At 46.7% G+C, this 52063-nt stretch overlaps 4 protein-coding genes and 1 pseudogene across 4 annotated transcripts; all 5 read left to right on the top strand.

Moving 5' to 3' along the window:
- Positions 1-10731: 10731 nt before the first annotated feature.
- Positions 10732-11651, top strand: LOC102444878 (olfactory receptor 51G2-like). Its single transcript, XM_006113141.3, is given in 2 exon segments — positions 10732-11299; positions 11302-11651. Coding segments are annotated over 2 exon segments (918 nt in total).
- Positions 11652-20658: 9007 nt separating this feature from the next.
- Positions 20659-21579, top strand: LOC102444647 (olfactory receptor 51G2-like). The gene has a single exon (XM_006113140.2). The coding sequence runs from the start codon at positions 20659-20661 to the stop codon at positions 21577-21579; it is 921 nt and encodes a 306-aa protein (XP_006113202.2).
- An 8277-nt stretch (positions 21580-29856) lies between these two features.
- On the top strand, positions 29857-30825 carry LOC102444415 (olfactory receptor 51G2-like). Its single transcript, XM_006113139.4, has one exon. The coding sequence runs from the start codon at positions 29887-29889 to the stop codon at positions 30823-30825; it is 939 nt and encodes a 312-aa protein (XP_006113201.4). The 5' UTR covers positions 29857-29886.
- Positions 30826-41141: 10316 nt separating this feature from the next.
- On the top strand, positions 41142-42077 carry LOC102444173 (olfactory receptor 51G2-like). Its single transcript, XM_006113138.2, has one exon. The coding sequence runs from the start codon at positions 41142-41144 to the stop codon at positions 42075-42077; it is 936 nt and encodes a 311-aa protein (XP_006113200.1).
- Positions 42078-49193: 7116 nt separating this feature from the next.
- On the top strand, positions 49194-50132 carry LOC102443942 (olfactory receptor 51G2-like; annotated as a pseudogene).
- Positions 50133-52063: the final 1931 nt, after the last annotated feature.

The following is a 52063-nucleotide window of genomic DNA, read 5'->3' as shown; positions in this document are numbered from 1 at the left end:
CTGTGATCATTTTTAAGACATATATATATATATATATATATATATATATATATATATATATATATATATATATATATATATATATATATATATATATATATTTGCTAGCATTTAAGAAATAGAGAAATAGCCATTGTAACCATATGCTTTTATAAGTCTTTTAATAAACCTGTAACTGTTTAAGCTTTAACCTGACTCCTCCAGTTGCTGTAACAGAACCAAGCACAATTTAAAAGAACTTCAGCTGGTCATAAAGGGACAGACATAGGGAGAGCTTGGGCGTTTGGATCTGTGTCACTCCCAGGTGACAAGATCCGTTGGGGCACCTTTTCAGCCTTTCCTAGGCTGCCCGCTGCGAAGGAACTTTGTGTTCTAGCAGCTGAAATCTAAGGTGTAATAAGCTCTTCCTATATAACGGGGCGTCTGTTGGCCTGCTGGCCACCCTCTGCGATGGGACCCCGGTCCTAGCAGTAAAGACACAGACGTTAAACCTTTTCTCGGAAACACACACACACTGCCCTGACCGTCGGCTGACAAACTGTAAAACATGGACCATAGGTAGCCATTCCATCTTGAATCCTTACATCTGAGACCAGATGAGCTGCCCACTCCACTCTCGAGAGAGAGGTTCAGAGCAAAGTCTAAGGTGTGGGGCAATTGGACAGTTGTTGTCCTCACCCACGGGTGAGGGTGGGCAGCACATTGGGAAAAGAGACTGAAGCAGGCAGCAGCATGTACAAAATGACTGTGTTTGTGGAGAGCCTGGGGATGCTGGCCCATCTAGAGCCACGTCAGTGGTTGTGCCAACCTTAGAAATCCTGCCTGTACTGTCAATAAAGTGAATGGCTGTGGAAGTTAGGTCCCATGACATCAGGCCTGTCGCTGTTTCATCTCTGGTGAAACATCCAGGGGCCATGAAAAAAGCTGCAGAGCTGTTCTGCAGTCGCAGTCCTGGCCCTTCCTGAGCACTCTGGGTGCTGCGTGATCCGGGGGCTGCCCTGCTGTGTGTTTGCATTTAGTCGGCCCTATGCATTTTGGTGGATTTCTGTTACATTTGCACCACACAATACAAAATGGTTGCCATTTGTATGTGGGTTCATTCGCGACGGCGTGGTTTGTGCATATCATTGTTTTTGCTCTTATTCCAAGTGACCATTGGCTCATGCCGAGTTACAAACTCTGTACAAACACAACATACATTAAAAACAAGCCCACATACAAGGTAAAAGCCCCACTCCTCCAGTTTGGTGCACATGCCAATCAGGAGAAGGGTGCCATTCTAGAGTAATAATTAATTGGAGCCGAGTCAACGTCGCAGCTAAAAATAAACATTAATTTCCCAAGTGCATGAGTATCGTACAAGCCATTACTGTAAAGGAGGGAAAGGATGATGTTAATCTAATCCTCATGCGGTTTGAGACTTAAACTGTAAAAGCAATAAAACCAGAAAACCAAAACACACTTCTCATGCCAGAGAGCTGGAAACCTGGTGGACAGGATGCATGAGTTAAAAAATCCTAAATGCATGGGTTAAAAATCCTCTAAATATGGGAATAGAGCAAATTTTGATTGTACTAGAACAGGGCTACTCAACACAAGGCCCACGGTGCAGTTTGGGTTTACATGGGGCTCAACATATGGCCCACAGGTGGGATCCTTTGAACAAGGCCTCTACTGGGAACACACTCCACAATGGGGAGTCAATATAATGGTCTTCTGTTACTATGAATTTTAATAGTTAAATTCCCGGACTGCCATTGCTCATTAAAAGTGCTGTTATATGGGTGGAAATTGGGTAAATCTTGCATTTTATTAATACCAGCAGAACTGACTTCAATGGGGCCTGCGTGTTTTGTAACCTTGCCTGAATCTTTGTATTCATGCCCGTCAGTGTGAAATAAGCTATTTGCATATATTTGCATATATATTTGCATGTATATGCAACCACACTTGAGTTGCGGCCCTCGGCATGTGCTATGAGTATCATTGTGGCCCCCGGGGCTTCCAAAGTTGAGTAGTCCTGCACTAGAAGGTGACTTACCTCCATATGATCAAGAATATCCAATGCCCCAAACTAAAATATCACTAAAACAAAAAAAGCCATTAAACAATCCAGAGATGCTCTGAGCCTAATTCAGCACCTGTCTACCCAGTAAAAAAGACAGAGGGAACTTCCTTTGGTAAAGATGGGCACCATGTTTTCCTCTTTTCCAGTTGTCTGAGTTTTCAAAGATAACGGCTAGTGGCTCTGCTCTCACATAAGCCAACTCCCTCAGCACCCTCAGAAGCATTAGATCCAGCCCTATGGACTCATGCTTGTCCAACTCTGCTAATGAGCGGGGATGGGTGGCAAACTCACAAAAGGATTCATCCTCGGGTGAGCAGCTGGGAATCTCCCATTTCTCCTTGGCACGTATGATCATCATGCTAAAGACCCAGCCAGTGTGGGGGTCTGATGAGGAGAGTCTGAGGGGTTTAGTCCTATAGCACAAGGGACAGAGACTCAAGAGTTAATCAAGCGATCAGCAGGAAAAGACAGTTTTCCCCCCAATAATTTTTTTCACTCAAACTAAATGTTTCCTTTTCATCTTTTGTGTGTGTGTGTGTGTGTGTGTGTGTTAGACAGTGTAGAAAATGGATCATTTGTCCCTGAAAGCTCAGCTGTCACCATGCTGCCCAGCTGTGGCTGTCTGGATCCCCAAGACAAATTGGAGGATTTTCAACTGTTTTTCCCTTGTTACATAAACTGACCAATTCTAGGACTGCCCTTTGGATAGGGAAAGGTTGAACCCTCTCAACGAGTCTCTGGCCGGGGTGGTGGGCCCATCAACTACTCTAATCTGCCTTCCCGTCTCTGTGCAGCCACCTCTACCTTGCACAACGCCCCTTCGGTAGATCCTGTGGGCAGTAGTTGCTGTAACAGGTGCCGGTGGGAGGGTGAGGTTGGCCAGGCTACCTTTGAACCACTGAGATCTGTGCCTAACTTTGGGAACCCTTGGATTCTGGTTCCCCTTTTCATGATGGAATGATCCAAAGGAAATTTCCATGTATTGAGCCTTGTGGAATCTCTTGTCCCTGGCCTGCACCCAGGCAGAAATCTGGTTGTTTATTATTCTTATTCTTATTCTTATTCTTATTCTTATTCTTATTCTTTATTATTTATTATTTAATAAGCACAGTCACAGCAGAGACAGTTTCATTTGTAGCCCTCGGCCCCCCCTCTAGGTAGCCATGGAAATACTCAGACTAAGATGAACATTGCTCCCAAGCCCAGATTCCAGGAAAGGAGAATGCAGCAGGGTTGGTGCTGCAGGTCAGTTGTTTAGCATCAGCCCCCATCCCTTGGGATTTGGCCTCCTGCAATTTGCCACTGGCTGTGACAGGGTTAAAGCTGGTGCACACGAAGCCAAGCAGCTGAGGTTCCCTGATGGCCAAGTGACCCCAAGGGAAGGTACAAACATGCTGCATAAAGGCAGTTGCCTCCCTAGCTGAACACACACTGCCTGCTGCCCATGCATTCTCTATGATGACTCCTTTATCTTTACACTGAAGATTCTGGTGCCAGCAGCTCCCTTCTAGCAGGAACTGGGTACGTTGGCAGGTTTCACTGTCTGTAACATGCCAAGTGCAGGGCGAAGGCTGCAGGCTGTTTGCATTGGCAGCTGCTCTGTGCAGCGGCAGAGGACTCAGCTGAGCTGTCGGGGTGACTCAGTGACAGGGTTGGAGGGCAGGCAGCCCTAGGTACCTTGGAACCCTCCTTTATACTATCCCACCCCCTATCTGCTCATGCTCCATGGGGGCTGTTTAAACTAAACATAAATGAGGCACCCATCTGTCGCCCTGACAGCTCATCTCGAGAGGTATGCTGTCTGCCAGGGGCCCGTATCCGAGATGTTATGGAGGCATTGTCGAGGATTATCTGGCCCTCTGACTACTACCCCATGCTACTCATCCACGTGGGCACAAATGATACTGCCAGGTGTGACACTGAGCGGATCAAGTGTGACTACAGGGCTTTGGGAGTACGGGTGAAGGAGTTTGGAGTGCAGGTGGTATTCTCTTCTATCCTTCCTGTCAAAGGTAGGGGCCCGGGCAGAGAGAGGTGCATCCTGGAGGTGAATGCCTGGCTGCGACGATGGTGTCGCCAGGAGGGATTTGGCTTCCTTGATCACGGGGTGCTCTTCCAGGAGGGACTGCTTGGCGGAGATGGAGTTCACCTTTCCAGGAGTGGGAAGGCCTTGTTTGGACACAGACTGTCTAACCTTGTGAGGAGGGCTTTAAACTAGGTTTGTCGGGGGCAGGTGAGCAAAGCCCACAGGTAAGTGCTGCATGTGCGGGACTGGGAGATGGGTTAGAAATGGGGGGGACTACGGCTTATAATGGCAAGGAGAAAGGAGGGTCAGGGCACAATAGGGAGGCAAGATCAAATCAGTATCTTAGATGCCTATATACAAATGCGAGAAGTATGGGTAATAAGCAGGAAGAACTGGAATTCCTAACCAATAAATACAACTATGATATCATTGGTATTACAGAAACCTGGTGGGATGGGACGCATGATTGGAATGTTGGTATGGAAGGGTACGGCTTGCTCAGGAAGGACAGACAGGGAAAAAAGGGAGGAGGGGTTGCCTTGTATATTAAAAATGTACACACTTGGACTGAAGTGGAGATGAATATAGGAGATAGCTGTGTAGAGAGTCTCTGGGTTAAGCTAAAAGGGGTAAAAAACGAGGGTGATATCATGCTAGGAGTCTACTACAGGCCACCTAGCCAGGTGGAAGAGGTGGATGAGGCCTTTTTTAAACAATTAACAAAACTATCCAAAGCCCAAGATTTGGTGGTGATGGGGGACTTCAACTATCCAGACATATGTTGGGAAACTAACACAGCGAGGCACAGGCTATCCAATAAGTTTCTAGACTGCATTGGAGACAACTTTCTGTTTCAGAAGGTTGAAAAAGCTACAAGAGGAGAAGCTGTTCTGGATTTGGTTTTAACAAATAGGGAGGAACTAGTTGAGAACTTGAAAGTGGAAGACAGTATAGGAGACAGTGATCATGAAATAATAGAGTTCATGATCTTAAGGAAAGGTAGAAGGGAGACCAGCACAATTTAGGTAATGGATTTCAGGAAGGCAGATTTTGATAAGTTCAGAGAAATTGTAGGTAAGGTCCCATGGGAAGCAAGACTGAAGGGAAAACCAACTGAGGAGAGTTGGAAGTATTTCAAAGGGACGTTGTTAAGGGCCCAAAAGCAAACAATTCCGCTGTGTAGGAAAGATAGAAAATATGGCAAAAGACCAGCTTGGCTTAACAAGGAGATCTTGCACGATCTCAAAATAAAAAAGGAGTCATATAAAAAATGGAAACTAGGACAACTAACAAAGGATGAATATAGGCAAGCAACACGGGAATGCAGGGGCAAGATTAGAAAGGCAAAGGCACAAAATGAGATCAAACCAGCTACAGGCATAAAGGGAAACAAGAAGACTTTTTATAAATACATTAAAAGCAAGAGGAAGACCAAGGACAGGGTAGGCCCACTGCTTAGTGAGGAGGGAGAAGCAGTAACAGGAAACTTGGAAATGGCGGAGATGCTCAATGACTTCTTTGTTTCGGTCTTCACCGAGAAGTCTGGAGGTGTGCCTAACGTAGTGAATACAAGCAGAGAGAGGGTAAGTTTAGAAGATAGGATACACAAAGAACAAGTTAAAAATCACGTAGGAAAGTTAGATGTCAGCAAGTCACCAGGTCCTGATGAAATGCATCCCAGGATACTCAAGGAGCTGATAGAGGAGGTATCTGAGCCTTTAGCTATGATCTTTGAAAAATCATGGAAGACAGGGGAGATTCCAGAAGACTGGAAAAGGGCAAATATTGTGCCCATCTATAAAAAGGGGAATAACAACCCAGGAAACTATAGACCGGTCAGTTTAACGTCTGTCCCAGGGAAGATAATGGAGCAGGTAATTAAGGAAATCATATGCAAACACTTGGAAGGTAATAAAGTGATAGGGAATAGCCAGCATGGGTTTGTGAAGAACAAGTCATGCCAAACTAATCTGATAGCTTTCTTTGATAAGATAACGAGCCTTGTGGATAAGGGAGAAGCGGTGGATGTCATATACCTAGACTTTAGTAAGGCATTTGATACGGTCTCGCATGATATTCTTATTGATAAACTAGGCAAATATAACTTAGATAGGGCCACGATAAGGTGGGTGCATAATTGGCTGGATAACGGTAGTCAGAGAGTTGTTGTTAACGGTTCTAAATCCTGCTGGAAAGGGATAACAAGTGGAGTTCCTCAAGGGTCTGTTTTGGGACCCGTACTGTTCAATATCTTCATCAATGATGTAGATATTGGGATAGAGAGTACGCTTATTAAGTTTGCAGATGATACCAAACTGGGTGGGGTTGCGACTTCTTTGGAGGATAGGGACATAATTCAAAATGACCTTAGCAAGTTAGAGAAATGGTCAGAGGTAAACAGGATGAGGTTTAATAAAGAGAAATGCAAAGTGCTCCACTTAGGAAGGAACAATCAGTTCCATACATACAAGATGGGAAGCGACTGTCTAGGAAGGAGCATGGCGGAAAGGGATCTAGGGGTCATAGTGGACCACAAGTTGAATATGAGTCAACAGTGTGATGCTGTTGCAAAAAAAGCAAATATGATTCTAGGTTGTATCAACAGGTGTGTTGTAAGCAAAACTCGTGAAGTCATTCTGCCGCTCTACTCTGCACTAGTTAGGCCTCAGCTGGAGTACTGTGTCCAGTTCTGGGCGCCACAATTCAAGAAAGATGTGGAGAAATTGGAAAGGGTGCAGAGAAGAGCGACAAGAATGATTAAAGGTCTAGAGAACATGACCTATGAAGTCAGGCTTCATGAACTGGGCTTGTTTAGTTTGGAAAAAAGAAGATTAAGGGGGGACATGATAGCGGTTTTCAAATATCTAAAAGGGTGTCACAAGGAGGAAGGAGAAAATTTGTTCCTCTTGGTTTCTGAGGATAGGACAAGGAGTAATGGGCTTAAAGTGCAGCAGGGGAGGTTTAGATTGGACATTAAGAAAAAATTCCTAACTGTCAGGGTGGTCAAATATTGGAATAAATTGCCAAGGGAGGTGGTGGAATCTCCCTCTCTGGAGATATTTATGAACAGGTTAGATAGACATCTGTCAGGGATGGTGTAGACGGAGCTTGGTCCTGCCTTGAGGGCGGGGGGCTGGACTCGATGACCTCTCGAGGTCCCTTCCAGTCCTATTATTCTATGATTCTATGATTCTATGAGACTTTCATAGTGAGCTTGGATTTTCAAAACTCTGACACACTGAGTAAGGATTTCTACGGGGTCCCATTTCCAGAGGTGTCGTGTGCTTTAGGCCAGATCCTGCGAGAGTCTGAGTGAGAGGATACCCCATGGAATAGCAGTGACTGGGTTGCAAATTGCCTCAGGTTTATTTGCTCCTGGAAATATAATCAGCAAATGAATTTTCAAAGGTTTTATTCTCTGGCTCGATTGTGAAGGCAGGAATTCAGGGCTGAGTTGCTCTGTGGTCACAGGCCCAATAGGGCATATTTCAGTTCCCTGATAGTCTGAGAGCACCTGACTTTCTGCCCTGCAGATACTCCTCAGATTTACAGGGCTCTTGGTCCACAAATGTGTATCTTTTTCCAACTTAGTTTTGAAAGAGGCTTTTTTGAAATTTGGCATGTCTACATAGCACCAAATTTCAGAAAAGAAAAGTGCTTTTTTGACCCATCCCTTATGCCTCATAGAACAAGGTATACAGGGATGGTGAAAGAGTGAGTCCATTCTTTCGAAAATGTCCAGTATCCCAAAAAAGCAATGCAATCTAGAAGTAGCCTTATTCTCTTAGGGTATGTCTACACTACCCTCCTAGTTCGAACTAGGAGGGTAATGTATGCATACCGCACTTGCTAATGAAGCCCGGGATTTGAATTTCCTGGGCTTCATTAGCATAAGCGGGGAGCCACCATTTTTAAATCCCCGCTGCTTCGAACCCCGTGCAGCGCGGCTACACGGGGCTCGAACTAGGTAGTTCGGACTAGGGTGCCTATTCCGAACTACCGGTACACCACGTTTCACGAGGAGTAACGGTAGTTCGGAATAGGAACCTAGTCCGAACTACCTAGTTCGAGCCCCGTGTAGCCGCGCTGCACGGGGTTCGAAGCAGCGGGGATTTAAAAATGGCGGCTCCCCGCTTATGCTAATGAAGCCTGGGAAATTCAAATCCCGGGCTTCATTAGCAAGTGCGGTATGCATACATTACCCCGCTAGTTCGAACTAGCGGGGTAGTGTAGACATACCCTTTTTCTTATTCAAAGCCTCTGTCGACAAAAACCTGTAGTCTAGATGTACCCCCAGAATTGAGAGATCCCTTCATAACTCTTTGCAGTCAGTTTTGGGCGTAACTATTTTGAGTCATTTTGTGTCATCTGCAAATTTTGCCACCTCACTGATGATCCCTTTTCCAAGACCATTTATGATGAAATTGAACCTCAGTAGTCCAAGTGCAGACCCCTTGAGAACACCACTATTTATTCCTACTCTCTCTTTTTCCTGAATACCTGCCAATGTTTTCATGATCATCTAGGGTTCCTCCAGACACTTAAATGGCCAACCTCTTGTTATCTTCATCGCAGAGCTAGGGCATGTGGTTCAAATAGACCTCAAGTATGAAATCCAGAGGGGTTCAAAATTTAGAGAGAAGGCTACAGATCCCTTTAGTTCCCCTAAATGGGGCCCTCACCAAGTGGGTTTGGCACCTGTCGTTCTTCCCTTTGGGAGTCTGTGAGTAGTGATGAGACGAGCGATCAGGCAACCTTCTAGAACCAAAATGCTGATTATTCTGAATAGCAGGAAGAAAGTGTAAAATGAGCAAATAGAAGGGTTTTCAAACAGTCTGTAGATTTAGTCAGTTTCTAATCCCAATCTGTCCCGCTCTGATGGGGACACAGGTAAGACGAAGGCCTTCAGACTTCCCAACAGCTGCGCCACCTCTGGACAGATTCCCAGTGTAGGTAGAACAAGCTGTCTAAGGTGGCTCTTTCCAGCTCGTAGCTTGGGTATAGTCTCTTACCCACCCTAAAGTGTTCACTCAGAGCTGGCCTTTTTTTTTCTCCTGTGACTTCCCTTTGTGCTGTTTTCTAGAAGGCTGCGATTAAACTAACAAGAGCCAGGCTGGTTTAACCCACTGCAGCCATAACATCAGCATCCCAATAGTTAACACAGCATAGCTCTGCAGCAAACATCCCAAAGACTGGACTTAGTTGACACATTGATTCTTGTACCTCAGCTCCATGTTTCTGTTCCCTGAACACAGGACATAAACAGTCATAGAATCATAGAGCTGGAAGAAACCTCAGGAGGTCATCAAGTCCAGCCCCCTGCCCAAGGCAGGACCGATCCCAACTAAATCAACCCAGCCAGGACTTTGTCAAACCGAGACTTAAAAACCTCCAGGGATGGAGATTCTGCCACCTCCCTAGGTAACCCATTCCAGTGCTTCACCACCCTCCTAGTGAAATAGTTTTTCCTAATATTCAACCTAGACCTCCCCCACTGTAACTTGAGACCATTGCTCCTTCTTCTGTCATTTGTCACTACTGTGAACAGCCTTTCTTCATTCTCTTTGGAACCTCCCTTCAAGAAGTTGAAGGCTGCTATCAAATCCCCCCTCACTCTTCTCTTCTGCAGACTAAACAAACCTGAAACCCTCAGTCTCTCCTCATAGATCATGTACTCCAGCCCCCTAATAATTTAGGGTATTTCTACACTACAAAGTTTTTTGGAAAAACACGTTTTTTTCTAACAAAACCTGAGTTACGTCCACACTGCAATTGTGTTCTTCTGAAAGCACATCAAAAGAACAGAGAGGTTTTTCCAGCATTGATAATCCTCTTTCTACGAGGAGAAGCCTTTTTCTGAAAGAGCTTTTTCAGAAAAAGGTGTGTGTGGATGAAGAAGAGGAAGTTCTTTCGAAAGAAGAGGAAAGAGGGAAAAGCACAGGTGCCTTGGTGGCCACTCTGCCCATAATAATCACAGCTTAAATGTGAGATAGCATCCATTCAATGTGGGCGCTATCTTTTGAAAAAGCAGATTGCTTTTTTGATGCGTTTTTGTGTGTGGACGCTCACTTTCGGAAGGTCTCTTCTAAAAAATGGTTCTTCTGAAAGAAGCCTGCAATCTAGACATAGCCTTAGAGAGAGAACAACAGACCCCTACTCTCAGGTGTGAAATTAAGTTCCATTTCCATGAATATCCATTGCTTTGACGTTAAAATCAACTTCCTGAACATCCTCATGACCGAATAACAGATGCTGGGGTTGCTATGTTCCAGAAAAAGAGAGCTCAGGCAATGAATATTTTCTCTCAACCCACGAGGCATAACGAGGCGGTCGACAAATGCCTTTGATGTTGACCACGGAGCGTCCAGACTAGCGCGCTGAGCCGACAAACAGCTGATCAGCTCAGCGCAGCAGCCATTTTAATTTAAATGAAGCGGCGATCATTTAAATCGCCGCTTCATTTGGGTATGTCATTTGGGTATGTCTAGTCAACAGAGCCATGTAGTCTAGACATACCCCTAGAGTCTCTAGACTTGCATTGAGAGCTGAAGAATTTATCACTAGTTCTCATCTAGTCACCTGTTCTTTTTCCTTTCAGATACGAAATTTCACAGCTCCTTGACCTGCCCACTGCATGATGTCAGCTGTCAATGACACCAAATTCAATTATACCGTGTTCCTTCTCACGGGGATACCTGGCCAGGAGCACGTCCATTTCTGGATCGCTATCCCCTTCTGCTTAATGTACACTATTTCGATCGTAGGAAATTCATTCATCGTATTCATGGTAAAAACAGACCCAAGCCTCTATGAGCCCATGTACATTTTGCTTTCTGTATTGGTCATCACAGACCTTGGCTTGTCGCTAGCCACCATGCCGACGATACTGGGCATATTCTTGTTTAACTCCCGGGAGATCAGCCTCGATGCCTGTTTTGCCCAGCTGTTCTTCATCCACACGTTTGCAAAAATTGAATCCTCAGTGCTCCTGTTGATGGCCTTTGACCGCTATGTTGCAATCTGTAACCCACTGAGATATACTTCCATCTTAACCCTGCCCAGGATAGCCAAGATGGGATTCGTTTTTTTGTTAAGAGGGGTAGCCATCATATTCCCTCTGCCCTTGCTCCTGAAATGGTTCCGATACTGTCGAACCAATGTCCTCTCCCATTCCTACTGCCTGCACCAGGAAGTCATGAAGTTGGCATCAATAGTGCCTACGGCTTGTTTATTACAGTCTCCACGGTGGGGTTGGACTCTCTGCTCATCCTCTTATCTTATGTGATGATCCTCAAAACAGTGCTAACGGTCACATCTCGCACAGAGAGCCTCCGGGCCCTGAACACCTGCGTCTCCCACATTTGTGCCGTCCTGCTCTTCTACATACCAGAGGTTGGCTTGCCTGTGGTCCACAGGTTTGGGAAGGGCTCTTCTCCTTTGCTTCAAATTGTCCTGGGTTATATCTACCTCCTGGTTCCACCTTTGTTTAATCCAATTGTGTACAGCATGAAATGCAAACACCTTCGTGTGAGGATAAAGAGGGTGTTGTTCAAGTGAAGGGTCAATTCACCATGCAGCTCCTGTGCTGGTGACACGTGAGTTGTAAAACATGGGACATAGGCACCTATTGCATCCTGGACCCATTCCTCTGAGATAAGACCCGCTGCCCATCTCCCCTTTGCCAAGAGAGTCTGGGAGCGGGATCTAAGTACTGTGAAAATGGGAGAGGGGTTGTCCCCACCCTCCGGTGAGTGACAGAAGCACACTGGGGAAGGAGACCACAGCGAGTAGAAGCATACACAAAATGACTGTGTTCGTGGAAGGACAGGGGATGTTGGCCCATCAAGAGCCATGTCCGTGGTTGCTCCAACCTCAGAAATCCTGCCTAGACTGTCAATAAATAGAAGTGTCCATGATACCTGCTCTGTCCCTGTCACATCTCTGATTAAACATCCATCAACCAATGAAAAAAGCGGCAGGGCTGTTCTGCAGTCACAGCCTTGGCCCTTCCTGAGCACTCTGGTTGCTGCGTGATCCATGGGGCTGCCCCAGTTGTGGCCAGGGGCTATTCCAGGGGCACAGACACCCACCCTTCCCCATGCCCTCAGCCCTGTTCTTGTGACTGGGTCGTGTGAGAGAAACGATGAGTGCCGGAGCTTCTGCCTGTCTCTGCACATCACATACCCACCGGGCCCACTCCCCACTGAGGCAGGGCACAGCTAGGTGTGTGAGGGAGGGTCTGACACACGGGAGTCCTGGCAAGAGACCCAAGCCCAGATTCCATCCCTGGCACATCTGTGCTGCCCCAGCTGCTTCCAAAGGGGGGTAGAAATGAGCCTCAGCCCCCTACAGAGGCATGGCCAGCTCCTGGGCCAGCCCAACCCACTCAATGCCAGGTGACCTCCAGTTAAAAGGCAAAAGTGGAACACATGCAAGATCCCTGTCCCCATATTCACTCTGCACCTGCTCCTCTTCCCTCCAAAGACCCAAGCCCCTACTCCTCCTCGTCCATGGAGGCCTCTCTCTCTGCCCTATCTCTTCTCTCAATTTCCACCCCCTGCTCCTCCTTTGTACCTGAAACTCCTCCTTGACGCCATAGCTGGGCTGGAGTAAGAGCTGCCCCGGAAGGCAGAGGCATGGTAAGGAGCCCTAGGAGGGGCAGGTGGCTGGGGAGCCCAAGAAAACCCCTCAGCTGCTGTCCAGGACACACATCCAGGGAACTGGCAGAGTCCGGGTCTCCCCTCAGCAGCCTGACTCCTGGATTGCACTCACCACAGCCCAGCTCTGGCCTGGCAAGGGAATGGAGCCTCAGGGGAAGTGGAGGCACAGGGGGCAGGGTCTCTGAGGAAGAGATGAGGCCCAGGGTGTGGCAGACCTAAGCCACTGTTAACCTCAGCAAGTAGTGGGGTGGGGGCTCCTGAAGAAGCTTTGATGGGGCTGGAGGGTGGCACAGTCTGTGTTTGGAGAGGACTGAATTCATAGACCCCCACAAAGGGGCTCTTGTTTTAACTACTCCAGGCTGAGAGTGAGTTATAGAAAGTTTCCTAGAGGGCAGGGCAGGGCAGGACACCTGCAGGGCTACCTCGAGTCCTGAGGGGGAAACCTGCTGCAGGGGCTTGGCCAGCGTGAGCTGTGCTCCTGGAAGCCGTTACCTCAGGGTGGAGGTATGCCCACACCCCAGGCTGCTCTAAACTCAGCTGAGGCAAGGGAGACCTGGCCATCAAATGAAGCCTCCATGTCTGGCTCCTGGTCATCTTCACGCTCTGCGGTGCAGCAGAGAAGGCATCTGCATCTGTCAGCGCTCAGAGGGTTCAGGGCTGGTCCTGAGGTCTGAGCATGGCTATGTGACTCAAAGCCTTGGGTTTGACTCCATCACTGTGTGTGACCATGGACAAACCACTGGCTGCCTCTGAGGACGGGCGGATAACAGCCCAGCCCCGCCTCATAGTGGTGGCAGGATGATAAACATCCATTCAAAGTGCTCGGCCGCTTTGAGACCCTAAAGTCAGGCCTATGCCAGGTTCCACAGAGCAGCACTTCTGACACTTTGTCTAAAAAGATTTCTTCCACTCTACTGTGCACGGATTAGGCCTCAGTCCGAGTCTTGTGTCCAGTTCAAGAAAGATATGGAGAAATTGGAGCAGATCCAGAGAAGAGCAACATGAATGATTAAAGGTCTAAAGAACATGGGCTATGAAGCCAGGCTGAACAAACTGGGCTTGTTTGGTTTAGAAAAGAGAAGACTGAGAGGGGACATGATAGTGGTTTTCAAGTATCTAAAAGGGTGTCAGCGAAGGGGGGGGGGATTTTTCTCCTTGGCCTCTGATGCTAGAACAAGAAGCAATGGGCTTAAACTGCAGCAAGGGAGATTTAGGTTGGACATTAGGAAAAAAATCTTAACTGCCAGGGTGGTTAAACACTGGAATAAATTGCCCAGGGAGGTTGTGGAATCTCCATCACTGGAGATATTTAAGAGCAGGTTAGATAGGCACCTATCAGGGATGATCTAGACAGTGCTTGGTCCTGCTAGGAGGCAGGGGACTGGACTCAATGACCTCTCGAGGTCCCTTCCATTTTTAGTGTTCTAGGATTCTATGATTCTTACCATAGACTCCCATGGCAGCTACCTTCTGGGGAGCCCCGTGTATCCAGCACCTTTGTGTCCATGGCAAATGTGGAAATGCTTGGGGGCATAGGTGACTGGTGCCTGCACTGGTTGGGGGTGTAGGGAGTGCCACTCAGGAACAGAGAACTGGGAGGGAAACAAGGGCAATCCCCTTTAGCAATTAGACTCTTGGCAGGAGTACGGGGTGCGGGGGGCGTGCTACATTTCCCGAGTGCTACCATGGGTCACCGAGGCTTGGGGGTGACTGGGACAGGTCGTGGATTTCTGAGAAGAATGTTGGGGAGTCAGAAGGACACCAGGAATATCTGCTCAGTGACCGGACAGGCGTTGACAAGCCATTGAGTCTGAAAGGGTCTAACTGGCAAACACTGGCATAACAGATCCTTATCTTAGATGGTCCGGCCGGGAGAAAGCAGTCTGAGGGGAAAGGTAAGTTTTATATCTTGGCCCAGGAACACAGTCCTGGGTGGTTTGCACATTTCATTGTAAACAGGGACCACAATCGCTCTTTTGCTTTTGCTCTGATTCTAAGTGCTCATTGGTTTGTATCCAGTAACAGGAGGTGTGCAAATATAAAATAGATATAAAAAACCCCAAGTACACGGGTAAGGTAAAAGCACAACTTCTCCACATGGCATTCAGGAGAAGCATGTCATCACAGAAAAAAAATTAATTGGCACTGAAGCAATATAGCAACTAAAAATATAATAATTCCCCCTATCTATGTATCAAACAAGCCATTACTGTACAGAGGAAAGATTATGTTAATCTAATCCCCACTGGGTTTGCTACTCAAACTGTAAAACCAACAAAAGCCACCTCCCATGCTGGAAGGCCAGAAAACCAGGTGGACTGGAAAACAGAATGTACAGGCGACAACACCGCTAAATACAGGAAAAGTACAGATTTTGGTTGTATTCGGAGACATGCCTCGATACGTTCAAAAATATCCAGTACATCTCAACACACACAAAAATCATTAAAACAAGTCAGACAAACCGTGCTGACAAGCCCAGATTCCATGAATAAAGCCTGCTGCAGGCCAGTTGTTTAACAACACCCCCAATCCGCTTATATTTGGCCTCCTGCTGTTTGCCATTGACTGTGATGAGGTTAAAGCTGGCGCACAGGAAGCCAAGCAGCTGAGGTTCCCTGATGGCCAAGTGGCCCCAAGGGAAGGTACAAACATGCTGCATAAAGGCAGTTGCCTCCCTGTCTGAACACTCACTGCCTGCTGCCCATGCAACCTCTCCGATGACTCCTTGTGCTTCAGGGTGAAGACCTCTGGTGCCAGCGGCTCCCTTCTAGCAGGAACTGGGTACGTTGGCAGGTTTCACTGTCTGTAACATGCCAAGTGCAGGGCGAAAGCTGCAGGCTGTTTGCATTGGCAGATGTTCTGTGCAGTGGCAGAGGACTTAGCTGGGCGTGACTCAGTGTTGGGATGACTCAGTGATGGGGCTAGAGGGCAGGCAGCACTAGGTAGCTTTGGAACACCACCCCTACATCTGTCCATGCTCCTTGGGGAGCTGTTCGAGGTCTCTTGTGCCCTCCTTCCTCCAGCACAGCAGTCCACCATCTCTGTGCTTCTAGAGCAGAGAGAATACATATGCACCAGCAGTAGACACAATTTTCTACACACTGGGTCCTACTGGCGCCCCCTCATCCTCCACACACTGTCTGGCATCTGAGGTGGCTGCCTCAGTTCGCCTCATGGTAGGGCCGGCCCCACAGAAAGCCTTTGAATGAGGTCCCTCACCAAAGGCTCTTAAATAAAGGAAGCTGTCATGGGATGAAAGGGAAGTTCCTGTCATGGATTGATAGCTGGTTAAAAGACAGGAAACAAAGGGTAGGAATAAATGGTCAGCTTTCAGAAAGGAGAGAGGTAACTAGTGGTGTCCTCCAAGGGTCTGTACTGGGACCTATCCTATTCAACATATTTATAAATGGTCTGGAAAAAAGGATAAACTGTGAGGTGGAAAAATGTGCAGATGATACCAAACTGCTCAAGATAGCTAAGAAAAAAAGCGGACTGTGCTTTTCCAAAAACACAATGGAAAAATAATCCCAACTCTACATAAAAAATGATGGGGACTAATTCAGCTATAATCACTCGAAAAAGAGAGAGATCTTGGCGTCATTGTGGATATTTCTCTGAGAACATCCACTCAGTGTGCAGCAATAGTCAAAAAATCAAAAAGAATATGAGGAATTATTTAAGAAAGGGATAGAGAATAAGACAGAGAATATCTTATTGCATCTGTATAAATAAATGGTACTCCCACATCTTGAATACTATGTACGGATGTGGTTGCCTCATCTCAAAAAAGGCATTGGAAAAGCTTCAGAAAAAGGTAACAAAAATGATTAGAGGTTTGGAAGGGGTGCCATATGAAGAAAGATTAAAAAGACTGGGACTTTTCAGCTTAGAAAAGAGAAGACTAAAGGGGAATATGATAGAGGTTTATAAAATCATGATGGGTACATAAGAACATAAGAACGGCCGTACTGGGTCAGACCAAAGGTCCATCTAGCCCAGTATCCTGTCTGCCGATAGTGGCCAGTACCAGGTGCCCCAGAGAGGTGGATTGAAGACAATGATCAAGTGATTTGTCTCCTGCCATCCCTCTCCAGCCTCTGACAAACAGAGGCCAAGGGCACCATTTTATCCCCTGGCTAATAGCCTTTTATGGACCTAACCTCCATGAAGTATTTACTTGTTCCCATAACATAAGAACTAGGGGTTACCAAATGAAATTAATGGGTAGATGGTTTAAAACAAACAAAGGGGTTTTTTTTCTTCATGAACCGCACGGTCAACCTGTGGAACTCCTTGCCAGAGGATGTTGTAAAGACCAGGACTTTAACAGGGTTCAAAAAAGAACTCGATCAATTCATGGAGGTTAGGTCCATCAATACTTGTTAGCCAGGATGGGTAGGAATGGTATCCCTCGCCTCTGTCAGAAGCTGGAAATGGACAACAGGAGAAGGATCACTTGATCCCTTGTTCTGTTCACTCTCTCTAGGATATCTGGCATTGGCCACTGTTGGAAGACAGAATAGTGGGGTAGATGGACCTTTGGTCTGACAGAGTATGTCCATTCTTTTGTTCTGATGTTCAGAGAATTCTGACATTCAAAGCGAGCTCAGAGTGTTAAAACCCCAATGCCCTGAATCAGGATTTCTCACCCAGTCCTATTTCTAGAGATGCCATGGGCTTCATCCTGCCAGGGGCTGAGACCCCGCAAAATATGAGTAACTACTTCCCAATTCGCCTCAGATGTGTTTGCTCCTGGAAGTTTAATTACCCCATACATTTTCAAAGGTTTTATTTTTTGGCGTGATTGTGAAGGCAGGAGGAACTCAGAGCTGCGTTGCTCTGTGATAACAGTCTCCACAGGGCGTATTTCTGTTTCCTGTCTTGCTGAGGGCCCCAGCTCTTCTGCCTCAGCTACCTTTCATTGTTGAAGGGTTACCAGTATCTCTCCCCCTCTCTACTCTTTGGCTGTGTCTAGACTGCATCCCTTTTCCGTAAAAGGGATGCAAATTAGACACATCGCAATTGCAAATGAAGCAGGGATGTAAATCCCCCTCCCACCCCGCTTCATTTGCATAAACATGGCTGCCGCTTTTTTCCGGCTCGGAGCTTTAAAATGAGGGATAAGGGATCTTTCGGAAAAGTCTTTATTTTCCGAAAGATCCCTGTCTAGACTGGCGCTTTTTTCCGGCAAAGCTCCGGCAAAGCACCGCTTCATTTGCAATTGCGATGTGTCTAATTTGCATCCCTTTTACGGAAAAGGGATGCAGTCTAGACACAGCCTTTGAGTGCCAGATGTCAGGTCTCCTACTTTGACTTCTCATGGGCTAGATTCCCATAACATTCCCATCCTATGACTAGGCTCTGGGCACCGCACACTGGGGGTCAACTGTACCTGTCCAGCAAGGTTTGGGTGAATACAGCCCCTGTGGTTGTTCCCTTTGGGAGGCTGTCAGTATTGGTGAGACGAGTGACCAGCAGCCTTCTTCAGCCAAAACTCTGTTTAATCTGACCAGCAGGAAGAAAGTGTAACATGGGGGAATAAGAGGGTTTTCAAACTCCAGCCTGTCCATTTCCCTGAAAGTCCTCCCAGTCTGACAAGGGACTCAGGCAGCCCAAGGTGCTTCTGACTTCCCCAGCCGTGTCCGTGCCTGTCAGCATGTAGACTTTCTCATCTCTTCCCAGCTTGTAGCTATAATGTGGTCCCTCCGCTTCCCTGAGGTCCTGACTAAGCGGTGGCTTTCCTTGAGCTGCTGCTTCCCTTCCGGCTTGTTTTCCAGCAGCCCGCTATGAAACGAAGAAGAGCCAGACTGGTTTCACCCACTACAGCCATAACAGCAACATCCCAACAGTTAACACATCTCAGCTCTACGGCAAACATCCCACCAACTGGGTTCAACAGTCACGTTCATTAAGACACCCATGTCTGTCACAGTGCAGCTCCTAGGTGTTATGAACTTTATGTGTAAGAGGTGAGGGAGGGAGAGAGGGAGCAATAGGCTACTGTCAGGTGGGAAATGAGGTTCCAAACCTTCATCCTTCCTGTTTAACATGTGCTGGGGTTACACAAGAAGGGGGGAGGGGAGAGCGCAATAGACTACTTTTCTGTGGGAAATGAATTTCTATTTTTATGAATGCTCATTTATTTGACTTTGAAATTCACTTCCTGCAAAACCTCATCGTGCCTGAATAACCACTGCTGTTGTCATAGAATCATAGAACATGGAAGGGAACTCTAGAGGTCATCAAGTCCACTCCCCTACCCTCACCGCAGGACTAAGCACCATCTAGATCATCTCTGATAGATGTCTATCTACCCTGCTCTCAAATATCTCCAGTGATGGAGATTCCACAACCTCCCTAGGCAATTTATTCCAGTGTTTAAGAATCCTGACAGTTAGAAAGTTTTTGTAATGTCCAACTTCATCCTCCCTTGCTGCATTTTAAGCCCATTACTTCTTGTTTTATCATCAGAGACCAAGGAGAATAACTTTTTTTCCTTCCTCCTTATGACACCCTTTTAGATACTTGAAAACTGCTGTCATGTCCCCTCTCTATCTTCTCTTTTCTAAACTAAACCCAATTCTTTCAGTCTTCCCTCCTAGCTCATGTTTTCTAATCATTTTTGTTGCTCTTCTGGGGACCTTCTCCAATTTCTCCACATCTTTCTCGAAATGTGGTGCCCAGAAATGGACACAATGCTCCAACTGAGGCCTAATCAGTGCAAAGTAGGACAGGAGAATGACTTCTCATGTCTTGCTCAGAACTCTCCTGTTAATGCATCCCAGAATCATGTTTGCTTTTTTTGCTACGGTTTCACCCTGGTGACTCATATTTAGCTTGTGGTCCACTATGAACCCTCAGTCCCTTTCAGCAGTACTCCTTTCTCGACAGTCACTTCCCACTCTGTACATGTAAAACTGATTGTTCCTTCCTAAGTGGAGTATTTTGCATTTGTCCTTATTAAACTTCATCCTATTTACCTCAGACCATTTTTCCAATTTGTCCAGATCATTTTGAATTATGACCCTATTCTCCAAAGCACTTGCATCCCCTCCTAGCTTGGTATCATCTGCAAACTTAATAAGTGTACTCTCTATGCCAATATCTAAATTGTTGATGAAGATATTGAACAGAAACGGTCCCAAAACAGACCCCTGTGAAACCCCACTTGTTATGCCCTTCTAACATGACTTTGAAACATGAATAACTACTCTCTGAGAACAGTTACCTGGCCAGTTATGTACCCACCTTATTGTAGCCCCATCTAAGTTGTATTTCCCTGGTTTATTGATGGGAAGGTCATGAGAGACCACATAGAATCATTCAGAAGTGGAGGGCCAGAAAAGTTGTCTGAGAAAAGGTTACAATTGGAAAATCACATAGTGCTCATCTAGGCTATGGAACTCCAATCCACAAGATATCAATGGGGCATAGAGCTGAGCAGGTTTCAAAAACAGACTGGTGGTTTGCATGGGTGACCAGAAAATCCAATTATAGTAGTGAGGATGATTCTAAAAAAAAGTTTTAGAAATTCTCTAAACCTTCCTGAATTACACCACGAATTATGACCAAAAATGGGTCTCGGGAAGAAACTTTCCCTGGGAGTAGGTTATAATACAGCTGCCTGTTGCAGGGCTCATTCCACCTTCTTCTGAAGAATCTGGAATTGGTCTGGAAACTGGGTTAGATGGACAAGAAGTCTGGTCCAGTCTGGCACTGCCTAATTTCCTATTGGTGGTATAAATACAGGACTATGTTTTTGCCTATCTTCCCTAAGTTCTTGGGAGTCTCTGAACTTGTACTGAGAGCAGAAAGATGTCACGCAATATATCATTTACTCCCCTGTTCTTTTTCCTTTCAGGAAGGAACACTCAAATCTTCTTGGATCTTTCCAGTACATTATGTCAGCTGCCAATGACACCAAATTCAACTCTGCAGTGTTCTTTTTTACCGGGATACCTGGGCCTGAATATTTCCATCTCTGGATCTCTATCCTCTTCTGCTTAATATATGTTATTTCTATAGTAGGAAATTCAGTCATTCTGTTTGTTATAAAAACAGACCCAAGCCTCCACGAGCCCATGTACATTTTCCTTTCCATGTTGTCTCTCACAGACCTTGGCTTATCGATAGCCACAATACCGACAACTCTGGGTAGATATTTGTTTAACTCTAGGGAGATCAGCCTCAATGCCTGTTTTGCCCAGCTGTTCTTTATCCACTCGCTTTCATACATTGAATCCTCCGTGCTCTTGCTGATGGCCTTTGACCGCTTTGTTGCAATCTGCTACCCACTGAGATACGCTTCCATCTTAACTCTGCCAAGAATAGTCAAGATGGGACTAGTGTTTGTGCTAAGATCTGTGTCCCTAATATTGCCCCTCCCCTTTCTCCTGAAACGATTCCAATACTGTCGAGCTAATGTCCTCTCCCATTCCTACTGCTTGCACCAGGAGGTCATGAAGATGGCATGCTCAGACATCACAGTGAACAGTATCTATGGCTTGTCTATTAAACTCTTAACAGTGGGGTTGGACTCCGTGTTCATCTTCCTCTCCTATGTGATGATCTTCAAAACTGTGCTGAGCATCGCGTCCCGTTCAGAGAGCCTCCGGGCCCTGAACACCTGCATCTCCCACCTCTGCGCCGTCCTGCTCTTCTACGTACCCGAGATTGGCTTGTCTGTGATCCACAGATTCGGGAACAGCTCTTCTCTCTTGCTTCAGGTTCTCCTGGGCTACGTCTACCTGCTGGTCCCATCCCTGATGAATGTGAAAAGCAAACACCTCCGAGAGAGGATACTCAGGGTGTTAGGCAAGTGAAGCGTCTGTTTATCACTTGGTTACAGCACTGATGACACAGGCCCTGAAAAACACAGGCCCCGGTTACATATTCTATCCTGACCTTATGTCTGAGATGAAAGTGTTGGTGATTCCCACTCTGGTACTGACTGTGTCTAGGACCTGGACCTATATGTTGTGAAAAAGGAGCAAACAGATCAGAAGAGGCTCTCAGAGACCCAGGGAAACTAGACTGGGTCCCCAAAACTCCTCAGTGTCACAAAAGAATGTGAATTGGGCCAGATGTGATCCTGTGTCTCCTGAGCACATCTGTTGAACTTTGTAGCGGTACATGAGACAGATGCACATAGACATTTGATGCTTGCCTGCTACTTTAAAACCATTTTCTGTAAGCTCTGTTCAAAAGCACACGAAGGCAAGAGACCAAGGGATCCATTTGGACCAATTCGATGATAAGCTTTTAGCATAAATGACATGCTGAAAGAATGGAACAATTAAGAACATAAAAACATAGGATCAGACCATTGTCCCATCTAGTTCAATGTGCTGTCTTGCAAAGGTGGTCAATACCACATGTCCCAGGAAGAATGAATAGAACAGGAAATTATCAAATGATCCATCCCCTGCCATCCTTTCCCGGTCCTGAGCAAAGAGAAGCTAGAGGTACTACACTTGACTATCCTGGCTAATAGTTTTTGATGGATCTATAATCAATAAATGTATCTAGTTCTTTTTGGAAGCATGTTACAGTCCTGGCCTTCACAAGATCCTCTGGCAAGGAGTTCTACAAGTTGTTGTTTTAACCCTGCTCCCTATTAATTTTATTTGATGACTCCTAGTGATTGTATTACGAGGAAGAGTAAATAACACTTCTATATTTACTCTCATCCACACCAGTCATGATTATACTGTGAGATTCCACACAAGTCAGGAAACAATTTCTTTAGAAGAAAAAGAGACAACAAATCCCAATTTTACTGTGACAATCCCAATTCTTCTGGGGCTAATGTATTTTCTTGTTGAGTTCATATAAGCTTTCAGAATAGCAACCTTTCCAAGTTACATACAAATATATGAGACCAGCCATACTGGATCGGAGCCAAAGTCTGTCTTGACATTGGCCAACACCAGGTGCTCTAGAGGGAATGAACCAAAGAGTCAATTGTCAATTGTGAAGAGCTCTGTCCTGTTGACCACTCCCAGCTTTTGGCAAACAGAGGTTAGGGAGAACAGCAAACAGAGGCTAGGCACACTAAGTTGTATACAAGATAAGGACCTATTAATAACAGTGATTCATAGAATCATAGAATTTATGGCCAGAAGGGACAATCAGATCATCTGGTCTGACTGCCTGCAGAATTTCATCCAGTTACTTCTGCATTAAGTCCAATAACTTGTGTCTGAGTAGCATATAACTTGAGTTCATCTGAAGTGTATCTTCCAGGAAGACTTCCAGTCTTGGTTTGGAGATATTGGGAGTATCCGCCGCCTCCCCCTATGGAATTCCACTGATTAAGCACTCTCACGGTTAAAAAGCAGTGCTTCATTTCCAAATGCAATTTGTCTGGCTTCTGTTTCTAGACACAGGTCCCTTTTATAGATTAAAGATTCCGTTAAGAGCTGGAGTTTCATCATTTTGAAAGTGCTTGTACACTGTCATGAGGTCAGTTCTCAATCTTCCCAACTTTCATGCACTACGCACCTGTTTATACAGCCAAAGATACACTGGAAATGACAGAGGAGGAGAAAGACCTGGGTATATTAGTCAGACCCAGGATGACTGTGAGAACATAAGAATGTAAGGAAAGCCATATTATGTCAGATCAAAGGTCCATCTAGCCCAATATACTGTCTTCTGGCAGTGGCCAGGGCCAGGTGCCCCAGAAGGAGTCAACCAGACCAAGTAATCATTCCCTGTCACTCATCCCCCGTTTCAGACAAATAGAGGCTAGGGACACCATTTCTGCACATCCTGGCTAATACCCATTGATAGACCTATTTTCCATAGATTTATTTAATTCTTTTAGAAACCCTGTAAAAGTCCTGGCCATCGAAAACATCGTCTGGCAAGGAGTTCCACAGTTTGACTGTGCATTGTGTGAAGAAAAACTTCCTTTTTTTTAAACCTTCTACCTACGAATTTCATTTGGTGACCCCTAGTTTTTGTGTTATAAGAAGGAGCAAATCGCATTCCCCTATCTACTTTATCTACACCATACATGACTTTATAATCCACAATCATATTCCACCTTAACCATTTATTTTCCAAGCTGAAAAAAACCCCAGTCTTATTAATCTCTCCTCCTATGGCAGCCATTCCATATTCCTAATTATTTTTCTTGTGATGTGTACACAGTATTCAAGATGTGGGCATACCGTGGATTTATACAGAGGCAATATGATATTCTTTGTCTTATTATCTATATGTTGTTAATGATTCTCAGTATTCTGTTCGCTTCTTTGACTGTTGCTGCACATTGAGTGGATGTTCTCAGCAAACTATCCAGAATGACTCCAACATCTCTTTCTTGAGTGATAACAGCTAACTTAGACCCCCCCATCATTTTCTATGTGTAGTTTTCAATGCGTATTACTTTGTATTTCTAAGCATTAACATTCATATGCCATTTTGTTACCCATTCACACAGTTTTGAGAGATCCTTTTGTAGTTCTTCACTGACTGCATGAGACTTAACTATCTTGTGTGGTTTTGCATTATCTGCATTTTTTTCCATCTCACTGTTTAGCTCCTTTTCTAGATCTTTTAACATTATGTGGAGGATGGACCCAATAACCTCCTGAGGTCTTTTCCAAACCTATGATTCCATGATTCTATGCGGAACCACATTGGTCACACAACAGACCACTGGAGGACACCTCTAGTTTCCTCTCTCCATTCTGAAATCTGGCCATTTATTCCTACTGTTTGTTTCCTATCTATTAACCAGTTATCAATACATGAAAGAACCTACCCTCTGATCCCATGTCAGCTTATTTTTCTTAAGAGCTTTTAATGAAGTATCTGGTCAAACAATTTCTGGAAATCCAAGAACACTATATCCATTGGATCCCCCTTGTTCACATGCTTATTAACCGCCTGAAAGAATTCTAATACATTGGTGAGGCATGATTTCCCTTTACAAAAACCATGCTGATTTTCCCCAACAATTTATGCTCATCCGCATGTCCAACAATATTTTTAATATAGTTTCAATCAGTTTTCCTGGTATTGAGGTCAGGATTATTGGCCTATAATTACCAGGATCACCCTAGGTGCACCTTTTTTTAAAAAATGATATCACATTTGATGTCTTCCAGACATTGAGTAGAAAAGTACTAGTTCTAGAATTTCACATTTCAGTTCCTTCAGAACTCTTGGTGAATTCTGTCTGGTCCTGGTGACCTATTTTTTTTTTAATTGATCAAGACACCATCCTTGCCCATGTTAGCTAATAACCTTTGGTGGACCTGGCCTACATGACTATATCTAAGGTTTTTGCCCATGTTATGGTCTTGAATTTCAAATTACCCTCTGGAAAGGAGTTCCACAGGTTGATTGTGTGTTGTGTGAAAAATACTTCCGCTTCCTTTCAAACTGCTGCCTATTAAATTCATTTTGTGACATTAGTTGTTGTGTTATGAGAAGGAGTAGATAACACTTCCTTATCTACTTTCTCCACAGCACCCAGGATTTTATAGACCTATATCATACCTCCCACTAGTTGTCTTTTTTCCAAGCTGAAAACTCCAAGTCTTATTAATAGCTCCTTCTATGGTAGCTGTTCCATAACCTTAATCAGTATCATTGCCCTTTTCTGAACCTTTTCCAGTTTCAGTAAATCTTTGTTGAGATGAGCCATGATGGTCAGGGATACGGCCCATGCTCTGGGGGTAACTAAACCTTGCCTGCCAGAAGACTGGAGGTGGTGAGGAAAGATGGATGTTTTGACAAATGCCCTGTTCTGCTCATGCCCTCTCTGAAGCCCTTGACATTGGCCACTGTCAGGAGAGAGGACACTGGGTTAGATGGACCTTTGGCCTGAATCCACAGAGCCATTCTTATGTTCTTCAGTGGTTCCTCTTGTTGATGGGATGCTGCAGAGCACCTTTTCCAAGAGATCTCCCTGTTACGCAGCTGCTGTAGCCTCCCTGGAGCGACTGTACATCCCATTTTGGGTGGGACAGTCCCTTTTGTAAGCCCCCTCCTGTCATTTTTTAAATAGAGGAGACATTTCTCTCATTCACAACAGCGATCCTTTGGCAGTAGCAAAGGGCACAAATGTCCACTTGTCAAAAACGTGGAGATGTGGGAATCAAAGAACTGTTTGGGGGAGGCAAATCGGGAGGCCCCTCCCCTGCAGGGGGAGAGGCAGAGCTGCGGGAGCAGTAGCATTCCGACCAGAGGGGTGACAGCCTCCTGGGACTTAAGGGGGACCCTGCAAGGTTGAATGATGGGTGACAGACTAGCAAGGGGACGGGTGTGGGGATTGGCTGAGCAGCTAGGGGTCGCCAGAGTTCTCGTTGGCCATTCTCGTCATCCTAAGGGGGTGGGATGCTGATGGGGGTGTGGCCGTTAAGCACAGCAGATAGAGGCTCATGTTTTGAGCTAGAGCTGGGCTGGAAAAGAATATCCCCCTCCCTCCAGAACAATTCTGATCCCAACAAAAATGTTTCCTTTTCTGCCATTTGTGGGATGAGTTTTCATATAACACAAATGTTTTTTCTCACAGCTCAATTGCCATTATTCTGCCCCACAGTAGCTGCCTGGAGCACAAGGGAAATCGGAGGCTTCTCATCTCCTTTCCCCTCATACTATACATTAAGATTGCCCTGACAGAGTCTATGGCCGACTCCAAAGCTTTAAAAAAAATGCCTATCTCCTAGAACTGGAAGGGACCTTGAAACATCATCAAATCCACTCCCCTGCCTTCCTAGCAGAAGCAAATACCATTGCTAACAGACTTTGCCCCAGATCCCTAAATGGCCTCATAAAGGATTGAGCTCACAACCCTGGATTTAGCAGGCTAATGCTCAAACCACTGAGCTTTCCCTCCCCTCTAAAGCCAGGCTGTTGTGCCTACCAGTGACTCTAACCGGCCTCCTCATCTCTGTGCATCTTCCCCTTTCAACAATGACCTCATCAGCAGATCCTGCAGGCAGAGACTGCTGTGACGGGCCCTGGTAGAACATCTCTGATGGGCCTGTGTGAGCCGGGAGCTGGAGAGGGTCCTGGAACAGTAGAGGCAGCCCAGAGATTGTGAGTGTCTGGCCCGAACTACCAGTAGATCATTAAGATTGATGCATAATTTTGGGGATCTCTGGAGCCTGGGGCTCTGTTTTCTCATGCAGAAGTGAAAGGACCTCCCCTCCCATAACGATCAAAGGGAAGTTTCCATGTAGGAAGCCTTGTGGAATTTCCCTTTCCTGGCCTGCACCCTGCATTTGTAATGCAGGAAAGGGGGCTACCAAGGAGAAATCTGGATTGATATTGTTGTTCTATTTTATCTTATTTCACAAAATCACATATGTGACAGCATCATTGTTATCACTTGGTAGCCATGTGACTAATCAGAATTATACAAACCGTGATGACAAGCCAGTTGTGTAGAATCACCCCCCATCCCCTGTCATTTGGCCTCCTGCCATTTGTCATTGGCCTCGATGGGGTTAAAGCTGGTGCACACGAAGCCAAGCAGCTGAGGTTCCCTGATGGCCAAGTGGCCCCAAGGGAAGGTACAAACATGCTGCATAAAGGCAGTTGCCTCCCTATCTGAACACACACTGCCTGCTGCCTGCGTAATGTCTCACCAGTGACTCCTTGTCCTTTACGGTGAAATCCTCTGGTGCCAGCGGCTCCCTTCTAGCAGGAACTGGGTACGTTGGCAGGTGTCACTGTCTGTAACATGCCAAGTGCAGGGCGAAGGCTGCAGGCTGTTTGCATTGGCAGCTGTTCTGTGCAGCGGCAGAGGACTCAGCTGAGCTGTCGGGGTGACTCAGTGATGATGCTGGGGGGCAGGCAGCGCTAGGTAGCTTGGGAACCCTCCCCTACATCTGCCCATGCTTCATGGTGGGCTGCTCAAGCAACTCAGACATCTGACATTGAAAGCGAGCTCAGAGTGTTAACGCCCCAATGCCCCGAGTCAGGATTTCTTAAAGGTTCCCATTTCTAGAGGTGCCCTGGGCTCTGGACCTGATCCTGCCAGGTGCTGAGTGAGAGAAGGCCCTACAGTATATTAATGACCACCTGACAAATCGCATCAGCTTTATTAGTAGCTGGAAATTCAACCAGCAAATACATTTTCAAAAGCTTTATTCTCTGTCTCAACAGCGAAGGCAGCACCTCAGAGCTGTTTTGCCCTATTGTAACAGGTCTGATAGGGAATGTTTCTGTTCTCTGAGGGCTCCAGAACTTCTGCCTGGTAGATACTCCTCAGAGCTACATGGCTATCAGCATCTCTGCCAGTTGTCAGGCCTCATCCTGGGCCCTCTCATGAGGTAGAAACATAAAATCCTCCCACCCTCAGAGTAGGCTTTGGGTTCAGGTGAGCACAGACCCTGCGTTGCTTCTCTTTGGAGCCTAATACTAGTGGTAAGACCAATGACCATCCAGCTTTCTTGAACCAAAATACTGTTTAATCTGAACTTCAGAAAGAAAGTGTAACATGGGAGAACAGGAGGGTTTTCAAACCACAGTCTGTACATCTCTGGTCCCAGCCCCTCCCACTCTGAGGGTACGTCTAGACTACAGGCTTTTGTTGACAGAGGCTTTGTCGACAGATACTGTCGATAAAGCTTCTGTCGACAAAGAGCGTCTAGACTACATTCAGTTCTGTTGACAAAGCAAGCCGCTTTGTTGACATGAGAGTGTAGATGCAAAGAACAGTGTAGATGCAATAACGCCTTCTCTTGACAGAGCTCTGTTGACAAAAGACGTTATTCCTAGTAGAATTAGGTTTACTGCCGTCGACAAAACTGCCGAGTTCTGTCGACATTATGTTGACACAACTCGGCTGTAGTCTAGACGCAGGTATAGTTTTGTCGACAAAAGTCCACGTTTATCAACAAAAACCTGAAGTCTAGACACACCCTGAGGGTATGTCTATACTGCAGTCCCTCTGCAATGCCTGTCCAAGACTTTTCAGACAGTCCTGAGAGAAGAGAATTGGTGGGCTGTGTTTTAGCAAAGACTACAGCTAATGCACATGAAAGGGGAGTATAACAGCGGCTGCATGTAATTTAGATTCATCATCTCTTACATGAGTATGGTTGAAATAACTTACATGCTCCGATAGCTAATTGTGCAAATCTATTGCTTGCCGTAATCCCCCATGTGTGAAGCCAGTCCTTCCCTGCCCAGCTGAAATAACTCTGGTGCCTTGTAACTCAGCAGATATCTACAGACACTTGTATGGTGAGAGGATGCAGATTCTGTGAATGAGGATGAATGAGTACTCTGAATTCAGTCAATACTGACCAGCAAAGCCCTTCAGCTGCTCTTGGAGGGACTCTTGGGAGTCAGAGTCTATCACCAGGAGCATTCGGTAAGGAAAAGTTAATAGATCCATATAAGTCAATCTGAAGTGATGCTGTTGGTGACAATGTTATTTAATTCAGAACACAGACTTGAGAGTTTATCCCCAGTGCTGCAAAGAGGTAGTGGCATGATTTTCTCTCTCACAAGAAGGGAAAATTTTTTAAAATGCATATAATTAGGATATGAAACAAAGTTTATAAATAACTTATCCGTACATAAGTTTGTTTTCACTATGCAAGTGCCATTGTGTACACGCATGTCATGATGCAATGGGCCACCCTCAGAAGGGGAGGGTCAGAAAGAGAGTCACAAATGTAAAGTCACGTAGCGACGAAATAATCTGTGGAACTCCCGGCCACAAGGTATCAATGGAGTCGAGAGCTGAGCAGGATTCCGAGAGGGATTTTTAGAAAAAGTCTTGAAAGGGCTCTAAAACGTCCTGATTTATACCCCAAAATATGTCCAACTAGTGGGTGTCCAAGGGAAATGTTCCCTGGGAGCAGGTTGTCTCAAAGTTGCCTGTTGCAGAACTTCTTCCACCTTCCTCTGCATTATGTGGAACTGGCTACTGGCTACTGGGCTAGATGGACTGCAGGTCTGATCCAGTCTGGCAGTGCCTGTTTTCCTATCTGTGGCGGAAAACCAAGGCCATGTTTTTTCTGATTTTCCTTCAACTCCTGGGAGTCTCAAGATTTGCACTGAGAATGGAGAAATGTCTCATTAAATATATGTGGATTCTTGTTCTTTTTCCTTTCAGGAAGGAAAGCTGGAAACTCCTCATACCTCTCCAGTACATGATGTCAGCTTCCAATGACACCAAACACCATTCTGCAGTTTTCTTCCTCACTGGGATACCAGGGCAGGAAAACGTGCATCTCTGGATCTCTATCCCCTTCTGCTTCATGTATCTGATTTCAATAGTAGGCAATTCAGTCATTCTGTTCATTATAAAAACAGACTCGAGCCTCCATGAGCCCATGTACATTTTCCTTTCCATGTTGGCCCTCACAGACCTTGGCTTATCAATAACCACCATGCCGACGATACTGGGCATATATTTGTTTAATTCTAAGGAGATCAGCCTCAATGCCTGTTTTGCCCAGCTGTTCTTCATCCACACACTTTCATTAATTGAATCTTCCATGCTGCTGCTGATGGCTTTTGATCGCTTTGTTGCCATCTGCATCCCACTGAGATACGCTTCTATCTTAACCCTGCCGAGAGTAGCCAGGATGGGGCTGGTGTTAGCGCTGAGATCGGTGGTCCTAGTATTCCCAGTCCCCTTTCTCCTGACACGATTCCAATACTGTCGAGACAATGTTCTCTCCTATTCCTACTGCCTACACCAGGACGTCATGAAATTTGCTTGTTCGGACATCACCGTCAACAGCATCTATGGCTTGTCGGTTAAACTATTAACAGTGGGGTTGGATGCTCTGCTCATTTTCCTCTCTTATGTGATGATTCTCAAAACGGTGCTGAGCATCGCGTCTGGCAGGGAGAGCCTCCGGGCCCTGAACACCTGCGTCTCCCACCTCTGCGCTGTCCTGATCTTCTATACCCCAGAGATTGGTTTGTCTGTGATACACAGATTCGGGAGTAGCTCTTCCCACTTGCTTCAGATTCTCCTTGGATATGTCTACCTACTCGTCCCACCCCTGATGAACCCGATCGTGTACAGCGTGAAAAGCAAACACCTGCGTGCGAGGGTTATCAGGGTGTTCGTTAAATGAAGGTCAGTTCATCGCCTGGCTCCATCACTGGTGACATGGGAGATGAAAATTGCTGGGCATGGCTACCTAATATATCCTGAAAACTTATCTCTGAGATGACATGAGCTACTCACAACCACTCTGTAGGGAGAGCTTCTGACAGAGTCTAATGCCTAGAGCCATGGGAAGGAGCTGTCTCCACCCACTGGTGAGACAGAGTGGGCCACTGGCGGATGGAGAGCAAGGCAGGCAGCAGAATTTACTAAGTGACTGTGATCGTGCAGACCCAGGGGACTGGTGGGATATTGGCTGCACCGATCTCAGAATTCCTGACTGTTCAATGAATAAAGAGAAGGGATGTGAATATTTTTCTCCCGTGACATGCGGACTGTCACTTTCCTGTCCCTGGTTAATCAGCTATGGGCCTGAAAAAAGCAGCAGAGCAGTTCTGCAGAAACACTCCCGGCCCTTCCTGAGCACGCTGGGTGCCGCGCGATCCATGAGCCCTGCACCATCTATGGGCAGGAGCTATTCAAGAGGCACTGAGAGGCACTGAGACATTGAGGGGACCCTTCCGCCTCCATGGATGACTCTGCTCACCGCACGCCTGCTGAGCCCGCTCCCCACCGAGGAGGAGCCGAGGAGTCTCTGGCAAGAGACTCAGGTCCAGATTCCATCCCTGGTCCGTCTGCCTCAGCCACTTCCAATGGGGTGGGGATAGGAATCGGCTCCCCCTCAGAGGCACAGGTTGTTCCTGGCTCAGCCCAGTCCCGTCAGTGCAGGGTGACCCCCTTTGCAAAGGGGGCCTGCAGGACCCTTGTCCCCACATTGACTCCCCCTGCTGTTCTTCTTCCTACACTGCCCCATCTCTTACCCCCAAACCAAACCCACTGTTACTCCCCCCCCCAACAAGGCCTCTGCCTCATGTCGTCTCCCAAGCTCTGCCCCCTGCTCCTCCTTCTCACCCGATGCTCCGCGTGCTCTCCAGGCCCAAAGCCAGAGCTGGGCCATGGTATGAGCTGCCCAGTGAGGCAGAGACACTGTGAGGAGTCCTGGGCCTGAAATCAGCCCCACACTCCAGCACGTACTTTGAGGGAAGTTGGTGAGTCTGGGTCTTGCCCCAACAGCCTGTGTGCTCTGTGCTGCTCTTACCACAGCCCAGGTTGGCCTGGCCGGAGGATAGAGCCTCAGGGGAAGTGGAGGGGCAAGGCCTTGGGGAAGAGATGAGGCAGGGAGTGTGGCAGGCTTGAGCCAATGCCCCTCATAGCATGCTAGGTGGCAGGAGCCTGTGGCTGGCTCCTGGCCATCTCTGCACTCTGCAGCGCACCAGAGAATCCAGCTGGGTCTGTCAATGCTTGGAAGGCCGGTCCTGTGGTCTGGGTGCTGCTCAGCAGCTCAGGAGAGCTGGGTTTGATTCCCTGTGTGACCATAGGTACTCCACAGGTTGTCTCTGTGCCTCTGTACAGGTGAATATTTGGCCTGCCCTGCTTCACAATGGCATCAGGAGGACAAATTCATTGCAAGCTCTCAGATACTCTGAGATCAGGGATCTGTCAGGGCTCCACAGAGCAGCACCTCGGACATTGGCCTATACAAGGTTTCATAGCACCACCTCCCCTGGCAACAGGGAAGCCCCTGACTCCATCACTGTGTTGTCAGTGGCAGTTGTGTGGGTGCTCCAGGGTGACAGCGAAAGGTAAGTCGTGGATTTCTGAGGAGAGGGTTGGGGGCACTGGAAATATCAGCCCAGTCACGGGACAGGTGTTTGCGAGCCATTGAAGCAGACTGCGCCCAACTTCCAAATAATGGAGCAATGGCCAAGGGGGCACCATCTTAGACCTGCGACTGGGAGAAAGCAGCCTGAGGGCAAAGGTCAGCATCACACCCTGTCCACGTAACATGGATACAGCAGCGCACTATGTGACTGGGCCCAAGCTCACGCCGCTTTTACCAAAGGCTGCCCCCACAAGCACGCAGCAAACAGATGGGAAGATGCTCTCGGAGACACAGTGAAGCTAGGCAGGGTCCCAAGAGTTCTTTGGTGTCCCAAAAAGAAAGTAACTCAGACCAGTTCTGTTCCAGTATCTCCACAGCAAAGCCTGTCTGACTTAGCTCATAGTGATGAGTGTAGACATGTGACAGCTGCCTGTTATTTTAAAACCATTTTTCTCTACTGCTTTGTGGGGTTTGCTACTAAATATGCAAGGAGTTTGGGGGGCGCTGGGGCTGACTGAATAGTTCTGGTCACAATCTCCCAAAAGGAAGGGAGGGAGGTGTCACAGTACACCAGCTCCATGAATTTTCCAGGGACGGAGATGATGCTGACCAGTCTGTAGTTACCTGTATTCTCCGTCTTCCTTTTTTTAAAGATGGGCACAAAATTTACCTATTTTTAGTCATCTTGGACCTTCTCTGATCCCCACAACTTGTCAAAGATAACGGCCAGAGGCTTTGCAATTACATCAGCCAACTCTCTGGGCATCCTCGGATGCATTCGCTCCAGCCCCATAGACTTGTACATATCCAGCTTTTCAAAACACTCCTTAACCTGTTCTTTCACTGCTGACAGCTGCTCACCTCCTCCCCGTACTGTGCTGCCCAGTGCAGTGGTCTGGGAACTGACCTCAAATCACAGAATCATCAGGTTGGAAGAGACATCACAAGGTCATAAAATCCAACCCCCAACCCAAAGCAGGACCAACCCCAACACAATCATCCCAGCCAGGGCTTTGCCAAGCTGGGACTTAAAAACCTCTAGGGATGGAGATTCCACCCCCTCCCTAAGTAACCCATCCCAGTGCTTCACCACCCTCCTAGGAAAATAGTTTTTCCTAATATCCAACCTAGACCTCCCCCACTGTAACTTGGGACCATTGGTCCTCATTTTGCCATTTTGCTTCATTTCACTACTGAGAACATCCTCTCTCCATCCTCTTTGGAGCCCCCCTTCAGGTGGTTGTAGAAGGCTGCTATCGTATCCCCCCTCACTTTTCTCTTCTGTAGACTAAATACGCCCAAATCCCTCAGCCTCTCCTCATAAGTCATGTGCTCTAGACCCCTAATAATTTTGGTTGTCCTCTGCTAGACCCTCTCCAATACATCCACATCCTTTCCGTAATGGGGGGTGGGGTGGGTGGCAGAATTGGAGGAAATACTCCAGATGTGGCCTCACCAGTGCCGAATAATGTGAACACCTAGGCAAAAAAAGCTCTGAGTACTTTAGCTTGTCCCACATCATCTGTTACTAAGGTGCTTTCCTCAATCAGTACCTGTCCAAATCCACAAGATAACCACAACAAACCACAACTCCTTTTACACTTTGGTTTTCCTGATTACACCCCTGCCTGCTCAAGGAAAGTTTTTATACTTCTCCGGAGTCATCTGTCCAAGTTTCCGCTTCTTGTTAGCTTCTTTTCTGTGTTTCAGCACACAGAAGAGTTCTCTGTTAAATCAACCTTGTCCCCTGCCATATTTGCTATTTCTTCTTCACATTGGGCTGGTTTGCTCCTGCACCCTCAGAAAGACATATTTAAAAACATATTTAAAACTCCTTTCTCCTATATATTAGGCTCAAGGGGGGAGGGAGATCGCTGAGAGGTACAAACGGGCGCGGGGGAGGACACATGGCGATGAAGGTTGTGGGGACCACCCATATCCAGCAACCCTCCAAGTTCACACCAGGAACCTTTTCAGCAATTTCTTCCCTCTCCGTCAGCTCTTCCATTACCCCTGATTTCCCAAAACCTTTGCATTGCTTCGAAGGGGTGCAGAAAATATGGTTCTGAATTATCATTGGCATGAAGTATTACTCAGAGTTCTATATTCATATGTCTAGTCAGGAATCATTTTGCCAAAAAAACCCCCTCAACCTTTTTTATTGTCCGTGTTCTTTAGTGAAGTTCCCTTGCACTCCTGGCAAGAATAAGCATTATATAGACCAACCCTGACAGGTGTTTGTCTAACCTGTTCTTTAGAATCTCCCAAAATGGTGATTCTACAACCTACCTCAGCAATTGATTCTAGTGCTCAACTTCCCTGACAGTTAGGAAGTTTTTCCCCTACTGGAATGATCGGAGGGAAATGTCCCTCTACATGGCCTAGTGGAATTTTCCTTCTCAGACCTGCACCCTGGGTTTGTATTGCAGCAAGATCTCTGGGCAGCCCCCAAGGGAGCCATGTGACCAGTCAGGACCATACGTACAGTGCCAATAAAACTGAATTCCAGGAATGGAGCCTGCAGCAGGTCTGGTGCTGCAAACCAATCGTTTAGCATCTCCTCCCTGGGATTTGGCCTCCTGCCATTTGCTATTGGCCGTGACTGGGATTAAAGCTGGTGCACATGAAGCCAAACAGCTGAGGTTCCCTGATGGCCAAGTGGCCCCAAGGGAAGGTACAAACATGCTGCATAAAGGCAGTTCCCTCCCTATCTGAACACACACTGCCTGCTGCCCGTGCAACCTCTCCGATGACTCCTTGCCCTTTACAGTGAAGATCTCTGGTTCCAGCAGCTCCCGTCTAGCAGGAACTGGGTACGTGGGCAGGTTTCACTGTCTGTAACATGCCAAGTGCAGGGCGAAGGCTGCAGGCTGTTTGCATTGGCAGATGTTCTGTGCAGCGGCAGAGGACTCCGCTGGGCTGTCGGGGTGACTCAGTGAGGAGGCTGAAGGGCAGGCAGCGCTAGGTAGCTTGGGAAGCCTCCTCTACAGCTGCCCATGCTACACAGTGGCCTGTTTAAGCTGCACAGAAATCTGACATTCAAAGCGAGTTTGGAGTGTTAATCCCTCGATACCAAAGAGTCCCATTTCTAATGGTGCCTTGTGTTCTGAGTCTGATCTTGCCAAGGGCTGAGCAAGAGAAAATAACATGGAATATAACATGCAGGGGACTGGACTCGATGACCTCTCGAGGTCCCTTCCAGTCCTAGTATTCTATGATATCAGCAACAGTTTGCCCTGTCACCTCAGGTTTATTTGCTGCTGGGAATTTAATCAGCAAATGGATTTTCAAAGGTTTTATTCTCTGGCTCAATTGTGAAGTCAGGAATTCAGAGCCGTGTTGCGCTGTGGTAACAGGTCCATATTTCTGGTTTCTGAGAGGCTGACAAAATGTCTTCCCTGTAGACACCCCTCAGCATTACAGGGTTTCCAGCATTGTAGCCCCTTTCTGGGCTGTGTGTGCCAGATGTCAGGCCTTGTAACCTGCCCTCTCATGAGGAGGAACCCCATGATCCCCCAACCCTCAGACTGGTACTGGGGTTACTATGTACTCGACGGAGCCATGTAGATTAGGCTGATCGGCAAAGGGACATGAAGCCGCAATTTAAATTTAAATGGTTGCCGCACTGAGCCGACAAACAGCTGATCAGCTGTTTGTCGGCTCAGCGCGCTAGTCTGGACGCTCCCCTGCCGACATCAAAGCCCTTTATCGACCTCCCCGTTATGCCTCGTAGGATGAGGTTTACCAGGGAGGTCGATAAAGGGCTTTCAGGTCGGCGCGGGAGCGTCCAGACTAGCGCGCTGACCCGACAAACTGCTGATCAGCTGTTTGTTGGCTTAGCGCGGCAGCCATGTAAATTTAAATGAAGCCGCGATTATTTAAATCGTGGCTTCATTTCCCTTTTCCAAACAAACAAATCTACATGGCTCTGTCGACGGAGCCATGCAGTTTAGATGTACCCTGAGAGTGAGAGCACAAGGAATAAATATTCCATACACTGACCCCAGTGCTGTTTACTACTCCTGATAGAACCTGAGGCGAACCAGTCAACTATTAACTCAGGGACAGAGAAGCTACTCGACTTTTGTTTTGCTGACAAGCGATTGAACAAGGGTTGAGATGCTGTGACCTTCTCAGTTTCCAGAGAAATCCCGATGACTGATGCTACATTTTTAAGTCCCATGCTAGCCTGAGAAGTCATCTCTAAAAGAATATCCGAGGGGAAAGACTGGATAGACAAGTATACAGATGTGTAAATGTTATGCGAAAACTCAGGCTGTCAAGTGACGACTAAATTAATCATGATTAATCGCACTGTTAATAACAGAATTCCTTTTACTTACATACTTTTGGATATTTTCTACATTTCCATGAATATTTATTTCAACTGCAACAGGAAATATAAAAACCACCATACTCATTTTATATTTTTTTTACAAATATTTGCACAGTAAAAAACAACAAAAATTTTCAATTCAGCTCACACTAGTATTGTAGTGCAATCTCTTTATCATGAAATACAAACTTACAATTTGAATTATGTCCAAAAAATCCTTGCATGCAAAACCAAAACAATATGAAACTCTGGAGCTTACAAATCCACTCAGTCCTGCTTCTTGTTCAGCCAATCACTCCAACAAACAAGTTTGGATGCAATTTGCAGGAGATAATTGTGATGGGGTGAGGTCACAGATGACCCCTCAGGGGTGCCTTCTGGGGTGCTGGCATGGCCCCTGCCACTCACCTTCCCACTCTCTGAGGCTCTTCACCGCCCGGTCCTGCTGGGCCAGCTCTGCTGGTCTCCCCCAGCCAAGGCCCCGAGCTGAGGTCCCTGCCCCCACCGAGAAGCAGCACAGACACTGAACCTCTTCAGGTCCAAGGAAAGTGCAGTTTAGGGCCAAGCCTCCTGAGAGAGCACCCCCCAGATGGGATCAAATCCCAAAGAATTAGGTAAGCCACCTTTAACAATGAAAGGGGGACTGTGCCCATTGGTTGCTGTCCCGCCCCCTCCCCCCCCCAGGTAACAATTGCTTACACTGGGTTTGATAGAAAATAAAAATGGTTTTATTAAGTTGAAGCAGTAGGATTTAAAGTGTAATAAGTGAAGACAGGCAGAGCAAAGTAGGTTACAAACAATCAAAAGAAACGAAACCGCTTGGCTAATTCTCCACTGAAACCTCAGTGCAAACTTAAACTCACCCTAAAACCTCTTTTCCAGCTGCCACTCCAAACCAGGGCTCTCTTCCCCCACCCTGGGGTCTCAGGCTCCTTCCTTCAGGTGCAGCCCAGCCAAAAGACCCAGGCCTCTGCTTTCCTATTCCTTTTGTTAGGGAGTTGAGGCCCTTCCCTACCATCCACTGCTCAGACTGAAGGACAAAAGATTGTTTAGCAGTGGCTCATCTAGAAGTTGCAGGTACCACCTTCAGTGTCTCCTCTTCACACATTTGAAACTCACAAAGTATTCCCCACTCCATGGCTATGTCTAGACTGGCATGATTTTCCACTTTTTGCGGAAAACCATTGTGCCAATTTAGACGCACTTTTGCGCAAAAAAGCCCCGATCGCCATTTTTGCGATCGGGGTTTTTTTGCGCAAAACAAATCTGAGCTGTCTACACTGGCCCTTTTGCACAAAAGCTTTTGTGCAAAAGGACTTTTGCTGGAACGGGAGCAGCATAGTATTTCCGCAAGAAGCACTGATTTCTTACATGAGATCGTCAGTGTTCTTGTGGAAATTCAAGCGGCCAGTGTAGACAGCTGGCAAGTTTTTCCGCAAAAGCAGCCCATGTGTCTAAGTTTTTACACACAAATGGTGCATACAACAGAGCAAGATGAACAGAACCAGCAGACCATAACATGAAGATCAATGGGTTACATGAAATAATTCACTCAAACCACCTTTGAGTTACAGCTATTCATGTCCATGAGTCCCTCTCATAAAGCATGGGGGGTGGGTATTCGTCACAATAATGCTGCCTGCTTCTTGTTCACAGTGTCACCTGAAAGTAAGAAATGGCATTCAAATGACATTTTTGTGGCTGGTGTTGCAAGATATTTAAGTGCCAAGTGTGTTGAAGATTCATACGTCCATTCATGCTTCCACCATCATTGTAGAAGACATGCGTCTATGCTGGAGTGGATCCTTAATGATAACAATGTAAAGTGGAGCAAACTGATCCATGTTCATATGCATCATCTGAATTGGATGCCACCAGAGGAAGGTTGATTCTCTTTCTTGGTGTTTCAGGTTCTGTAGTGTCTACATCACAGCGTTGCTCTTTTAAGTCTTCTGAAAGCATTCTCAACTCCCCAACCCTCTCAGATTTTGGACTACCCTTCCGATTCTTAAACCTCGGTTGAGTGCTTGGAGATCTCTTTAGAAATCTCACATTGGTACCTTCTTTGAGTGTTGTCAAATCTGCCCTGAAATTGTTCTTAGAACAAACACATGCTGGGGCATCGTTCAATACTGCTATAGTGTGAAATATATGGTAGGATGAGGGTAAAACAGAACAGGAGCTATTCATTCCCAATTCTCCTCTGAGGAGTTCAGTCACAAATGTTATTAACACATTTATTAAATGAGCCTCATCAGCATGGAAGTATGTCCTCTGGAATGGTGGCTGAAGCATGGTGGGGCGTATGAACAATGAGCATATCCAGCAGTAAATGCCGGCTACAAAAGTGCCATGAGACCACCTATTTCCACTTCTTGGTGACATTGTAAATAAGAAGCAGACAACAGGCTTGATGTCAGGTTGGCAGTCAGTTTCTAGCGGAATGCCCCAAGGATCGGTTCTAGGTCCAGTTTTGTTGAACATCTTTATTAATGACCTGGATGAGGAGATGGATTGCACCCTCACCAAGTTTGTGGATAACATTGAGCTAGGGGGAGATGTAGATACACTGGCGGGCAGGGATAGGGACCAGAATGATCAAGACAAATTGGAGGATTGGGCCAAAAGAAATCTGATAAGTTCAACAAGGACAAGTGTAGAGTCCTTCACTTGGGAGGGAAGAATCCCAAGCATTGTTACAGGTGGGAGAGCGACTGGCTAAGTAGCAGTTTGGCAGAAAAAGACCAGGGGATTACAGTGCATGAGAAGCTGGATATGAGTCAAGAGTGTGCCCTTGTAGCCAAGAAGGGATATTAGGGTTCATTAGGAGGAGCATTGACAGCAGATCTAGAGAAGTTATTATTCCCCTTTATTTAGCACTGGTTTGGCCGCTTCTGGAGTATTGTATTCAGTTCTGGGGCCCCCACTACAGAAAGGGTGTGGATGCATTAGAGAGGGTCCAGCAGAGGGCAACCAAAATGATTAGGGGGCTGGAGCACATGACCTATGAGCAGAGGCTGAGGGATTTGTGCCTGTTTAGTCTGCAGAAGAGAAGAGTGAGGGGAGATTTGATAGCAGCCTTCAACTGCTATCAAAGGAGGGGTTCCAAAGAGGATGGAGAGACGCTGTTCTCAGTAGTGATGGGTGGCAGAACAAGGAGCAATGGTCTCAGGTTGTGGTGGGAGAGGTCCAGGTTGGATATTAGGAAAAAGTATTTCCCTAGGAGGGTGATGAAGTACTGGAATGGGTTACCTAGGATAGTGGTGGAATCTCCATCCCTAGAGGTTTTTAATTCCTGGCTGGGATGATTGAGTTGGGATTAGTGCTGCTTTGGGTAGTGGGCTGGACTTGATGACTTCCTGAGGTCTCTTCCAACCTTAGGATTCTATGATTCTATAGCAGCATCTCTTGTTAATATAAACAACCTTTTTTGTCATAATAATTCTCAGAACAAAAAGCAGGACTGAGTAGACGTGTAGGCACTAAAATTCTACATTGTTTTGTTTTGGGGTGCAATGACGCAAGCAAAAAAAAATCTACATTTGTAATTTACATTTTCATGGTAAAGATATCGAACACGGGCATTTATATGAGATGAACTGAAAAAATACTTTATTTGGTTATCATATTTACAGTGCTCATATTCGTAATTCAAATAATAATATCAAGTGAGCACTGGACACATTGTATTCTGTGTTGTAACTGAAAGTAATATTGAAAATGTAGAAAAATGTCCAGAAATATTTAATACATTTCAGTGGATATTCTATTGTCTAACAGTGAGATGAATAGGGTTAAGAGCTTCGGATTCAAAGAAGGAAAGGTTGATAACATGGCAAACTAGAAAATCCAGTTACAGTAGTGGGGATTGTGTTTAAAAAAGTCTTGGAAGGAGTATAAACCTTCTGGATGCACATGACAAACATGTCTAACTACTAGGTAAACATGACTAGCAACTGGGCATCAGGGAGAAACTTTCCCTTAGAGCAGATTATCCCATGGCTGGCTATTTTAGGGCTTCATCCACCGTCCTCTGAAACCTCTGAATCTGGTCATGGGATATTGGGCTACATGGACTACAGGTCTGATCCACTCTGGCAGTGCCTATCTTCCTATCACTGCTGTAAGTCCGCAACTATGTTTTTGCCAATCTGCCTTGAGCTTTTCGGAATCTTTAGGTGTCCATTGAGAGCAGAAAGGTGTCTCATAAAATAACATCTAATCTCCTGTTCTTTTTCGTATCAGGAAGGAAAGTCCAAAACTCCTTGGATTTGCCCAGTACATTATGTCAGCTGCCAATGACACCAAATATGACTCCGGAGTGTTCCTGCTTAGTGGGATACCAGGACAGGAAGACCTTCATCTCTGGATCTCCATCCCCTTCTGCTTCATGTATGCTATTTCAATTGTTGGAAATTCAGTCATTCTCTTCATTGTAAAAACAAATCCAAGCCTCCATGAGCCCATGTACATTTTCCTTTCCATGTTGGCCATCACAGATCTTGGCTTATCATTAGCCACCATGCCGACACTACTGGGCATATTCTTGTTTAATTTTAGGGAGATCAGCCTCAATGCCTGTTTTGCCCAGCTGTTCTTCATCCATTCTCTTGAATGTATTGAATCTTCCATGCTCCTGTTGATGGCCTTTGACCGCTTCATCGCAATCTGTGACCCGCTGAGATATACTTCCATCTTATCCCTACCGAGAATACCCAAGATGGGGCTGGTGTGTGCATTAAGTAGGCTGGCTGTAGTCTTCCCACTCCCCTTGCTCCTGAAACGGTACCAATACTGTCATACCAATGTCTTGTCCCATTCCTATTGCCTGCATCAGGATGTCATGAAGTTGGCTTGTTCGGACATCAAAATCAATAGTATCTACGGCTTGTTTGCTAAACTCCTAACAATGGGGCTCGATTCATTGTTCATCCTTCTGTCCTATGCGATGATCCTCAACACAGTGCTGAGTATTGTGTCCCGTATACAGATCTTCAGGGCTCTGAACACCTGCGTCTCCCACCTCTGTGCCGTCCTACTCTTCTACACACCACAGATTGGCTTATCTGTGATACACAGATTCGGGAAGGGCTCTTCTCCCTTGCTTCAGATTCTTCTGGGCAACATGTCCTTGCTGGTCCCACCCCTGATGAACCCAATTGTGTACAGCGTGAAAAGCAAACACCTGCGTGCCAGGATAATCGATGTATTTAGCAAGTGAAGGGTCTATTTATCTTCTGTCGACATCACTGTTGGCAGGGGAGATGAAGAAGACCTGCCAAAGCCACTTATTTTATTCTGTACCCTTACATCTCAGATGGCATCAACTACCGATCTCCACTTTTTAGAGAGAGGATCACATGGGGTGTGAAGCCTAGAGCAATGGGAGAGATGCGTCTCCCCCTCTCTTCTCATGAGGGAGGACAGAGCAGTGGGAAAAGGAGACCAAGACGTCAGAAACATTTATAAAGTGATTGTGTCCGTGGAGATCCAGGGGACTGGTGGGATGTTGGCCCATAATGAGACCTAGTGTTGTTCTCTCTCACCTCTGACCTAGGTGCTATCTGTGCTGTGAGATCCCTGGGGCAGCACCAGCTTTGGACAGAAATTATGCCAGAAGCACAGACACTCACCCTTCCCCTATATCCTCTGCCAGGTGCTTCTGACTGGATCATGTCAGAGACAGGACTAGCACGGGAGTCCCAGAAGAAGCTGTTTGGGCAACTCCTTTCCAATTGCTGGCTCTGAGCACACCACACCTGCTGAGCCCACTGCCCACCGAGGCGGAAGAGTTTCTGACACACTAGACTCATGCCCACACAATGGCATCTATGCATCTATTTGTGCTGCCCCTGCAAGGCAAAGGGATGGCAGGGGCACGGTGAGATCCTAGTGTAGCCCCGTCCATTCAGGGCAGGGTGACCCCCTTTCCAAAGACAAAAGCGGGATCCATGCGGGAGCCACGCCCCTGTGGGTGGCGGGTGTAACAAGCGGGGGAAGGCATTGCCTTCCCAAATTGCCAGTCTGGCCCCGCCCACACGCCGCCCTAGAATGCCTATTGTAGGCATACTGGGATGGAGCGTTGCTGTCCCCAGCACCTGCCCTCCCTTGTGCTCTAGACTGGGGAGGCTGGAGCCCTGCACTCACCCGCCCTCCCTGTGGTGGAGGTTGGGAAAGTGGTTTGGCTCTGATTGGGGGGTGGGGCCTCAGAAGAAGGGGCGGGGTTAGGAGTGGGGCTGGGGACTTGCTCACTGCTCATGTACACCCCCACTGTGACCTCTGCCCCTCTTCTTTCCCCTTGAGGCCGTACCAGCTGCTCTTTCTCTCCCCCGTCAAAGTATTCTAGTAGCTTGGTGGGGCCTGATTTTCCTATACCAGTGGTCCCCAACCTTTTGAGGCTCCCGGGCACCCAGGGGCAGGGCCGCGCATCCTGGGGCACGCCAGGGGTGGGGATGCCCTTGCACCCGGCGCCCGCATGTGCCCCGGGGCTGGGGCCGCCCAAGTGCCGCGCACCAGGTGCCGGTGCGTGTCGCGTGCCTGGGGCCGGCGCCTCCAGTGCGCCGTGCGCTGGGGGCGGGGCCAGCCCAGGTTGTCGGCAGGCACACACAAATGCCCTGGCGGGTGCCACGGCACCCGCGGGCACTGCGTTGGGGACCACTGCCCTATACAATAGCCAGGCTGGCTCTTCCCCATGAAATTACCCTCCTCTGTAGATCCAACAATATTTTTTTGCTATAGTTTCAGCCTGTTTACTGGGTACTGAGGTCAGACTTACTGTCCTGTATTCCTGGGATCGCCTCTGGAGCCCTTTTAAAAAAATGGTGTCACATTTCCTCTCTTCCAGTCACTGAGTACAGAAAATGATACAAATGATCGCTTACAGGTTCCAGTTAGTAGTTCTGCTGTTTCACATGTGAGTTCCTTCAGAGCTCTTGGGTGAATACCATCTGGCCATGGTGACTTATTACTGCTTAATGTATCAAGATACCATCCTTGTCCATGTTGGTTAATAGCCATAGGTGGACCTGTCCATCCTCCATGAATATATCTTGTTTGTTTTAACCATGTTATAGTCCTGTATTTCACACTGTCCTCTGGCAAGGAGTTCCACAGTTTGATTGTGTGTTGCGTGAAAAACATTTTTGTTTCCTTTAAAACTGCTGCCTATTAAATTCATTTGGTGACCTTTGTTGCTGTGTTATGAGGAGGGGTAAATGACACTGTCTTAGAATCATATAGAATTATAGAATCATAGAAGACTAAGGTTGGAAGAGACCTCAGCAGGTCATCAAGTCCAATGTCTTGCTAAAACCTTCTCCCGATCTACTTTCTACACATCAGTCATGATTTTACAGACCTGTCATATCTCCCCCCCCCCCCAAGTTGTCTCTTTTGCAAGCTGAAAACTCCAAGTCTTATTAATAGCTCCTTCTGTGGCAGCTGTTCTGTTTCCTTGTCCTTTTTTGAACCTGTTCCAATTTCAATACATCTTTGTTGAGATGAGCCATGACGGTCAGGGATGCAGCCCATGCTCTGGGGGGACTCAAACCCTCACCTGCAAGAAGGCTGGAGGTGGTGATGAAAGATGGATGTTTTGTTCTGAGCAGTCCCCTTGGCAAGTCCCCTCCCGGCTCTCCTGTCATTTTTTAAATAGAGGAGACATTTTTCCCATTCACAGCAGCGATCATTAGGCAGCAGTAAAAGGCACAAATATCCACTTCTGTCCAAAAAGTGAGGATGTGAGAAGCAAAGAAATGTGCGGGGGAGGCAAATAGAGAGGTCCCTCCCCTTGGGGGTGGCACTCAAGCCATCAGTGATAGCCTCCTGAAACTTGAGGAGACTCCCACAAGATTGAGTGATGGGTGACAGACTAACAAGGGGGTGGGTGTGGGGCTCAGTTGAGCACCTAGGGGTCTCCAGTGTTCTCTTTGGCATTCCTCAATGTGGTGCCTGATGAGGTGGGGGGCGGGCTTGTGCTGCTACCTAGAGGTGTGGTCCTGTAGCACAGCAGACAGAGACATTGTTTGAGCTAGACTTGGGATGGGAAAGAGAGATTCTCTGCTCCCCCCATTAGAAAAATTCAGACGCAAACTAAAATGGATCATTTTTCTCTGACTGTGACGGGGTTAAAGCTGGTGCACAGGAAGCCAAGAAACTGAGACTCCCTGATGGCCAAGTGGCCCCAAGGGAAGGTACAAACATGCTGCATAAAGGCAGTTGCCTCCCTGTCTGAACACACACTGCCTGCTGCCCGTGCAACCTCTCCAGTGACTCCTTGTGCTTCAGGGTGAAGACTTCTGGTGCCAGCGGCTCCCTTCTAGCAGGAACTGGGTACGTTGGCTGGAAATGTAATTACTAAATTCATTTTTCAGAGATTTTATTCTCTGGCTCAGTGGTGAAGGCAGGAACTCAGAGCTGTGTTGCTCTGTGGTAACAGTCTCCACAGGGCTCCAGTTCTTCTGCCACAGATACTCCTCATTGTTGAAGGGCTACTGGCATCTCTGCCCCTCTCTTCTCTTCGAGTGCCAGATGTTGGGCCTCGTACCTGCCTTCCTATGGGGTGGAATCGCATGATGCTCCCACCCTATGACTAGGCCAGTGTGGGTCAGCTGTGCTTGCACAGAAGTTTGGGTGAGTACAGCCCCTGTGTTTCCTCCTTTTCGGGAGTCTGTGAGTAGTGATGAGACATGTGACCAGCTAGCCTTCCTGAACCAAAGTACTGTGTAATCTGAACAGCAGAAATAAAGTGAAACATGAGAGGGGGGGTTCAAACCACAGTGGATGTGTCTAGACTACAGGTTTTTTTCGAAAAAAGTGGGCTTTTTTCAAAAAAAACTTCCCCTGCATCTAGACTGCTGTTGCATTCTTTCGAAAGTAAATGGAAAGAACGCGGCAGTTTTTTTGACCGTGGAAAACCTCATTTTACGAGGAATAATGCCTTTTTTCGAAAGTGCTCTTTCGAATAAAGGTGCTACGTAATGCAAACTGTGCTTTTTCGAAAGAGAGCAGCCAGACTGCCTGGGTGCTCTCTTTCGAAAAAGCGGCTTGCTTTTTCGAAAGTACTGGTTGTAATCTAGATGCTCTTTTTTCGAAAGAGGCTTGTAGTCTAGACGTAGCCACTAGTCTGTCCACGTCTCTCTCCTCACTGTGAAAGGAACCCAGACAATCCAAGGGTTTTCCATCTTCCCCAGCCGGGCCTGGGCCTGTCAGTCAGTAGAGTTTCTCTTCTCTTTCCAGCAACGAGCTACCCTCGTTGGTCTCTCAGCTTCCCTGAGGTGTTCACTGAGCAACGGCTTTTCTTGAGCTGCTGCTTCCCTTCCTGTTTGTTTTCCAGCAGCCCACTATGAAACTAAGAGAAGCCAGACTGGTTAACCCATTGCAGACATCACATAAACTTTCCACTCGTTAAGCCAAAATAGCTCTGCAGCAAGCATTCCAAGAACTGGGTTTAAGAGACACACACATTCATAATAGCAGCTCAGCCCCATGTCTGTCACAATGCACTTCCCACATGCTACAGATTGTATGCATACAGCTTTGTGTGTCTGTGTGTGTGGGAAAGAGAGAGAGAGAGAGAGAGAGAGAGAGAGAGAGAGAGAGAGAGAGAGAGAGAGAGTGAGCGCAATAGAGGTTCTCCAGTGTGAAATGAAGTTCCATTTCCATGAATACTCATTCATTTGTCCTTGAAATTCACTTTCTGCAAACCCTCATCATGCCTGAATAACCACTGCTGGTCTTATAGAATTATAGAACAGGAAGGGACCTCAAGAGGTTATCGAGTCCAGTCCCCTGCCCTCATGGCAGGACCAAGCACCATCTAGACCATCCCTGACATATGTCTGTCTAACCTGCTTTTAAATATCTCCAAGGATAGAAATTCCACAACCTCCCTAGGCAATTTATTCCAGTGTTTAACCATCCTGACAGGGAGGAAGTTTTTCCTAATGTCTAATCTAAACCTCCCTTGCTGCAGATTAATCCCATTGCTTTGTGTCCTACTTGTATCATGCATATTGCTTGTGTCAGTATATACTAGAGCATGAGAGCTCAGGGAATGAGCATTTCAATGAGTCTTCCCACTCCAGACAGAATCAGAGGGAACCAGTCAGCTATTAACTCCAGAACGGAGAGCCAATTAGACTTTTATTTGCTGACAAGTGACTGAATGAGGGCAGAGATACCATGATCTTTCCAGGTTCTGAAGAAATCCATAAGTACATTTTAAGCCTTGTTCTAATCTCAGAAATTATTTCTGAAGGAAGACTAGTGGGAAAAGAATTAATTACTCGGTGGATACAAAACTACAGCTGTGCAGAACATTTAATGACATGAATATTTATTGAAACCCAACAGCAGAGCAGTTGGAATTTATAGAGAGAGGAAGGGTGGTAACTTTACTATTTAAAGGCTTTTGCTTTACAAAGTATTCCAGAAGAACTCCACATCCTGTTTGAAATGGGTGCCTGTGTCTAACTGTTCATTCAGGGATGCTGTCTTCTGGAACCTGACCAGAAGCTGTTTCTAACACTTCCATTGAGAGTCATGAACACAGGCCCATGGCCATACCTGTGCAAAGCTTTCCAAAAGGTCCTGAGTGAAAAGAACTGCTGGTCTGTGTTCCAGCACAGAGTGGAGCTAAGGTGCAGGAAAGAGGAATGTAATAGTAGTTCTACATAATTCAAGTCCATCACATTCTGCAGGAGCATGAGTGAAATCAGTTGCACTCCACTGGATTTTAGTGGAACCCTCCTGTTTTCATTATTCACCCGTTTCTCATGCCATTCCCTCCGCAGCCCCACTAAGTAACTAACTGTCTTAGCATGTAACCTGCCAGCTATCTACAGACCCTGGCATGGGGAGAGGATACAAGTACTAGCATAACAAGTGGCATTGTTTAAAAAGCAGATGTTAAATCCTAGTGAGGAAAATAGAAAGGAGCCTTAACTCTGGCAAATGTAAAAATATAATTAGGAAAGGCAAAAAGGAATTTGAAGAACAGCTAACCAACATTTGAAAAGGTAATAGCCCTTTTTTTTAAGTACACCAGAAGCAGGAAGCCTGCTAAACAACCAGTGGGGGCCATTAGACCATCGAGATGCTAAAGAAGCACTCAAGGATGATAAGGTTACTATGGGGAAACTAAATGAATTCCTTGCATTGTTCTTCATGGTTGACGATGTTAGGGAAATTCTTTATGTGAGAAATCTGAGAAATTGTCCCAGATTGAGGTGTCATTAGAAGAAGGGTTGAAACAAATTGATAAACTAATCAGTTACAAATCACCAGGACCAGATGGCATTTACCCAAGAGTTCTGGAAAAACTCAAATGTGAAATTGCAGAACTACTAACTGTGCTTTGTAACCCCTCCTTTTATACTACCTATCATCTACTCTACCAAATGGCTGTAGAATAGCTAATGTGACAACAATTTTTCAAAAGGGCTCTAGAAGTGATCCTAGCAATTACAGACTGGTAAATCTAACTTCAGTACTGAGTAAAATAGCTGAAACTGTAGTAAAGAATGGAATTATCAGACATATAGATGAACATAATTTGTTGGGGGAAAAGTCAACATAGTTTATGTAAAAGGACATCATGCCTTACTAATCTACTAGCATTCTTTGAGGGGATGAACTAGCATTTGGACAATGGGGGTCCAGTAGTTATAGTGTACTTAGCTTTCTAAAATGAATACTCCTGTGGCACCTTAGAGACTAGCAAAATCATATAGTATCATGAGCTTTCACGGGTTAAACCAATTCATCAGATGAGCTGGAGTGGAAATAAACAGAAACCAAGGTATTTATAACAGCAAAAGAAAAGGTACCTGTCAGTTGAAGGACAGTTAATGAGGCTAATTAAGGGGTTTGGAAGTGTGCTACTCTTAGCTTTTGATGTGAAGATGCAGTTGTTAAAGAGGCAGTTGTCAGGGTGGTTAATTACTGGAATAAATTGCCTAGGGAGGTTGTGGAATCTCCATACTTGGAGATATGTAAGAGCAGGTTAGATAGACATCTATCAGGGATGGTCCAGACCCTGGAAGTGGATTATAATATAGCTGTCTATTGCAGGGCTCATTCCACCTTCTTCTGAAGAAGCTGGAGCTGTCCACTGGACACTAGGTTAGATGGACAACAAATCTGATCCAATCTGGCACTGCCTTTTTCCTATTGATGTAAAAATACAGGACTATGTTTTTGCTGATCTTTCCTGAATTCTAGAAAGTCTCTAAACTTGTACCGAGAACAGAAAGATGTCACACGATATATCACCTGCTCCCCTGTTCTTTTTCCTTTCAGGAAGAAAAACACAAATCTCCTCGGACTTGCCCAATACATGATGTCAGCTGCCAATGACACCAAATTCAACTCTGCAATGTTCCTTTTCACTGGGATACCTGAGCAGGAATACCTCCATCTCTGGATCTCTATCCTCTTCAGCTTAATATATGTTATTTCTATAGGAGGAAATGCAGTCATTCTGTTCATTATAAAAACAGATCCAAGCCTCCATGAGCCCATGTACATTTTCCTTTCCATGTTGGCCCTCACAGACTTTGGCTTATCGATAGCCACCATACCGACGATACTGGGCATATACTTGTTTAAGTCTGAAGAGATCAGCCGTAATGCTTGTTTTTCCCAGCTGTTCTTCATCCACTCCCTTTCATACATTGAGTCCTCCGTGCTCTTGTTGATGGCCTTTGATCGCTTTGTTGCAATTTGCTACCCGCTGAGATACGCTTCTATCTTAACTCCACCGAGAATAGCCAAGATGGGGCTGGTGTTTGTGCTAAGATCTGTGTCCCTAAATTTCCCACTTCCCTTTCTTCTGACACGGTTCCAATACTGTTGAGCCAATGTCCTCTCCCATTCCTACTGCCTGCACCAGGAGGTCATGAAGTTGGCTTGTTCGGACATCACAGTCAATAGCATCTATGGCCTGTCTATTAAACTCTTATCAGTGGGGTTGGACTCTGTGTTCATCTTCCTCTCCTATGTGCTGATCCTCAAAACTGTGCTGAGCATCGCATCCCAGGCGGAGTGCCTCAGGGCTCTGAACACCTGCGTCTCCCACCTCTGCGCCGTCCTGCTCTTCTACGTACCAGAGATTGGCCTATCTGTGATACACAGATTTGGGAAGGGCTCTTCTCCCCTGCTTCAGATTATTTTGGGCTACGTCTACTTGCTGGTCCCGTCCCTGATGAATCCGATCGTGTACAGTGTAAAAAGCAAACACCTTCGTGCAAGGATAACCAGGGCATTCATCAAGTGAAAGTGCAGTTCATCATCCATTTTCATGTCTGGAAACACAGGGGATCATCACGTGGTTACAGCACTGGTGACAGGCATGAAAAACACAGGCCTGTTCCATCCTGAAGGAACAGAACTCCACTCTGGTGCTGACAGAGAGCTAAAGGAAAGGGGCTGTTGAGGGAAGACAGAGCATGGGGGTAAAGAGGCCAAGCCAGGCAACAGAATTTATAAAGTGACTGTGTTCCTGGAGAACAAGGGCCTCTGTGGGATGTTGGCCTGTAAGGAGCAGTATCAGGGGCTGCTTCCATCTTAAAATTCCTGTTGTTACAGTCAATAAAGACAAAGGATGTGGCTGTTTCTCATGGGACCTGAGCTTTCACTGTCCTGTCTCTGGTTAAGCATCCACAGGCCCTGAAAAAAGCTGCAGAGCTGTTCTGCAGTCACAGTCCTGGCCATTCCTGAGCATGCTGGGTGCTGTGTGACCCATGAGCCCTGCACTAGTTGAGAACAGAGGCTATTCAAGGGACACAGACACCCACCCTTCCCCCACGTCCTCCGCCAGGGGCTTGTGACTGAGTCGTGTCAGAGACGTGATTCATGCAGGACTCCCAGGGGAAGCCAGTCAGGCAACTCCCAACCTGCTGGGCCCACTCCCCACGAGGCAGGGCAGAGCTGTGTGTGTGTGACAGAGGGTCTGACACACAGGAGTCCTGGCCAAAGACTCAGGCCCACATTCCTTCCTACTCCCGTCCATTTTTTGTTTTACTTCTGTGGAAATGGTCCTTAATTCCCCCTCAGAGGCACCGCCAGACATGCTCCGAGCCCAGCCCATTCGGTGTAGGGTGACCACTTTACTCAAAGGGTAAAAATGAGACTCATGCAGGCAGGTCATCCTCTGTGTGACCCCACTCGTACCGCTCGTATTGTGTGTTCAGACCCCGCCCTCTGCTCCTCCTCCTCCTGCAAGGCCCCACCCCGTGCCTCATCTCTTCAGACAAGGCCACACCCCCTCCTCCTCAGTATCAAAGGCTCCACCCCTGTCGACAGGCCAGGAGGCAGAGCAGGGTCACCGTGAAAGCTGCCTCGGGAGCTACAGCCACTCTAAGGTGTGCCAGAGCCTCTACCTCCCCCCGAGAAGAGAGAAGCCCCCAGCCTGTGTTACCATCCAGGAGATTCAGCCCTGGGATGGTGGAGAGTCTGGGGCACTCCACAGCAGCCTAGGCTTCCCAAGCAACTTTTGCCATGTCCCGGCTCTAGCCTGGCTAGGGTGCAGCATGTTGGGGGAAGTGGGGGAGTAGGGGACAGGGTTTGTGGGAAGAGATGTTTGCAGGGAGTGAGGCCGCAGGGGAAAAGGAGAAGTAAGGGTGTGGCAAGCCTGCACCAATGCTGACTCCAGAAAGCAGAACTCCCAAGTAAAGTTTCAGGATGGAGGGTAGCAGTGCCTGTGTTTTGGAGATATGATGGATGGGAGAGTCACTAATCTTTTCTTAACCTCCCACTGTACAGTGACTAAAGGGTTAAACCCAGAACACTGGGGTATGCAGGAGGTGTCGGCAGGGAGCCAGAAGAGCCAATGGGAAGAGAGTGAAAGATTTGTAAAATGAAACAAGTTTTCCCTGCTTCGGTTTCCTTTGTGGGAGTGCTGAAAGAGGAGCTGGGAGAGGAATGGGCTGAGCAGGAATAAGGCCTGGATTTTTCCTTCCAAGGGGTTTTGCATTGGGCTGGTGCCCGTGTACCACCCACGGTCAGGGAGTTTGTGACCTTGGGGAGTTTTTTAAATGGAAGCTTTTTAGCAGGATATTTTGAAGGTCTTTTGTGGGCCCCCACGTTCTGCACTTGAAGCGGGGAACAGTCGTGAGAAGAGGAGACTGAATTAACGAGACCCCACAAAAGGGGCTCTTGTTTCAAGTATCCCAGGGTGAGGATAAGTCTTCGCAAGGACCTTAGGGT

Source organism: Pelodiscus sinensis, chromosome 1, assembly GCF_049634645.1.
Source record: "Pelodiscus sinensis isolate JC-2024 chromosome 1, ASM4963464v1, whole genome shotgun sequence".
NCBI lineage: Eukaryota > Metazoa > Chordata > Testudines > Trionychidae > Pelodiscus > Pelodiscus sinensis.
Note: the sequence above shows the minus strand (reverse complement) of the source record. Positions and strands in the feature narration are given on the sequence as shown.

Coding starts and splice junctions, on each gene's coding strand:
- LOC102444647 (XM_006113140.2), top strand. CDS start 20,659: ATGTCAGCTGCCAATGACACCAAATTCAACTCTGCAGTGTTCTTTTTT.
- LOC102444415 (XM_006113139.4), top strand. CDS start 29,887: ATGATGTCAGCTTCCAATGACACCAAACACCATTCTGCAGTTTTCTTC.
- LOC102444173 (XM_006113138.2), top strand. CDS start 41,142: ATGTCAGCTGCCAATGACACCAAATATGACTCCGGAGTGTTCCTGCTT.